Consider the following 67,108-nt stretch of genomic DNA (forward strand, 5'->3'; position numbering starts at 1 on the left):
AAATAAACATAAAGAAGAAGAAATTAGCGTGTTCACCCCAGGGTGTCACGTTGCCATCACGGCAGATTAGAGCCAGAGCCGATAAAAAACCTGTTTGACCTGGGAGTGAATGCAGAATTGTATCCTTTCCCATTGCAGACAAAAGACCAATGTTAGTGGTTGTTAGTGGGTTTTTGACCAGTGGGAAAGGGCTTTTCCTGCAGCTCCAAAGGTTCCCATTTTTGATATTGAATGAAATGTTTTAACAATTATCAGATAGATAACCATGCAGGGTAGTTAAGACATTTGTGTCCCCCTGTATAAAAGTATTAAGACCCTTTGCTGTGGTGCTCCAAACTGTGGATAGTTTCATCTTTTTTACTTACAATTATCCTTTACATGTGTCCTGAGCTGGACTGTGCTCCACCTGGTAAAGGCTACACAACTGTGTATATAAGTTTCCACAATTCTCACTGCAGGTCAGGATAAGAACCAAGCCATCGGGTCCACGGAACTCTCTCCGGACGTCTGTGATCAAATTGAGTTGGGACATGGATCAGGGCAAAGGTATTAGAACTATATAAAGCGTAAAGATTTGAGTGTTACCAGGAGCACAGTGGATTCAATAATTGTTAACTGAAGAAGTTGGGTTTCACTGGGACTCAAAGTCAGACTTCTGAGATGGCATCTCACAGAAACTTCCCATCCGATTTAATGCAGCTTGAGAGATCCGTCAGGAAGAACAGGTTTGACCGCTGAAATTCAGGTACCCCCCGAAGCTGCTTTTATAAATTACTGGATTAACCATCTGGATGCTTTTGTAAATTTTATTAACACATTTCAATTCATTTGATTCTTAGTGAATGTTCATAAGAATTTAATGTGGACTTCATAGGTTATTGAGTGATGGTTGATTGGTAAAAATTGTCATTTTATCCATTGACAACTAAATCTACAACACAATAAAGTGCGGAATAAAAAGGGGGGTGGATTCTTGTGATTGGTTTCTCCCCTTGGATATGACCTACAGGGGCAACTCCTCAAATAGCACCAATAAAGCGGCAGGCGTGCAGGATTTTTGTCATCATGATGCAGATAAACCGTTTATGGTTATGACGTTGAGGTGGAATGGTCACAGTTTGGTGTAAGCACAGAAACAACTTGGTTATGTTTAGGGAAAGATTGTGGGGCTGGTTAAAATACAAATGAATTCAACTATAATTTTATTTGGAGAAAGAATTTTAACAATATATTGCAATAATCAGGGTCAAGAGCCCATCATTGATTTCCAAAAGGAGATTATTCTATTAACAAATTTACCAAATATTGATTGACACATAAAGATAAATGATAACAGTACTGTGGTGAGTAGAGAACTTATACGTACAATTTTTTACTTTGCTTTGGAAACTGAAACAAAGAAGTTTAGCAGTGCATTTTTTTCCGTGGTATTAAAATCCATTGTCTCTCTCTTGTGTTTTCTGCTCATCTCACAGTAGGTTGTACTGAGCTGTGTGATACAGTGTGATACTGTGTGGGCGTCCAGGTGTGCATTGTGTCTACTGTGTCTGCTGCTGAATTATATATATGAATACATTGGAAGACAAAGGAGGTAATGCAGAGTTGCCCTCGCTCCTCCGGTACAGGAGCTATTTTCATATATCATGATCCAAACTTCACTGGATGAAAAGCTGGCCCGCAGAGAGACTGTACATAGAATCACATACATCGGGCACAATTGCTTATGCACATATTAATCTTCATTGCTCTCCAGTTTTCTGCTCCTCGTAACGCTGCAGAGCCTGAAGGAGTCCGCATACATGCCGGCCAGAGATGAAATGAAAAAAAGATGAGTCAATTAATGGGAAGCAACAAGAATAATGTCTTGTGACATGTGGGATGAAGTGTGAGGATCACATATTGTCACTGCAGATGAGCGAACACAAGAACAACGGCCGTATTCGACTGTGCGGTTTGTGGGCATCTGTGTGTGTGTGTATGTGTATGTGTGCGTGCGTGTGCGTGCGTGTGCATCTGATGATCTTTGAAAATGTTTAGTGGCATGTGGAACGCCGGAGGACAGGACACTGAATCACATTGATTGCTCCTCATATTAGATTCTGTTGTTTTTCTTTTCTCACGTGACAAGACTTATCTCATTCCTGAGGCTGCTCTCACCTTCCCGTTAACGTGGAGTTTCATTTTCTCACCGCATCGATCTGATGTGGGCCGCAGATGTGGAGTGGAAAGAGAGAGAGAGAGCTGTTGATTTTCTTTGAGTCTGTGAGAGTCAAAGCATTATCTGCTTTTTAGAGGGTGTTGTTCAAAAGCAGCCGGCTGGAGAGAGCCCTACCTTCCCTACCTAATCGGAACCGAGAGCGTGACACCCTGATTAAAAACTCAATGAGAACACTCAAATAGATGCACACACTCGCACACACACACACACACACACACACACACACACACACGCACACACGCACACGCACACACGCACACACGCACACGCACACGCACACGCGCACACACACACACACACACACACGCACACACAAAGACCTCGTACTTATTACATTACTGAGGACACTCATAGTGCGTTCCCTCTCCCCTAACCTTAACCATCACAACTAAATCCCCAACCCGTATTCCAACCCTAACACTAAAACTAAACCTAAACTAAACATAATCCTAACTCCAACCGCAAGATCAAATCTTAACCTTCAAAAAGCCCTTTTCAAATAGTGAGGACCAACCAAAATGTACAAATGTTCCCAAAAAATTATCATGCTGTGAGTTATAGGCACAAAATGGTCCTCACACACATACACCCATACACACAAACACACAGTTTTGAAAACACAATCTCTCTGTCTCGAACTCCAAACCATTTAGTTTAGTTGATGCACTAGAAGTAAAAAGCACAGAGTTGCACAGAAAAAGGCTCCAATACATCACAAATAAATGTAAGTGTAATCAGGGGTGTGTGGGTGTGTTCAGCTTGCCTGAAAAGAATAAATTTCATGTACCAGGAACCCTGTCTGAGGATGATATGCCCTGAGTAAAATAAAGAATAAGGTCCAATTTCACAGTGTGATGGGGAGCACACAGACACATTAGCACACGCTGTGGCTGTAGTTTCATGTTGCTGGTGGAGCTTCATTTCAAACTTTCCAGGTAAAGGAGGGGACGTATGTGATTTAGCATTAATGATTGGGAAAATGTGCAGTGTGCAGCATAGGTCAGCGGATAATGGCCCAAATTATTGTTGTCTACAAACAAGCATACAGAAGTTCCCCAAATGTGTCATCTCATAGTACTAATCACTGTTGTAAATACGTTCGCTGAGGTGACAGAGCTGTGTGAAGGTTTGGTTGAGTTTAAGCACAATGATGACTTTGTTGGGTTGAGGGGAAACATTGTGGCCTGGGTAAGAATGACAGCATTTTGTTACTGCAGGGGAGTTCTGTTGTCATGGCTACAGTAATAAACACTGGCTTAGGTTCAGCAACGATTGTGGTCATGGTTACAAGACACAGAATCAGTAGTAGATGAGAAAGAAACTGCAATCGCCAGTGTTTTAATATTGAAGCTACTAAAAGGTTTCGTCAGATTCGGTCATTGGTCTTTGGAGGACGATTAATCATTAATCATTAAGTCAATTAAAGAGCAGTTATAGTTTTGGGGATAATCATCATTTATAGAATATGTACTTAGCGACTTCAACAGGAGTTTGTATATGTTGGTCTGTGTGTGTATGTGTTGTCCAGATATTACTCATGTTGTGGGGACCTTAATCTGTGGAACTAAATCTGGGGACAAAAAACAAGTCCACATAAGGGTCAGGTTTAGGTTTAGGTTTAGGTTTAGATTTAGGTTCAGGTTCGTTTTTTGGGGGGGTTAGGCTTAGGTTTAGAATTAGGTTAAGGTTAAGGTTAAGGTTAGTTTTAGATTTAGGTTCAGGTTCAGGTTCGGATTGTTTAGGTCTAGGTTTAGAATCAGGTTTAGGTTAAGGTTAGATTTAGGTTAGGGTATGTCAGTGGTATGGTTAAAGTTAGAGTAAGTCAATGCAATGTCCTCTGAAGTCATGGGGACATGACTTTTTGTGTGTGTGTGTGTGTGTGTGTGTGTGTGTGTGTGTGTGTGTGTGTGTGTGTGTGTGTGTGTGTGTGTGTGTGTGTGTGTGTGTTAATCTAACCCTGACAAATGTCAATAAACACTCGCGTACACAATGGCGACAGGGGATTTAACTCCATGTGGTAACCTGTTAGTGAAGGACTAAGCTGTTATTAATCTCTCACCTTCCTCCCTCTGCTACCTCCCTCTATTTCTCCCTCCCCCACTCTCACCTTTCATTCTCTGCCCTCCTTCCAGTACTGTGACCCTTCAGCCCCGTGGTGATCAGCAGTGAGCGACTGTGTATATGCATGAAAGGCGAGGAGGAGGAGAGGGGGAATTTTAATTAATTTCCAATGCGTATATCAGCCTCTGTCCACCTGCTCTATAGCTCCAGCAAACAGAATGTAACCTGGAGTCAAGCCCAAGCCTCCGTGGGAGAATTGCAATTATTTTTTCAAAGCCCTTATCACCCCTCATGACCACATCCATCCACCCAACTACTCTCGTTTAAAGAATCCATCCAGGAATGAAGGGGCTGAGAAGAGATACTCTTTTTTTTCATCAGCCCCCCCAGCTTAAAGTTCCACAAATAAACATACTCCCACCTCAGCATTATGCATTGTGCCAACATTTTCCATTTAGGTCGACACAGCTCTGGAGACGAGAGTTGTTGGGGATAAGAAGACATGTGAACAATTTACTTCAATCACGAACGTTGAAATCATGAACATTTTAAATTACAAGCGACCATTACAGGCCATCATTTTACGAGGTCCTACATCAGTGTTCATAATTACCACCGCCAAGGAGGTTATGTTTTCGTTTGTATGTTTGTTAGTTTGCAGGAATACACTAAAACTGCTGGAATGATTCCCATGTAATTTTGTGGAGGGCTGGGGCATGACGCAAGATAGAACCCTTCTTATTTTGGTGCAGATCTGGGGCAGATCCATAATTATCTTTCATGACTTGCATTGCAATTTTTAAAAACATTTTGGCTGATTTCTCATTGATCTCATGGATCTTGATGTAAAGAATCTGGCATCTTTAGGGGACTGATATTTATGAGTTTGTGTCATTTGGTTCGGATCCCCAAATATCTGGATGAATTAATTTTTGAATTAATTTAAATGTGGTCTCATAAAGCCGGAGATGTACTTGCTGTGATCTACGCATACGTGTGCGCATGATGGCTGCCTCGCGTATCCTGCATCTATTTGGAGCTTCGGTTGTGCGCATCCTCAGAAATTAACGCTACGCGTAAGCCAGATGCAATATGCACTTGACCGGTAGGGGCAGTGTGGCGGAACTTAGGGACGCTCACTGTGTCGCCATGTTTATTGTTTACGTCATGCAAATCCAGAAGTCCTATACGGTCTGATTTCTCCGGTGTGCCCTCTAGTGGTATCCTCCGGTAACATGCGTAGTACATCGACAAGTATGTGAACAACTACGTTCACGACGCAGCCGGTACCACAGCAAGTATATCTCCAGCTTTAGGGGACTGTTGGGCCTTGGTGGAGGTATTGGATATATAATTTAAAGACATGGCTGGTATGGATACAGGTAGATGTCAAATTAATAGGCAGAATATACGCTCACACTGCTTTATTTAATCTATTCATATATGTAATTGTTTATGCATATTTTTTGGCCAATACAGGAAAATGTGGGTGTTGTGACAAGAAGACTAGAATATGAATGATGCTGTTTCTTGCATTTTAAAGGATTATGCAAACATATGAATTTTAAGATAGTTGCTGACACTGCGAGGCTCAGGTGCAGCTCAGACATTACACTAGAGCAGGTTGTCAATAGTTTGGTGGTTTGATCTGTCCTGACCTGCTGAAGTGTCCTTTTGAGACAATGAACCACAAATTTGCTTCGGATAAAAGCATCTGCCTTATGCTTCCTGTAGGTACAGGATTTATCTCCACATTGTATATGTCTGCACATCATTAACATGTCAATCATTGTGCATTATTTGCCATATTCGTAGATATTAGAAAGTAGTGCGCCCCCCCCCACATTTTGTTGAAATTATAAATGTTGGGAGGGGGAATGATTGTGGTTGTGGGTTGAGTATATGGTTGGGGTTAAGCAGCTTAAACAGTTGGTTATGGTTAATAAACACAAAAATGTTAATCATAAGCCGGGAATGGGGAGTGAACTCGCCCATCCACCTCCCTGACCTTCACATCATTACTCTCCCGCCACTCCAGATAAGGCACATCACTTTATTCCCTGTTACCAAACGCTGGCGGCAGATGCATATTATTAAGGGGGCGCAAACCCATCTAATATGGCCATTATTCTGAGGGCTAATGGTCTGAATCACCTACACTGTGTCTCCAGTGTTGAGTGTCAATTTTCAGATTGTTGTTAAATGAGTGGAAGCCAGCAGCTGGTGGGTACATGCACTTTTTATCTGACAGGATAAGAATATATAAAACCCCTGGTATTGACCTCCAGCAACTTCTCTCAAGGGCACTCCAGGAGAAAGTGCCGCAACACTGAGACATTTTCTCCATTCAGCTCTTCCACCCACACTTTCCAGACCTCCTCTCACCATCCGACCTTTAGACCTCCGCTGCTGCCCTGCATTAACTTAAGGAACACGCCGTGAACCTTTTCTTCCATAAAAAAAACACAGCTACTGAATGTAACATGGTCGTTCTCCCTCCTACGTTGACATACCGGCACATATCCTTGAATCTAAGTGGAAACAAAATATTTCATTAACTGACTTCCTCCTTCCCGCTGCCCCCACTTCCTGTCCTTGTCCTGCCTTTCCCCTTTGAGAATGTCCGATCTGCATGAGCGGAGCGAACATTAATCAACAAGGGTACTACTTACAACTCCCTAGAGACAGTTTCTAAAACACACACACCCAAAACACTCACACACACATTAAGGATACTGAGCCTCACACACCTTTCGAGCTCTCCTCTCTGAAAAGCGTCGCAGCTCCATGCTGTTTAAGCACTCAGGGCATTTCACAGGGTTTAGAGAGGGAAGGCTCAGAGCCAGGCTGGAGGAGGACAGAGAGAAGGGCACGGAGGGATGAAGCACAGAAAGAGGAAAAGATCCTGAAGAGGGAAAGTGAAAGGTGGGAACTAGAGCAGCAGAGGGAGAGATTAACTGGCCTGAGAGAGGGAGGTATAAATGAAAAAAATACAAAGCTTGAAGATTGACAAGTGAGTGGGTAGAAGTGAAGGGAAAATGAAGACTTTGGCATACAGTATCAAATTGGTTGCAGAATTAGCGTGCGTTTGCAGACATGATGGCTGGGGAGGCCAGAAAGTGAAAGGATTGTGCAAAGAGGATAAAGGAGAAAGAAGGTGGGAGCTGGTTGAGGCTTTTGGCTGTTACCTCCGTTTACCTCACACTAAAAAAATAGATCCTCCGCTATAGGCAAAGCTGCACTCCCACGTCTGGCTCCGCATCGTACACACGCTTATACACACGAGGGAGGATGCCGATCGGCTGACCCCTAGACGCCAACATGGAGCCCGTGCCACCGCACTTTCCCTCCCTGTCTTTGTCTATCTCTTTCCTCGCTCTATAGCTGAGGTGAAATCAGGCCTGAAACATGGAGAGATTATTCCAGCACAGTGCAGTTTATTTCACCAGAGCCATGCTCCGCTGCAGACGCATGCAGAGAAGAGCACGACACATACCCTGGAAAGACCCCCACCACCAACACCGCCACCACCACTTCTCTCATTGTTGTCTCCCTTATGGTAATGATTTTAAATAAAGGTTTTATAGGAGACTAATCCTATGGCTGAAACCTTCGGCCAAGTAAAGAGCTGTTAAGCCTGAAGCCAGTTTACTTTTCCATAAACATAGACAGGTACTAACAGCTGCCCCCTGTACATCTGACTGCACTATATGAACTAAGCGATGTGATGTAATGTGGCTTTATAGTTTCTATGTTCTTTAAATAGCCTGCTGTAGCCGTACAGTATACAGCTATGGTATATGCAGTTTCCATAAGAGCATGGAACACATTATGGGGGGATTTGTGGTTCATTAATAGCACTCAAAACACACACACACACACACACACTCGCACACTTCCCATAATGCAACGTGACATCTATCTATATCCATTCAAGCCATGTCTTTGGATTCTATACCCCACTTTCTGATCCAGGCTCCCTGCTACACGCCAAGCTTAGATAACACCGATGACATCGTTATGACGTCATCAGGGTTATTTTCTCAGACATGGCAAAGCTTCCTTCACACGAACAAAGGACATTACATGATCATTTCCACACGTGACCAGTATGCAGTAAATGACATGTGAAACCAGAATGGCACTCAGAGAGCACAAACCATTCGCCACGGCCCATCAGCCCCCTTATGGAACCACATTTAAAGATCTGGATTTTTATTTGGATCTGCACTAAATTCTCACAATATTTAAGAAAGCGAAAAAAATAAAAATCCCTGATCCACCCTCTGATCAGGATGCATACCGACATTTGATGTGTTATTCCCTGACTCATAGTGCATTGTTCCACTACGTTTTATGATTGACGTCTTTGCAATGCAGCGAACAAACAAACAAACGCTGATGAAAACCTGCTTGCTGGAGGTAATTATCTTCATTCATCTTCAAGGTAATCTCTGCATCTATATTGACGTGTTGTTTTTTATGGTGTAGTATCAGCATCAGGTGTTGTGTCAGTAACTAGTGGGTTTGAGATGCTCCTGCCTTCTTCTGCAGTTTATGTACCACCGCGTATTCACATTCAAGTGCGTGCCCGAGTCGTCCCACCAGGCTATTACAACTGACGGGGACAAAAAGGGTGTTATCCTTTTAGGTTCCTTGATGTGTGTGTTTGTGTAGTCAGTGAGTGTCTGTGTGTGTGTGTGTGTGTGTGTGGAGGCAGCGATGTGTGCAGTGATGCATGGCCCATTCTTCCTCCGTGCGGGACATCTGATAATAAGCCAATCACCGGGGCTGATGGGGACTGGTGAGCGATGAGAGCTCTATCTCCCGGCGGAGAATGAGACTGAGGGGGATGGATGCTGTGTGCTGATGCAGGCTGGGCTGCTTTTTAGCCTGGCATGACCATCTAACACCTGAGACCGGGGCCACTGCAGCACCGTGGACCACAGCTGACACACACCTCATTGTTACAGAGAGCGCATACATAGTGAGTTATGGCCCCAGCACAGGCCTTGGCAAAGGGATGTCAGGGGGAAAAAAATCACTGTGTTTTTGTTCTATAATTCATCATATTTGTAGAAAGGTTAGTCGGTATGAGTTCTGTTTACATTCACAGAAGGCACCAATTACCTTGTGATATATTAACAAATTAACAAGCACTTAGTCAAGTAAAACGACATCTCACGCATCCAGAGAAGAAAACTTTGATAAATGATGCTCGGGTTTGCATTAATTACTGCTCTCTTACTGCACTGAAACAAATAGATAGTAATCCTATTTTATTTTGGCACCTGGCGTGAGACTGTACGGCTGAGATGGAAACACTTGGACTGTTATTACCAGGCATAGATTGATCGTCCTTAATGGCAGCTACACACAAACAGACACACAAACGCACAATCAAACACACAATCCATTATACGTACAGTGCACCCAAGCAGCACCCCCACCCCCCTGTATTGATCTGAGTATTGATTATTATTTTTCATTGCTGTTCTGTTTTGAACTGGACCGTATATCTGGCTCCTTGGGTTACTGAAGCTGTAACTGTAACTCCAGAGCTATAAAACAAGGAAAGAAAACATTTGTGACAGCATTACAGGGTCAGAATGATCCAAAGAGCCCAGAGGGATGAATCAAAGCAAGTGATAGCAAAAATCCTTCTCGTCGTTGCAACCGTTCCCACGTGCAAAAGAGCAAACTCTGTCAAACAGGGAATAAAATGTGGATCAAAGCATCCTCGTCTCCCGAATGTTTAAAGAAATGGTTCTTGTTTGAGCGAGAATTCTCATCACTGCACACAAACGTGCACAGGCGAGTACATAACGTGAACACGCACTCAGCAAACAGGTAATAGGAAATCTGTCATCAGATGCCAGCAAACAGTCAGTCAGTGCATCACAGTGACACATGTGAGGCTGCATGTGGAATCAGAAGGGGTTCGTCCGACTGCCTGCAGCAGTGAGATAAACAAAAAGCAAGGCATGCCCATTTATCAGTGTGTGTGTGTGTGTGTGTGTGTGTGTGTGTGTGTGTGTGTGTGTGTGTGTGTGTGTGTGTGTGTGTGTGTGTGTGTTTGTGTGTGCGTTTGAGTGTGAATGCATCTGAATCTCCGCCTCACAAGCTCAATGGAGACCTGGGGTATATTTCAGTTCAATAATCATAAATTCGTTGGCATTTTTTTCCCCTCCTTAGTTCTTTCATCTCCTTCTTTTTTTCCTCTGGACGCCTCATTTCACAGCCCATAAACACAAACTGAGACCAGTGGCTATTTGATATTTTCATGTTAGCCGATCATAATGCAGCAATTTTTTTTATTGCATTTAATGAGGCTCATACAAAAAGAATAATTTGACAGTGTCTGTGAAAAATAAATCTTCCAATTATAGGATCTGGTTTTTACCTCTGCCAAAGAGTTTGTTTGATGTTTTCACCTATATCTGTTATTTCTTTGGTTTGTTTCTTTGTCTTTAAGCAACATTACACAAAAACAATGCACGGTTTGCGCTCTACTGAGTGTCACTGTAGTTTCAAGCCTGTTTTAAAACAATTCTCACATGCCTTTATGTACACTAAGTGAGTGATTGTTGTAATTATTCCTTTCCACTAAGAAGACATGTTGGATTTTCCCCCCACCACTTACATCTGAGTTGCTTTAGCTACAACAAACACGCTCTCAGTAGCTGTTTCCCAATTCAGGGGCGGCCTCTACCCGCGCAGACCGCGTTAATGCCCCTTGGTCTTTTTTACATGTGCACTGCTAGCTGTTCAGTTGAGTTGAAGCGTCTTACACAAGCATTGGACGTAATGTCGCTACTTCTTTAAAAAGCAGTGGGATAGGTTGGGCCGGGGTTGGATCCACATGTTGGAGCCTTCCTTTCTCGGGGATGTATATGTTGGCTGCATTTGAAGGAGCCTTCAGAGTGGGAAAGCTTAGTCACACTGCTGTGACGAAATCAGTCTTCAAATGCAGCCTCCGGAGGATGCAGCCCCTGAATTGAGATGCAGCGAATGTGCATGGGCATGTGAGAACTGTATTAAGAAATACATGAAACAATTCTGAACTGATCCTTTAAAGTTACATTTCCCCTCCAACTTCAGTCAACCATCTGTAATGTCAAAATGGTGACAGTGTTGTATAAATCTATATACTCTACATGGTGAGAGTATATATTAAAAATATATTCATATATGAACTTGTAGGCCTGCTGTGAAAGTACTGAACCTCATGTTCTCATGTGAGAGCTAGAGGAAAAGGCCTGTGTGAGGAACAGATGGAGAAAGATGGAATAGAGAAAAGTGCATGTGTCGGCTATGTTGTTCTGCTTTAATCCCTCTTGCTGTTTTCCACTTTTGCCTGCGGTCAAGTGTGCAGCTGTCATGGTTCCCTGAGAAACAAGGAGACAGACAGAGAGAAGGGGTTGGGGGTTTCCCGATGAGTGATGGCTGTGATGGGTCCTCAAGTCTCCACTGCCGCGGCACACAGCTCAGCTTATGTAAGCAGGAGACGTCAAAAGAGGGATGGAAGGAGGGCGCAGAAGACACCGAGTGGAGACGAAAAAGAAGGGGGATGAGACAAAAAAGAGTGTCAGACAGGCAGCGAGAGAAAGAGGGAGACGGAGGAAAACGGGGAGAGCTGTCATCATAAAGACTCTGACTCATTCCTACTGTTCTGGATATAGCTCTCAGCTGAGAGGCATGTAGCTAATGTATGACAGCTCAAGAACAATTACATTCCTTCAAACCAGGATTAGGCTCATAACATGTGAGGGAGGGGCTCAGTGTCCACAAAACTGGACAGAGGGAGAATTTCCTCCAATGCTGCCACTAAATCATCTGTGGTTGCATTTAATTTTTCTAATAAGACAAGTGCAGCTATTTTTACTTGCACTCTATCGACTTTAAACAACATTTCTTGCTGAAAATGCTTAGATCGTGAAAAAGAGGGTATGATTTTATAATTTGCTGCAGCACTTGAGTGCAGTACTTAATGTTTAGGAATGTAATTTGGTGCTTTGGATGATAAATCAATGCAAAATCCATCTGTTTACATATAGAGGATTTAAAAAAAGAGGAGATTTTGTATCCGTGAACATCTGATGAGTCAGATATATGATTTATATTCCATCACACTCACTGTGTCATTGTGTCTGCTATCTGCAGAGGCAGTTAAGAGCTCTCGCTTGGCATGTTCTTCCTCTGTAAGTGCCTCCAGAAAGGACGGGCTGTGAAAGCTGCAGTCAAATAGCTGTAATTATCTACAATCAGTTGACAACCAGAGACTGGCTGAAAGGCTGCTCGCACACAAACAGCGTCGGGGAGCAAGGAAAAAATATCTCTGGGAGAGAAAAGGAAAAAAATGGTGGCGACGTTGATTTCAAAATCAGGCAGCGAGGTTGTGAAAAACACAAGCACAAAAGAAGCTTTGCAGATGTGAAGTGGCTATTGTCTCTACAGTTTTCTGTATCTGTATCCGACCAAATGTTGTTTGCCTCTCCAAAGTACCCATCTGTTTATCTATACAGCAGCTTCCTAGATGTCCCAAAGAACTTCTGCATAAAAGAGACACACAATCAAAAAATGAAATAAAGAGAGAGTATATAAACAACTAGAATGGCACTCAGTCGAGTGCAAAACTCCGCGAAGGCTCAACAGTCCCTTAGATATAATCCGTATTTCACACTCATAGATATCAGTTTTCTAAATGTGACAGTTTTTTTTCTTCTTTAAAAAAAAAATCAAGAGCCATGAATCATTCCTTGGGAAAATGTTGAAAACACCCTTTCTCGCAATGTTAAAAAAAGTGAAAGAGAAATCCTGGATCCACACCAGAAGTCAATGGGTTCTTCTCTGACACACACCACATCCTTCTACCAAGTTTCGAGGAAATCGGTCAAGTAGTTTTTGTGTCATCTTGCTTACATACAACAAACCAACCGATAAACACAGGACAAGAATGAAAACTCTGGGCAGAGGTAATGTATAAAATAGAAATAAGACAGTGATGGAATCAGGGGCTGTAAAAAGCCAACAATTTACACAGAGGGGCCTATTATGGTATGTCCAACATCCATACACAGTTCCTGATTCACTTAGATGCAGATTTAAGACATTGCTTGTTTACTGTCAGCTCTACAGCTTTGAGCAAAGCCACACGTCATTTAATATATATATTTTTTTAATTCTTGTTCAAGCACATTGTGTACTTAAAAAAACCTTAGAGAATAATAAATATTAACATATTTTCATTTAATATCAGTATTGTTAGTATGTGACTAGAGGAAAGAGGTACAATCAGATTTCTGCTGGGGCCATTGCCCCCTGGCCCCCACCCCTAGATTTGCCCCTGAATAAACACATTTCATGGTTGTGCGTTTGTCTGAAGCTCTATTCTTGTTGCCGTGAATTTTGAATAACAACATGTGTATAAAATCTCCAGGCCTTTTATCTTTGCTTTTACAAATGTACATCACACCTTAATAAATCCTGTGTGAATGTCTGCATATATCTGTCTGCTGTCTGACACATCATCTATAAGGAGGCAGTGGCAGCTGATCACACACTCTGGTGCAGTTTACAGTCTTTTAATGTTCAATTTTGAAGCTTCTGTAATGAAAAGTCAAGTGAAAAGAGTCAATCGCTCAGCCCCCCCCCCCCCCCCCCCCAAACCTCCCCAGAGACTCCACTATATGAGTTCTCCATCATGTTGCATGATTTTCATCTGCAGATGGAGTCTGGGCAACAGTTTGTCATTGAACTGTGTATAGCGAAAAAATTCAATTCTGCTGCTACAACTCGGAAAAGTGCATGTACTGATAAAGAATATGTAATATTGTCAAGGTCATTCATATTTGAAAAGTCAGATTTCATTTCAATTCAACATGTTTTGTCTGTTGGATTTGGTCAGAGTTCATTTTAACTCAAAGATCTACAGTATGGTTTTCATTTTTCACATTTACTTGAATGCATTTTTACTCAGACTGTAATTTACCCCTTCTTTATTTAAAAACATCTCAGTGGTTGAGCCTACATGTGCAGAAACAGAACAGTGTGTCATCCCGGCCAAAAAAAAACTCAAGAGGATTAAATTCCTAAGAGCACAAGTTGAACGCTGCCACTGATGCTCACATTGGGGGAAAAAACAGGCTCCTTGAATAAGCTGAAGAAGAAGAAGAAGCCAGTTAGATGAGTAAGATGAGGGTTGAGGAGGCTGTCATTCCTCTTAACAGCTGTATTTTAAGAGTGAGATAGAAATCGAGGATTAAAAAAGACCTTTTTGGGAAAGCGAGTGTGTAATAAAACTGACCTTGCATCCTCAGAGAGAGAGAAAAACGACCAGTCTGTAACCCTCTCACTGGGCTCAGATGAGCGATGATAGTGGGAGTCAGGGTGTAATTTACCTCTATGGGTTTTATATCCACACACACAGACACACACACAGACACACACACAGACACACACACACACACACACACACACACACACACACACACACACACACACACACACACACACACACACACACACACACACACACACACACCTCTCCATCTTCCCCTCTCATTACCTTCGTAATAGAGGTTATGTTTTCACCGCTGTCTGTTTGTTGGCTGGTTTAAACAAGGAAGACTATACACAAAAACTAAGGGATGGATTTGTATGACACTTGGTGGAAGGATCCAGATGACGGGATTTTATTTACATTTTCTGTCACACTGTGTGATGGGGTCTTTTTCCAAATTTCCCAGGGAATAATTAATAGATCTTGATGCAAAAAAAACAGCACTCAGAATCATGACTGTTGGGCCCTGGCGGGGGTACATGCGTCATTCCAGTTCTCACTGTGTACAAATTAAGGCTTTATCTGAAATTCATTTGCAGTTTCACTAATTTATAATGAGTTGAAGACACTGGAATGAGTTATTGATTATAGGCCTGCACAAGTAACATGCACAAACTTGCTTGACTAAGGGGGTGAGGACCCCGATGAAGACAAACAGCATCTCATCACGTGATCAGAGCTAAAAAATCTTGCTTGTCCAAACTGGACGTGTGTGTGTGTTGTGTCCCTTCCACACGCCAAGGAAGTGGTCAGCGCCGGGGCAGCAGTTATAAATCTCACTCTTCCTCGGTGCATGAGGTTTCACATTACTCGCCTCTCCACAGGCACACGCGCTTCACGCCGGAGCATTAGGGCCATGACAGGAGCTGTGAAGCACTGGCCTGGAACTGCTGATCTGCAGCACGCTGAAAGGCTGAACAGCCTCAGATGAATAGATGGTAATTAATACACATAGCACCCGGGAGACTGCAGTACAATCTCAGGGCAAATTACTCCATCAATAAAGTGGCCTGCAGATACAATGAGAGACAGGGAGGGAGCCATAGAGGGAAGGAGGGAGGGAGCGGGGGAAACCTGTACACATTCGGCCGAGAAACTCTGGTGTGACTGTGAAAGTGAAGTGTTAGCGGGGGAAAGAGCCCATCACTGAAGTAGGTGGGGGGAAAAAGGATGAAAAAGTAGTTGTTGAACTGATTTTGAAAGGTTAAATTGGAATGAAAGGTTATGAAGGAGAACACAAAACCAGAAAAAGATGAAGTGCAGGACATTAAAACAAAACATATCAGTATCTTAACACCTTGGCATCAAAGTTTCATTAAAACAGGCAACGTGCTCTGAAGAAGGGAGATAAGTTGAACTTAATATTCACTATCGAACTCAACAAATTGGATTTCCATTGACTTTTAAGAAATCCAATATCTCCAACCAATTACCCTTCTCTCATCTTTTCTTTTCAGCTCTCTCATCTTCCCTGGATCTCATCCTATAATGATGAAACAGGGCTTCCAGATAACTGATTTTCTCCTCAGATCACCCCCCACCCTCCCGTCAGAGTCATCCTCCAGCACGTCCCAGCATTCCTCTGGGCCCCGCATCTCATCTTCCAGCTCCTTTCAGAGAGAGATCTCTCTGGACATAACACCTCCTGCGATGGCAAAGTGAGGGACAGATTATCAAATTGCCGGGACATTATCTGCCCGAGGGCGTAGTCCGGATTACAGCATGAGCAGCTCTCCCCCGTGAACCCCTGGCAAGAGTCGTACTCGCCATCCGGCCCGTTGCATGTTGTAGTTTCTAAAAGATCAAAAGAGCTGAGCGAGCTGCCTGAAGAGATCCAGAGAAACACACGAGTCCCACTGCGGCTCCGAGAGGAACTTGAAGGCTTTGGTATGAGATTCAAAGTGAAAGTCGAGCAGCACCGAGTCATTCGCCTGAATCCTTGTGGATACAGTGTTGTTCCTCTTCAAATACAGGTTTTACAGTGTCAGCACATCTGAGAAGGGGGAGGTTGAACTCACAGGCAGATGTGTGAGCTGGAAGGCGAGCAGGTCCTGTGAGGCTGTTCTGGCAAATGAGGGTCGTTGGTGCAGATCCAGCGACTGGCAGGGCTGCTTGTTCAGTGCATAATAATCTTAATGTTGTTTTTTAAATGGAACAAAGAGACAAAGTTAATGAAGCAGTAAAATGACACAATAAATCAACATGAGAGTAAAACTGTTTAAAATCTGTTATATAGGACCCATTAAAGATATATAAGGGTTCACTTTCTTCTATACACACAGGTCTCTACGGGGAATTGTGGGCTGAGAGAACAGAAACACAATCAGATCTATTCTAAAACATTTGAACCAACATATATTGTGGTGTGAATAAACTCTAACTCATATTCCTCATTTGAACATTGAGCAGATACTCATGTCTGTCCTCCATATGTGAATAATTTGAATTAGAAGTTCTGACGCAGCTCCATTGAGACTTGAATTAATGAAGCTCAGCACTCCAGATAGAGCTGAATGGAACAATTTGTAACTACAAAGAAAGATTTCTGGAACAAAATATGTAGGATAGTTTTTCTTATTGTCAGGCAGCGAGGTTTCCTCATCTCAATCTTTACAAGTATCTATTTATCCACTGAACACACACAGTTCTGGTTCCTTTTTAAAGATCTCTGTGCAACAAGCGTCACTATCTCAATCTCTATCAACTATAAAAAAAAGTTTTGTTTTTTGAGTCACTGGTCTGAGTTCAGGTCAAGTCATAAATCCATCAATCCTGGACAGGTCGGCAGCGTGTCACAGGGCCAACATACAAAGACAACCAACCATTCACACTCACAGCTTCAGTCTATAGTCCCCAGTTAACCAAACCCCAAGCTGCATGTCTTTGGACCGTGGGAGGAGGCCGGAGTACCTGGAGGCCCGGGGAGAACATGCAAACCACGACCAAGCAGGGATTCAAACCCTCAGATTTTTGTATTAGCTTTGTTAACGAGTCATCCTTAATCGATGTTTATTTACGTTTGGTAGTTTTGCACTAACAATTTACAATCTCAAGAATGACTTCTTAGTCCTAGTTTTTTTAACTAACACACAGAAGCGCTACGGATGAAACTGTAACGACTATTTTCTGGATGTCAACAGATCCATCTCCATGATAGCTGAACACCTCCGTTTGCAGAAGTGATGTGACAACGGACAATATTCTACAAAAAAGCTTTAAAACATGCTGCCCTCTCTAATCTACATAAGGATGTGAAATGTATAGGGTTTAGAAAATAGGTCACTATGGTCGCTCTGGATGCTCTCAAAGTTTTTATTGAAATTCACCTCGAAGATTGTATGTGTATTGTGTATCTGGCGTATGGCAACTGTAATTGTCTGTTTTGTCAACTCATTCTTATAATACTGTTTTGCTTTGCCAGGTCTCTCTTGTTAAAAGATGTTAATCTCAGTGAGACTTCAACCCATTTAAATAACAGATATATTCTGTAGGTTATATATAAGTACATGTCTGCGTTTGAAAGAAACATTCAAATCCTGCGCGCTGTCTCACCTGTTTACACACAACCAGTTGTTTGGGCAAAACTGTCAGATTGTCAGCTTTATTTGAAGCTAAGTCCTCACATCTGACTCATGAAGTCTATACTGCTCTGACAGCATCATCTTTAAATGTTTGCTTTTTTTTAAAGAGACATCAGCTCTTTCACAGCAAACCAAAGCTAAATAATTCACTCCAATAGTCCCACATACAAGTCATTGAGGCCTTTGAGATCCAGGTAGTGTAATACAGGTAGTGTTGTTTCAGGCTCAACCATATTCTTCGGTGAGGAAGGTCACAGAGCAGCTCCCACTTGGTGCCGAACAGTCTGTCCTCCTCATTATGAAAGGACAAAAGGGGACAAAAAGCCTGACAAAGCTCACATCCCTCTGGAGCCCGAATTTGGAACATAGACACCCACGGGCAATATTTGCTCCCTTTATTGTGTCCACAGAGGCCATGTGTCGCCCTTGAAACACTCTTAAAGGCTTTGGCCCAAAAATGGCTGAGTTTCACTTTTCTTTAACTTCGACACCAGCTGAGAATAAGATGGACGAAACTCCTGAGTCTTAAGATTCACTTGGTATAGTTGATACATTAGAATTAATGTGTCATAATCAAATGCTTTCCAGTGGTAATGGAAACCGTTCACACAGATGATGACGTCTAAGTTGTGAGACTAATAAGCACCGATAAATTAGCAGAATGATATTGTGCATTTGGTTTATTGAGTCTGGAGACAAGCTCAGTTTAAAAGAATAAGACTGAAAGAACACATCTTCATACAACATATTGTACACTTTGTACCTTGAACAAACACGATCAATTATTGGATGGATGGACATACGTACGGACTGATAGATAGATGGATGGATAGAGGGATAGATAGATGGTGTAGTGGAATGATACAATTATCTACAAATACTCATACGGTTATATGAATATATCTATATATCTATATGTATCATCATTTCATTAAAGGTCACAGTGAGTCTGATCACACAAACAGTCCTTATTCCATGTGCAATAACAGGATGAGTGGTTGTGCCAAGTTTTAGGAATTTGCAAATGATAGATGGAATTTGCTATGGGTTGTTTTTGATGTTCTGAGACACTATACTTAAGATGCAGGACATCATCTAGACCTCTTTCACAGGGAGACTTGGGAAGAGGACTCAGAACCACCTACTTCCAGCACTCTATAAATCAGACCCTAGTCAGAGGAAACACGTGATCCCAGCTGAAGTCTGACCCCTGGAGGAGGAAGGGGCCGAAGACAGAGGTGGTGTGGAACTTGGTTGACAGGGCGAGTGGACAAAGAAGGACCTTTTCAACACCAACAAACCTGCACAGGTGGGAAATGAGAAGGGACCCACTATATAAGTTATAGAAGGTGAGACCCACCGGTGCACATACTGGTGGAGTGCAAGATCACACTTAACCAGGGGAGATACAGAAGGTGTCATAACAAGGTCCCCAAAGCACAGGCTGAAACGAGAGACAGAAAAGGCATCAGATCCACGTGAGACCAGCTAAATCTATGCAGCTCATCCGGGAGTAGAAGTCGCCTTCATCCAAGTAGACTCCCTGTGGAAGATGCTCAACCTCCTGGTAGTAGCACAGAGAGGGAGAAAGACAGCTGGTTTGGGGTCAGGAGCAAAAAGGATATTTTTGTCAGTGGAACAAGAGGGAGGAGCTGAACTTCAAGCCAGGAGAAGACGGGCAGTTATTGTCAGTCCCTGCCGACCCCCCCCCCCCCCCCCCCCCCCCCAACTGGAGGACATTGTGGAACAGCCAAGGAAGATTTAATTCAACCTGACATCTCCCAGCTGAAAACTCAAAATAATAAAAATAGCATTGGATTGTGATGTCTTCTATTCTCAGTATCTATGGTCACATGAGTTTGAGATGTGCTATAAGGAAACCAGACACAATTTCAGATGGAGCAAGATAGGGGAAGATGTTGATGCTAAAAGCAGAAGGAGTTTCATTCGTGTTATAATTTTGACAAACCACCACTGAAAGAACACATCTTCATAGTGCATAGTGATATGTGAACTGTTGTGCTGGACTGTGTCAACCTACAGCACATCCACATACAACATATTGTACACTTTGTAACTTGAACAAACACGATCAATTATGTCAGTTTTTGTGCATCATTGGAATGTAAGCTGCATTATCACAGAGTCGCGTGCACCACTTTGACACGGTGTCTATTGGCCAGCCTGCCTGCAGCAAAGGTTACAGAGCTTATGTCCCATTCAGAGCGATTACTGATGGGCACACTGTTGTGCGGTTCAGGGGATTTGGGCAGAGTCACAGCAAAGGTATGAGTCATCAACATTGCTCTCGTCTGTTTACCAACACCTCCTTTCCTCTCCCCTCCCACATAATCGAGGACGCCACCTCCTCACCCTGATATAACCCTGTAATCTTTACTTTTTCTCTTTACACAGCTTCTGGTTGGTGGGGAGTTTGCCTCAAAGCCTCACAACAGACACACACAGCATTGGGATAAATACTGTCCCCGCTCAATGAACAATATAGGCTGAGGAAATGTGCAATAAAGTATTTATGTAAATACAAGAATGATAAATTGGCCATGTGTTTCTAAACTGTCTGATAGAGAGGGTGCAGCTGATGGTCAGATCATAAAGAGAAAATGTGTCGGCCCCTCTGTTAATCTCCATGATGGCAAGTCTGACACAGACTTACAGCAAAGCTGTAAACGCCATTTACCAAGTAGAGTGACGCCCTCTGCTGGTGAACTGCGGAACAGATTTCCAGACAGAAGAGGAATATACAAAGCATCTAAAAAAATGAATTTACTTGACATTTGCGGAACTTTTTGTCCTTTTGTTTTTGTATGCAGACAAAATACAGTTTTTTATGTATAGGGGTGTTGCCCTATAGTTGCTTTAAATCTGTGACATTGATTCATTTTGATTACTTTTATAAATAATACAATAGAATTAGATTTTTCCAACATTTACCACAACTTGGTAAAACCTTGTATTCCCCTCTGTGCCATCTCCTGGGGTGTGACAGCTGTACGGTGCACGGTAATGTCAGCCCAGCCTCATTCAACACGTCTGACTGGCCGTCACTCAGTGCTTTTTGTTTTTTCCTTCTCCAGCACCTGTGCTCGGCCGTCACACAGCTCAGAGAATGACTCTGCTGCCATCTCAGCAGAGGAACAACGGACTCTGTGACAAAGCTTCCCCGACGCTGCCCTGGGGACCATACATGTGGAGGCAGGTAGGTCGTTATATATTAAACAGGGTCAGAGGTTATGTTTCATCACTAGTGGAGCTATAGCCGGACGTATACTACAGCAGAATCAGGTATTCTTCTTGTTTTGTGTGTATTTATATGCGGTGTGTATCCATCCACTTCCATGTCTCTGCAGTGGCATTGCTTCATCTATTTATAGCTGCTGGGACATTTGCTCAGTGTCCATTTAGAAATGCCATGCAACACATAAGGCTTACAGCTTTCATCTGTAAACGGGAAGGTCAAGAAGCTGCTTCAGAAGTCGACCTTTAACATGAAGCACTGATAAGACAATAGAAGTTACTTTTTGCCATTCATCATATATTCAGCATATATTCAGCTGAACTCTGACTGCATCTTCTGCAAATGTTTAAAAATGCCACATCCTTTTGAAACAAACTTAGTTTTGAGCTTCTTCCATTTTCCTCTCACCCTCTCTCTGTCAGGGAAGGGATGGAAGAAAGCTATGAGACATTTGAGGAGGAGTTAGGGACATCAAGAGCAGATCCTCCTCCACACAAGCCTGTTCGACAGATCCGCAGACCAGGTGGCGACACACATCCTAACACACACGTACACAGAATCTGTAATGCCTGCACATAAAGCACTCATCCGTTGTATTGTCCAACTCTATAAATACTTACGAGCATCAGCGAAGGGAGGCGCTGAAATATGACTCCTGGTCAAAGTGAGCACAGTGATAATGCACCTTGGCCGTGTTGGACGGATGGTTGGGGAACAGATTGTTTCACTTGTCAGAGAACTGTAGTAGGCCTCAGCTCATCTAAACACAATCGTGGTATATTGGTAATAAGACTAGGGCTGGGTGAAATTATATGAAGATAAAAAATGTCAGTCGATATCGATAATTATCACGATACATGTCCCATTATTATTTTCTATTTGGATTATTAAAATGTTGTCAAAACGAATTTCTGAATAGGTTTAAACATATGTGGATAAATAAACTTTATATTGAGGGCATGGTTGTTCAGGCTTTTGTTTGTTTTTGGTTTGTGATACCTCACCCCCCCCCCCCCCTCAGTAACTCTATATCTGTCTGTTTCAGAAATGTATGCTGCAAGGAAAATCAGAGAGGTTAGTTGGAAAAGAACCAACATGAAAAATGTTTCACTGTCTCCCCCCCCCCCACTGATATCTCTTTTATTCTCAACTACATGTTGCCCTCCAACAGGAAATGGCTCCAGCTTCACAACAACCAAGGGCAGAACCCAAGACTTTACTCAGAGAACCCAGCTTCCCTAGAACACGTGAGCCATTTCTTTTATTCTGTGTAACCCTCAGCTTTTCAAGGACATGATTCAACATTGAAGTATATTAGCTGATTCATTTTCTTGTCAAGACGACTTTGTCTTTGTGTGGTGGGAGCCAGCAGGCTAAACAGAAAAACACTCTGTAAAAGGTGACAACTGTTACAATGTCATTTGATTGATTTTAAAATTCAAACATGTAACTGTGAAAACAATAACTTTAATATTTTGGGGTTATTTGCCATCACCAATGAAAGTCACTACACCCATCCAACAAGTACTCCAGCATATAACATAGAGCGAGCCCAACTATCTATGTTTACATAATATGTAAGACAAATAACTATTTTCCTAATTTAAGTTTTTTTCCCTTTTTATTTATGGGTATAGGTAGCCGTAAGAGTTTGATCTTACATCTTAAGAATCATTACCAGTTATTTTAAACAAATATATCGATATCAGAAATGTCTTGTCATCCCCAATATCGGAATCTACATCGGCCCCCAAAAACCCATATCGGTTGGATTCTAATATAAACCCCCATAAAGTAGAAAATTGTTGCATTCCTACTTGAATTTTTGTATCAATTAAAAAGACACAATATAACATATTAAGATTTAGTTGCTTGAGCCAGAGTAAGCTTTTCTCTGTCTTTAGTCTTTATACTAATCTAAATTTAGCAGCTGCTGGCTGTAGCTTCAGTTATAACAGGGGAACAGATCAACAAAAAGAGAGTACGCAATTTGTCCTTCCTTTTGATATATTCTTCCCTTTCTTGTCTTCCCCCAGCATCCTTGCCTAAAACCTTGTCCACACAAAACCCGGCCCAGATAGAAACACCGTGGGAGAACGTCACTCTGAACCGATGTCTGTTTGTGGCCATCACCATCCTCGTGCTCACCTCGGGCTTTCAGAGGCTTCATGGTAAAGTAAACTAGAAGGAAAGTAGAACATGACGCACACAAATGGAATAACTGCTGTAAATGAGTTGTTTCTTTAAAAAAAATACAGAAACTTTGCGTAGTCAGGGGACTTCGCACAGTCAGGAGGAAGAAGTTGTTGGACTGAAGGTGAGATGGTCAGAAATATCACGTCACAGAGGACAACCATCAGAGGTAAATTACTATTGGTTATTTATTACTTTGTTATTCAATCTTAGTTTTACTGCTGTACCCACTTCATGTGCTCTCCCCCCTCTAGCCTCAGACATCTCTGTGGGATTTAATGTTGTTGTGGCTGCCAGACCTTGATGACGAAGAGGATGAGGAGGAAGAAGACGACGACGTAGAATTGAAAAGAGGGAGAGCAAAGAGAGGAGCAATGGCACGAACACCAAGAGGTCTCAGAAACAGGCCGCTACCGGACAAAAAGCTCACGAAGCAAAGAGATGGGAAATTAAAGGACAGGAGGGTCAGGAAAGCCGGGGATGAAGAAACCAAAGACAAGAACAAAATAGATGAGGAGGAGGAACTCGAAGAAGCAGCGAGGGAAGAAGATGAAGATCAAGGCGAGGATGAGGAGATAGTACCTGAGAAGAATAAAAGGTTGGAGGAGAAGAGAGAGAAGAAAAAGACTCAAAAGGAATGAGTTTATTATTTCTTCTGTCAGACACCAATTAATTTTCTAATTCATCAACAATGATTTTCTAATTTGAATCTTTTGAATTCAATCTTTAAAACTCAAAAGTAATCTATGCTTCCAGGACACAGAAATGTTGTGCTCCAGCTTTTTGTTGCCGTGTTTGATCGAGGATTCTGTTTGATTCACCAGCGAAGTCACTGTCACTTGAAATATCCATGTAATTAACAGATTTCTCTCTTTATAGTGTTAAAATAAATAAAACTTATTTCAGTCTGTCAGCTGCTTATGAAGGTTTCCAGTTCACTCAGCTGTTTGAAATGTGAAGCCAGAAATATCTAATTCTTACAGAAGAGGCAGAATATGGGAACATGGATCGCGTTTGTATTTTAATCAACATTTTGGATCCCTACTCTGTCATCCGAGAGCTGCTTTGAAGAGATAAAAGGTCTTGGTGAATTTTCAGTTTTTATGATCAGGAGAAATTCTGAGTCAATACCATCACTAGCTTACTCTTTTCTTTTGTGTTTCTTATGCTGTGACCCACTCTCCAAATCGCTGATACATCAATATATTCTTGTGTATGATGTCTTTGGAAAAGCAAGACATAAAAATGGAAATGTTTTTTCTCCTCATCATTTAATTACAAAAACAGACTCTTAAAAGATCTGACTCCAAGCATTTATACAAAACAGTACAGCGTAGTTATGACAATGTTGCAGACTGCCTCACACATTTAGATAAACCAAACAAATGTATAAAAATCTACTAATGTGGACTTTAAACATCAACTGAAGGGAAAATAAAAACTGAATGTACCTGCAGTGCCTAAGGTGAGCTGGACACCGCAGGCAGGGAAGTGGGACTGCAGACCATGAAAGAAAGCAATCATGATCCACTGGTAGATGATCAATTATTAGATAATGAGAGTCCATCGGGAGGTGGCGGCCTCATTGGCATGGGGGGCATGGGCATCTGGGGGGCACCCGGGGCACCAGGTGGGAGTGGGGGGACAGACATCCCTCCTGGTGGGGGAGGGGGCATTGAATCATTTAGTGACCGGGGTCCAACTCCAGTCATGAGAGGAAGGGGGCGCTTCACACCTGCAGGAGGCACTGGACCAGTGGACTGGGGAATAGCTTTCTCCATTTTGAAGTGAAATTGCAGGAAGAACTGGAAATGAAAAAAAACAACATGAAAGATGGATTACATCACATATATCCTATTTTCTAAATAAAATACCTAGGTTACCTTTGTGATAATAAATCAGCTTATCAGTACCTGTTTAGTTTCTCTGTTCCAGTGGGTCCAGAAGCGGTTTTCTGCTTTATCAATTTCTCTACTGGGGACCTGAAGGACCAAAGATAATGATGTCACCGCAGGAAGAATAAAATCGTATAAAAGCAGAGAAACAAAAGAGCATCTTCCTCTCACCTTGAAGGCAATAGTCTCATATGGCTCAGCAGCAAGCAGCAGGTACTGCCAGCGACGGTCAGGGGGCTCAATGCGCTGCTCATAGGCAGACATGAAACGGTGCCTCGGTCCGATTCCTTCAGCGATCTCTGGGTAGTCGATCTGATGGACAGAGAAACAAAAAAACTGCTTGTTTACAGGTTTGTCCTAATGTCTTTTCTCTGATGGATAGAACATCACTGCAGCAGTACATATGAGGTGCTGCTGTGAACCCATTTTAAACTATTTTAGTGTAGAGATGCTATTTATCACAGAATAATCACACAAAAACAGATTGTGTGGGATTTTTAATCAAATCAATCAACAGTGTACACTGAACCACAAGCTTGCTGATTCCTCTATAAAGAAGACATAACAATAGACAAACAGAGTATGAGCTTTTGCATGCAGCACTGAATTACAGAGCAGTATGACAATGAAAATACACAATTCACTATATGTATAAGTTGAGAAGTATTACTGTGAGGAGAAGATAATTATAATTTCTCTTGTTTACTAAATGCAAAGACCAAAGTAAAGGGAAAATTAAATATGAATTACCTTATTAATAATATTCTCTAAATAACTAAAATCCTTTACAATCTACAGAATTTCATGAGGATTCCCAAAGAACACAAACCTGGAAAAGTAAAGACTGCTGTCCAGTTTCGGAGTCTCTCTGTTTGGTGACTAAAGAAGACAGAAATACGGACCATGTGTTAAAATACAATGTATATGCAGTCATATTACTATCCACATAACCTACACAATGCACTGATATATAACCCATAGCCCGCTTACCTTTGTATCCTGGTCGACCGATTTTGACAAATTTCTTGACCTCAACTTTGACTTTGGCTGGAGCCGGCTGAGCAGGAGCTTCTTTCGCCTCTTTGGCTGCTCGTCGTGCTCTGAATCAAACAAAAAGTTTTCTCTTCCGTTATTCAATACACTGGAAACATTAACTTTGGTTTCTCAGTCGTGGGCAAGTGAAGTATTGAAGTAAACACAAAATAAGAATAAGCAACTGAACCAAACCTAAGAGACAAAACATTTTTCATTTGTTAGGGTAAAAACAAGATGTGGACTCACAAGTTGGTCTGATGTTTCTTTCCTTGTGTATGCGCCAAGTAACTCCCCTGTAATGAAGAGAGTAATTTGTAATTTTCAAAACGTTCAAAAATATTGCGACGTTCAGGTAATTGAGGGAAGTTCCATCGTGTGTCCCCTCACCTCATTGTTATGAAGTGTCAGACAAAGCTTGCACTCATATGAACCCAAGTGATTCTTCATAAAATAGGGATCTTTGTTGATGTCAATGGTCTCCAGGGCCAGCTGCCGTAACCGCTCCCGTCTGTCTCGGTTACTCTCGGAGGAAGACGCCACCCCTCCACTCCCCGTCTTCCCTCCAGCTCGGTGCTGGAAATCCATCTTTGCAAAGTTCTGGACTCAAACGCACAGCTGAGTGTCCAGTCCAACCTGGACAGGTCCTTCAAGCAGATCCTTCCTGATTCTCTGGAAAACAAACGTAGAACATTCAGACATGGCTGCCCAGGATGGACTCACATATATTACCAAACTTTTAAGACTCTGTTTTAACTGTAATGATAATTTACTTTATTGCTCATGTGACAAATTATAATTTCAATAAACATGTATATTATGTTTATTTACGCGGTTGGTGAGTAGATGAAGGAAATAAAAATCATCAATATGCTAAATTGGACCAAACAGTTCTTGATGCTAGCTTAGCTTGCATGGGGTCGGTCTAACTACTGGGAAGTAAAGCAAAAGACAACAGCAAACTAATTCAAACAAATGTTTCCGAGTTACATAAAATAATTTGGTTTAATACGCTACGACACAAAAGCTTTCTATAAAATCACTCTCTTCAAATCCATTTAGCTGCAATATGCTAGCGGACGTTATGCGAAATGCTAATGCTAACGCTAAGCTAGCGGTGTTATAGCTCGCAATGAATGGTTTTTAACCAATCCGAACGATCAAACTAAGAGTGAAACGTAGTACGTGATAATATGTTTGTAAATTATAGGACACAATTAGAAGTATACACGAGGAAACCGTATAAACAGCGTTCTTTGTCCAAAACACTCACCGAGTCCACAACGTTAGAATCACGCCACAGTAAACTCGTACTGCGCATGCCCAAGTGGCTTTCTCTACATCCGCTTTTTTCGGCAGCTTCAGGCTTATTACCGCCCCCTGCCGGACTGGAGCAGAGGCCGAACTGGCCTGAAATATTCTTTGTCTGGTTTTAAGTGGAACAAAATGTGCAATTCAGCATCTGAATTTTAGAGGAGGCGATTGATTAAATGCCCCATTTCCTTTTTTAATGATAAATAGTTATTTTTGTGAATTGTGCCCTGAAGATTGAAATGGTTTATTTTGGATCTGTGACCATTCTCACAAAAAGTATTTTCACTTATTCCTCAAATCACTGACTACAGTCGATGAGCTCTGGACAACTCATCCAATGTTATTGTTGGCAAAAAACACACACTTCCAAACGCAGTTCATCTTTCTGTGAAAATAAAAATAGACTGCAAGCAGCGATCACCGTGCCCCTGGGGTCAGACATGCAATGAGAGCAAACTGTCTTCATGTGGTCATTTTGTCTCTGTGTGGTTGTTTTGTGTTTCAGTGTGGTTGATTTGTGGCCATGTTGTGTATCTTTGTGGTCATTTCCTGCCTCTTGTGGTCAGTTCTGTGTCTTTGTGTCTCTCTTGTGATCATGTAGTGGTCATTTTGTGTGTTTTTGTGGTAATTATGTGCCTCTTGTGGTCATGTTGTGGTCATTGTGTGACCATTTGTGCCTCTTGTGGACATGTAGTGGTCATTTTGTTGGTCTTAGTGGATATTTTGTGCCTCTTGTGGTCATGTAGTGGTCAGTTATATGTCTTTGTGGGTCATTTTGTTGCTCTTGTGATCATGTAGTGGTCATTTTATGTCTTTGGGGTCATTTTGTAAATGTCTGTAGTGGCAATATGTCTGTTTGTGGTAATTTATTCTCTTGTGGTCACTTCTTGTGTATTTCTAGTTGTATAATGTGCAGCGCTCTGGCTGAGGATCCCTCCAGGGTTTCTACACTCGCGCTTTTACTAGTTTGGCCCTCACCGGCCGCCGTGCTGTTTCTAGTGAGGCGTGTCAGTGTACACGGAGTGGTGTGTGTGTGTGTGTGTGTCCGTGTCCGGTGTGTGTAACATGAAGGACAGGTCCGAGCCCTCCGTTCTCCATCAGAAATGACCAAACTCCCTCCGTCACTTTTGCGCGGCGGCAGATAAGGAACCACGCGATATTTAAAGAACACGCCTGTAGCTTCGTGCCGCTGTTAGCTTCTGCGTTGTTATGTCGTGTGTCGCCTGTAGCTTCTGTGTGTGTCTGTGACTACAGACTGTGGGTGTCCGCGTCAGTGATGCGGTTCAACGAGAAGGAGCTGGTGTTTCTGAGCCGGCAGCCGTCAGAGAAGGCAGCTGAGCTGGGGATGAGAGGACCCAAGAAAGGAGACGGTAACTGTTTATTCCAACACACACACACACACACACACACACACACACACACCACTCTTATCTTCTGTCTAACGTCATGCGAGCAGCAGCTGATCTGTGGCTTCACACTGTAGTTGTCTTGTCTGCTGATTGTTGTGAAGTTTCACCACAGCTCTTTCTGTTTTATAATCAGTTGTAAAGAGGAGGCTGGTGAAGCTCGTAGTCAACTTCCTCTTTTACTTCCGGACTGATGAGGAGGAGGTGAGCTGGAGAAACATTTAAACAGCTGATCAGTTTTAATAATCAATAATAATCATGTTATTAAAGTCATTATTTTATTGGTTCGTCAGCCGATTGGAGCTCTGCTGCTGGAGCAGTGCAGGGTGGAGAGAGAGGACAGTCAGAGCTTCTCCTTGGGTGAGCTTCAGCCTCCTTTCGTTTTCATTTCACGTCAGGTGACACACACACTGACTGTTTGCATTACTGAGCTCATTGTTTGTGCAGATACTATTCAAATTGTTATGCATTGTTAAACTTATCACAGAGCAGCAACAGAGAAATTAATTAAAGTCCAGTATTATTGGATTTATTATTACAATTTCTAATATGTAAATTTGCACTATGGATCACCATTAAACTTGAAATCTTTTGATCTGATTCCAGCTTTCCTGGATGAAGCAGAGAGGAAGTATCTGTTCGAGTGTGACTCAGAGGAACAGTGTGGGGAGTGGGTCGACTCCATCATCAAAGCCAGGTAGTCATGACTCCTTCATTCTTCCACCTTGAAACCACAAACAAAGATTTCGACCATAGATTAGACCATCATTGTTTCTGTGAAGATAAAGACACCTATACAAGGAAACAAGGAAATATGTCTTTGTTGTTTCATCTTATTAACTATAGCCATAAAAATGAACATTTTGTTATGGTTACATATGTGCAGTGATCATTGCTTCTTTGGTGTTGTTCTGCTGCAGGATGTTGATTCAACACTGTTACAAATTTAATGAATGATGCAGTGGTCCCCAAAGACAAAATGTTGTACATTATGTAATACATGATTAAGTTTATAGAGATGAACTGAACTGATCACAAATACTTGCAGGTATAATCTCTACTGTATTCACTTAGAAACTTTTTTCTCGTCACATGTCAAAATAACTCTTCTCATCTCCTGCAGTTACGAGTTCATGAGGAAGAATCTGGTATTTTATCGAACTGAAATCCACAGGCTCACTGGCAAGGTAAGACCCTTCACAGCACTAAATGCCAAACAGATGGAGCGTCTCCCTGCCCACACTCTGAAATACACTGGCAGTGTTTGAGTCATGCTTAGTTTGGATTTTGTGGGGTAAAGTTTTGTAGCTGAGACTTGGGACACTGAAGTACAGTAATGTACTAATGTGGTTATAACAGAGTTATGTAGTAATGCACTCAAAATGTATATCGTCACGTAAAGCATTATAGAAAACTTTGTATGTTTGAAGGTCTTTTGCACAATTTAAGTTACCAACTGCCATTAGATGTTAACAGGTGTTAGCAGCCATCAGCATCAGTTACGGACATAACGTCAGTTGTGCACCATAGCATTATCAAGTGTTTAGGCTTGTAATCAACAAGGGTACCCTGAGGCTAAAGGTAAATCTGACTGGCTACTGGCCTGTATGGCAGTACTATGAAAACCATGTGGCCCGCTCAGCAGATCAGACATTATTACCTCTCTGCCTTTTTAAACTAAACACTGTCCCATTTTAGAACATAACATCTGGAGCGACTGACATGGACATTTGCTTTCTCACAAGCAGCCCCTCCAGTAAACTTCGAGAAAATGTCCGAACTTCAGTGCTGAAAGCTGCTTATACTCATACTCTACTCAAACTACTGCCCTCTCTTTGTTTGGATGCGTGTGTAGATTTGTTAAAATTAAATTTTGCCCACATCACACACCATATTTTGAGGTCTCAAAGATCTCAGAACTTCACTAAATCCAACCCAAACTTTGCTGCAAGTCTAGACACCATTCTGGTTAAATGGTAAACTACTTTATGTTTTTTTTTCTTATTTGTCTTTGTGTTTTGTGTTATTTACCTGAACTAACAACGTTATCTAAGATCTAATTCTATTCAACAACAGAGCATTTGTTCTGTTGCACACTCAACTGTTTTCTTACAGTCTTTGCTCATGGTCTCTTGTCTCTGCAGGACCCCCTGGAGCAGTATGGTATATCAGATGAGACGCGCTTCCAGGTCAGCAACGGGCTGCAACTTACGCCTGGTGACACCTCCTCCCTGTAGACCAGCGTTCCGCCATTCCAAATCCTAGTCCTTACTCATTTGAAAGCCATGGCATTACTGTGCACACTCTAGACTTTTAGAATTTCAATGCTTTGAATATATTTAGTGTTGCTCGATACTTCTGGCAGGGTGTCTGATAATCAACTACTTCTCTTCTGTCATTGCTGGTCATTACAGGTAACACAGGGCTTGGGTAAAATCAACGCTGTCTTATTTTTTCTGTTTAAGGGACTGTTCTTGCCACTTCATCTTCAGACCTCTGCCTTGGTTAATCAGTTAAATGTATAAAATGTGTTTTTATACTGTGTCTACTACTGGACAAGCTGAACATTCATGTTATCGGATCTATTCTGATCATACTTGTCTTGTACAGACGGGACTGTGACTTTCTATCAGGACTATTTGTGAAATTAGCTTGACTGAGAATCAGTTCAGGATGTTAATGCACACTGTTGAAGAAGTGCATGGCCAATTCAGAAAAAAACCTTAGGCAGTCTTCACTGTCTTAATTTGAACTGCATGAGCCATTTGATCTGCTCAGTTGAGCCACACATTTTACTCCAACACTCCAGTATGTATTTATGAGCCAGCCCATATAGAATATTTAGTTTAAAAAAAACTATAATTTTGCACATATTACTTAACTTGGTTTTAAGGTTTTTTTATGATTAGAATTTCATTAATTTACTTGAACCTACTGTACCTTTTCTGTGGCACTTTGATTGTTTTAGATAAGCTGTTGGACCACGCTGAGAAACAAGGCTCTTGACATGATTTAAAAAATATATTATTTCTTTTTGTCAGTGTAGTGTAATCATGAGCTCTAATTTAGCTCTCAACCACATTTCACTGCAGGCCATTGCTGTATCCTGCAGATAGGTGAAATATTGACTTCACCAGTCAACAGTCTTAACCACAAACAGGATATGTCATTAAATGTGTCTCCAGTTTTAAAACCTTTTGCACATGGAATGTCTTCATTCTGTTTTTACTTCATGTTAGACTGTTTGTTTCTTCCTATTATTTTATTTTTTTTAATTAATAAAGCCATTTGAAAGCTACTGTAAATCCCTGCACTGTGCAATGTGTCGGTCAAGATGGAAACGTTGGTTCTTTTTAAAATGTTTCAAAAATGATTTGGTACACAAACACACATTCAAACTAGTGTCTCCCACGCTGCAGGCCTTCAACTTTCACTAATTCATTGCACCAAATTTCAGCCCTGCAGTGTACAAGGCATTTGTTAGTCCTTGTTTCACTGTTTTCCCGACTCGAGAAATTGTCTGGAGCAACTGACATCTGCGTCCTCACATACGGCCCCTCCAGAAATGTTCAAGAATATGTGTGAACTTCAGTGCGTGACTGAAAGCAGCTTACATCAACTCATAGGGCACTTGCACCTCACACTGTATTTTGATAAGGGTTTCAAACCAAATCCACCCTAAGCTTAGGTGTGTGAGAATACCTCCCTTTGGGTGAGTGGTAAAATACTGTATGTTCGTTTTTTTCTTTTGTTTTTAGTCTTTTTGTGCACTTATGTAATCAGCTGATTCTGGGGCCCCACCTCAGCATGGGTCCCTAAGTGTTTCCCTTGACAACCCTTCAATAGTAGTATTGAGCTACTGTCAGCAGTGGATTCAAAATGTCTTCAGCTTCTGTTCATCACATAGTTTGAGAGTCACAGCGATATGAAGAAATGTGCAGATGTGAATCGGTGGATAGAAGAAAAGAGAGAGAACACTGGTGCTAAAGAGGAATAAATACAAGCAGCTGTTACATTTCCAGATGTTCTTCTGTGTGTCAGGATCCAGAGTGTTTATGATGCACGCGCTCGCTCACGCACGCGCTCGCTTTCACATCATTAAACGCGTTTTTATTGTTCACCATTAATTCAGAGGCAGCAGCGGGAGGTAAACAGTGTCCTGATAAAGAGCTCCTGTGTGCGAGCGTGCGTGTGTATGAGAGAGCGAGAGAGAGAGAGAGAGCGTGTATGTGTGCGCGTGCGTGTGTATGAACGAGAGAGACACGTTTCCTTAGCAACGGCCAAATGTGCGATTCAAAAAAGCAGTGACGTCACGCTCTTCCCGTGGTGCTTAGCGAACCCAGATTGAACCATCGGCTGAAGGAAACATTTACATCTTGTATGCTCTGTTTTTTAATAGTAAAAAAGCGTCGAACGAAAAACTTTCTACTGGAATCGACGCAGCGAGGGAAACTAGTTCCACGGTACGTAACGGAAAGAGCGCATCGACACGCAGAAAGTGTGAAAACAAGTGTGGCTGGTGGACAAACAATGTTGCTAATGGGTTAGCAGGACAGCTAGCGTATTTTACCTTAGGTTAGTCAGCTGAGCTAGCGTTAGCATTAGCCTAGCTCCGTATGCTGCATTATTAAATTATATGTTCTTTGTTTGCAACATTGAATTGTAATAGACAGAGTTGCTGTCTACTTTATCACCGCAGAGAAATCCGGGTGTGGGGTTTATCCCCGGGTTGTTTCTACCAGTGTGTCCTGAAGGTGACTGTGAAGTTTGTTTTGTCATTAACATCCACTTTAATGTGATGACGGTCATTAACTCATTTATGTACCTTTTTTTTAAAAACACACCCGGCTGATAAGTGTGATCCTTCCTCTCCTGTAATAGAATCATCAGCTCGTCTTGTAGCCTTCAGGTTGTGGTCATTTCAATAAGCAGTCATACTAGTCATTTTGACATGTCACAGACACACAGGTTAGTGTTGCTGAAACTACTGGTGGAATAATCAATGGGCTGGTCTGCACAAAACTAACAACTTGAAATCCAATCGTTGTTTTAGTAGCTCGTCAATCTGATGTCAAACCTTTGCAGATTCCGGCTTCTTTAATGTGAACACTCTTCTCTGTCATCGTTTACTGTGCTCATTGTTATTTGTCAACTTCTATCCATAAAGAAGAGTTAAGGAGGTATATATCGATTGGGTGTTAAATGTCCTCGCTATGCTTGCACAATGCATACGCTTTATATATATTTGACTTTTTATTATATTGTTATTGATGAAAATTATATTGCGATGGTTATTGATATTTTTTTACTCGGCCCTATGCTGCGTCAGACTAAATAACCAGAATTCAGCAAGTCAGGATAAATCTCTCTGTTAGTCGTCTGCCATCTGACATGTTCATTTAAAAACTGTTTTTTTATGATCATTTTATGATAGTGTTGATCATTTATATCATGTTTTCCAGGTATCATGGATCAGGACTATGAGTGCAGGCTGCTCAGGCAGATCAACATCCAGAATGAGAATGCAAGCCCCGTAGTAAGTAAAGAATACGATCACTTGTATTTTTGTCTATTATGTCCCTGTCATTGTGCATTTTAACTAATACTTCCTTAAAAAAAAGGCGTACAGTCTTGACTAGTATAATAATTCTTCTATTAGTCATCATCTTGACTATAGTATACTGTTTGCCCCTCCCAAAGTGGATTAAGTAGTAGAGGTTTTAAGATGGGCGGACAGGGTGTTACTCTCTGTGTTGGCAGCGTAAATACTTCAACAGGCTAGTCTCTTTCATTTGACGGTGTCACTAGTGTTGAGTGAAAACAAGACCTTACCAGCCAAATGACTGGGTTTTGTGAATGTTGCCTCCTGTTGTTATCGCCTTCAACAAATGCACCATCTGCCACCTAAATGATCGTCTTGTTTTGTCATCAAGTTTTCAAACCACCGTCTGAAGCTTGTTTGTGTTTGTCCTCTAGTCAGAAAATGCTCTTTTCTCTCCACCCCTGTGTAGAAAGCTGTAGGTGCTGCGCGAGCTCTAACACCCACCAGCTCCCCCCTGTCCTCCCCTAGCAAGCATGGTGATCGCTTCATTCCCTCCCGGGCCGGAGCCAACTGGAGTGTCAACTTCCACCGCATCAATGTGAGTCTGCTGTGAAACACTCAGGCCTTTCACTGTCTTCTTCTTCCACCAAAAGAACAATGATCTCAGGATGAACATAAAGTTTTAGCATTTTCTGTCAATTAGTCTGTTGTAACTTGCTCAGATTAGGTTTCAGAATGGTTATTCATTTGTTTCAATTTTTTTGCAGGAAATTGAAAAGTCGCATAATCAAAATAGGAAAACCAAAGATGGCACGACAGACAGCAACAAAGGTAATCAATACACTTTTCTACCAAGAGAGAAGAGATTCAAGCAAATGAAAATGTATCTTGACATGATAACTGGCACCAATATTATGAAATATTCTGCTCTGCTATTAGGAGACAGGTGCGTCCTTCTTTTACTGCAGACATTTTAAATTTTAAACTGTTCTTCTTTGAGACATTTCATTTTTTTTGTCATTGCTGTTTGAAATTTTCACAGATGGCACCAGTTTGTTGCTTTATCTAAAAGACTGAAACTGAAAACTCTTGATGTTTACTTGTTTTACTTTAATTGTAGCCTTTCAGTATGTTGTGTATTTAGAAATCCTGCGTATTATGACTCCTGAGATAACATAAACATCTGCGTCACCAAAATTAGAGGGTATACTGTTTTAAACACAGCTAAACCCACTATAAAAGGCAATTAACTTTTTTTCCATCGTCAGTAGAGGAGTTTGCCTTTCACTTTTTACCTTAGTGCGTCATGTTCAACAGCATGAATGTGCCGGAAACTGTGGCCCTCTCTGGTCAACATAGCATGTTCACTCAGGTCTCATGTTTCCATCCCTGCTGATCAGAGCCGATTAAAACCTGTGCCCACTGCAGAGTCATTTGATCCAGGTGTGAATGCCGACTGTATCCATTGCAGACAAAAGCCAGATGTTGGCGGGCGTTAGTGGGTTTTCTAACGAGTGGAAAGGGGTCTAATAATGATAATATTAATATATCATGTTTTAACCTGTGATTCTCAGCCCCAAACACAGATATTATTCTTTGTTGTTGCTGGATATTTAGTGGGAGTTTTCAGCTCATTTCCACCGGTATCTCTGTCTGCTGGGGTCTGAGTTGATCCTTTGACCCTCTTGTTTACTAAGTGTAGGCAGGCTCAAGGAAACTTGAGAAATGAAATTGCAAAGGGAGAAAACCAGTTTGAAGTGAATAATTTCTGTCTCTTCCTTCAGCGGATGGGCTGGCGTACTCGGCTCTGCTGAAGAACGAGCTGCTAGGAGCTGGTATCGAGAAAGTCCAGGACCCGCAGTCAGAAGATCGCCGCCTGCAGCCGTCCACTCCTGCCAAAAGGAGCCTTTTTAGTGTAAAGACCGTTAACACAGCTCTACTCTACGCTACTGGTTTTTGCTGTATTTTTCCTGCATCAGTAATCATCTGTTTGTGTTTTTAGTACTCTGTCAGTGCAAAGAGAGCTCTGCCAGAAGAGGATGGAAATACAGTATCTCCATATTCTCTATCACCTGTCAGTAGCAACAGGTAACACCATTTACCCTGCTGCTCATCAGATGTTAGCTCTTCAATTCAAGAGGAAAAGAGCCTAATATCCCTCCCTCACTATTTTGTGTTGTTGCATTGCAGCCAGAAACTGCTACGGTCGCCAAGGAAACCTACGCGCAAAATATCCAAAATTCCTTTCAAAGTTCTGGATGCTCCAGAGCTTCAGGATGACTTCTACCTCAACCTTGTGGACTGGTCCTCTCTGAATGTGCTCAGTGTTGGACTGGGTACCTGTGTCTACCTGTGGAGTGCCTGCACCAGCCAGGTGTGTGTGTGTGTGTGTGTGTGTGTGTGTGTGTGTGTGTGTGTGTGTGTGTGTGTGTGTGTGTGTGTGTGTGTGTGTGTGTGTGTGTGTGTGTGTGTGTGTGTGTGTGTGTGTGTGTGTGTGTGTGTGTGTGTGTGTGTGTGTGTGTGTGTGTGTGTGTGTGAGAGATCTGACTGCACTGAGCAAAGCGGCCTGTTGAGACCTGGTATTAACATCCGTCCTGACAGATCTGATCATTTTTTGTTCATACCTGGTATTGAAATGCATCCTAAATGACCACTTGTGATTGGATTTCGCTTCCCAGCTCTATATGTAAATAAACATGACCGTTATGAGAGACAAAATTATGTTGTTTTTACTCATTTTGAGTTTACAAATGAGTCTTATGGTGTTAGTGTGTGTGTCTGTGTCTGAGCAGGAGTGAGAGAGAGATGGAGAGAATGAATGCTGATATTTTTTAACTGTTATACCAATTTAAGAAACGTCCACCTTGGAATTTGGTCTGAGTGATTGGATCTCAGGACACATTCAGCTGCGTTGAGACCTGAACTTAACGCTGACCACTTGTGATCGGATTACTTAGGACGAATGTTACTTCCAGGTCTGAATGGGGTCAAAGAGGCCTGAAGCAGTGGCCTTCACTGTGGTTACAAACAATCTAAAAGTATAAATTTCTCCCTCAAATGTTTCTAATCACACTGGATCTGTACACAAAGGCTTTTATTGCCTCTGTGTCATACACATTAACTAAAAGAGTCTTTAAATATAATGGAACTGCTTTCTGGATGCATGTCAATCTTTTTGTCTCCTTTCCATTTCTTTAGGTGACACGTCTATGTGATCTTTCTGTAGAAGGAGATTCAGTAACATCAGTGGGCTGGTCTGAGAGGGTGAGTTTCTCAGTTATCTGTTGTCATCGAGGTTACACTAACCAAAAGAAAATATGGCTGAGATTCACTAATACTCTGACAAAGAGTCACTGTGTGTGTGTGTTCCGATTCATCCTTTCGTGAGCTAGTTTTTTTTCTTTATACGTCAGTTTAATATTAAAAGTGTGCTGTCTATTTTTAGGGTAACCTGGTGGCAGTGGGGACTCATAAAGGCTACGTACAGATCTGGGATGCAGCAGCGGGAAAGAAGCTGTCTGTACTAGAGGGACACACAGCCAGAGTGGGTGAGTAGAGCGAGGCTGTCGTGACGGAGGCAGTTGCCGGAGTTGAAACATCATTGCCTTCGTTTTCTCGCAGTTGTTCAGCAACATCTCTCATTCATGGTCAGTGAATCATCTTCGCTTGGATGTTTCATTCTCTTCTGCCAGGTGCGTTAGCGTGGAATGCCGACCAGCTGTCGTCAGGGAGCCGTGATCGGGTGATCCTGCAGCGGGACATCAGAGCCCCGCCTCTCCAGTCTGAGCGCCGCCTCCAAGGACACAGACAGGAAGTATGCGGGCTCAAGTGGAGCACGGACCATCAGCTGCTTGCCTCCGGTGGTAATGATAACAAGGTACGCAGACAGAGAATCTCACCTGTACTTCTGCACCAGCACCACGTTCAATTACCACAAACTTATTTCCTTTCCTTCCCTGGCCCTACTTATTTCATTCTGCTGTCTGCAGCTGCTCGTGTGGAACCACTCGAGCGTCCTCCCGGTGCAGCAGTACACAGAGCACTTGGCCGCAGTGAAGGCCATCGCCTGGTCTCCCCACCAGCACGGCTTACTGGCCTCTGGTGGCGGCACCGCCGACCGCTGCATCCGCTTCTGGAACACTCTGACAGGCCAGCCGCTGCAGTGCACCGACACCGGCTCTCAAGTCTGCAACCTGGCCTGGTCCAAGCACACAAACGAACTGGTGAGTGTCCTCAAGTCTCTGATCTGGACAGTTCTGTTGTGAAGAAGATGCAGAAGCAGAAAAGTGTACATTGTAAAAGGAACTACATCTTTGATAAATTGTTAATGATGTTACCTGGAGTCAGATGAGAAGATTAAATGTGCTTTACTGTTCACCCAGAACTTAGCATTCAGTGCATCCTGTTTTCATAGTAAAGACGCCGGCTTTGCACACAGTAGTTATAAAATATGCAGGTTACTGAAATGCAACTTGTAAATAACAGTTTCAGATAACTGTTATTTTGTATAAACTTTGCTTTCAACCATTAGCAAAGCCATTTCACTGAATCTCATATTTTCCATCATTTTCTAATCATCCTGCAGGTCAGCACTCATGGTTATTCCCAGAACCAGATCTTGGTGTGGAAGTACCCCTCGCTAACTCAAGTGGCCAAACTCACAGGGCATTCCTACAGAGTTCTCTACCTGGTCAGTATACTGTACACTATGTGTTTGTTTATGTTTGTCTGCAGGACGTCGATCCAAGGTTACAAAGTACGACAAAGTAAAATACCTTGAAAAGACTTGAAACAAAATCGATTGTGGATAAAGGAAAACTACCAGAAACATGTGTTCTCTAAAAGAAGTGTTAGTAGTATTCTGATTGTTCATATATTTTTATAAGCGCAGATTTATGTTTTCATTAACTTCTGAAAGTTTTAATTATTAAACATCCATGAGCACTTTCCTTCTCTGAACAAGCAGCAGCAAATCCACCCACACAAAAATTTGAATAGATCGATAAACAAGGCTAATGAACCGATTACATGCTGTTGTTAAACAGTCTCTTCAGTGTATAATAAAGAGTTGTGTTCAGGCCATGTCCCCTGACGGAGAGGCCATTGTGACGGGGGCTGGAGATGAAACTCTGCGGTTCTGGAACGTCTTCAGCAAGATGAGATCCACTAAGGTATTTACTCCATTTGTTCTCACTCATATCAACGTCTTGCTCTTGGTTTTTTTTGTGCTGTTCTCTGCTCTCCATTTGTTAAATCTCTCCATTCGATTTCAAAAACTGTTCGACTATCTATCCTTGATATTTTTTCAATGGTCTTTTTCTTACTTTCTTTTGTCTCCCTCCCTCCTTCAGGAATCGGTGTCGGTGCTGAACCTCTTCACAAGGATCCGGTAGTGAGCACGCCCCCCTGTTCTACGAGGGGAACAAAGGCGGGAAGGGAATTCTTTGTTGCATGTGTCGAGCTGTAAGTTGGCGCCCTTCTTTGAGTCTTCACCTCGGTGGTCTACGGAGGACCTCCCCTCGATTGCCCTTAGTTTATTGAGCCGAGCTGTTTTGCTGGGAGGTTGGAGGATCAGGAGTGTGGAGGGCAGAGGACATACGTTCAGTACACACAGTATTCCACCTCCTCCTGAGTAATGGTGGAGCCACTGCCTCCTCCAGGCCACCAGAGAGCTCTGAGGATGAGGAGGATTTTAGGGGCTTTATGTCCCTGGTGCGATTTATGTTTTGTTTACAGACTGACGTTGTGCGTACCTGCCAAATATTAAGTTTGTCTTTGATTGTCTATTTATTTTATTGAGTTGTTGTTTTTTTTTACTTATTTTAACCCAAATTCTTACTCGTGTGTTTGTTTCAGAGGCTGTTAGATCCCCATTATGTGTAACTGCAGTTTTTGAGCGTGTTTGGCTTTGTTCAGGTTTACATAAACATCCAAGCTTGTCTTTTTGTATTTTACCGACAGGCAATAATATCTCATGTACACTGATGACAGATTTCATAACACTGTGCCATTTCAAGGAATGATAACGGTTGGCCGAATGGGCCTCATCTCCTTTTTTTAAACATGACATTAAGTTCATTTTACTTAAATGATATTGAGCAGTTTTGGCAAATATTGTTTCATCGTTTCTAAAGAGAAGTCGGCACATCTTAGAAGAAAGTAACACCGTACTGTAGAACAGTCGCTTACAGAAATAATTCATGTTCAAAATTGAAGATTTTAATGTGACGTGTGTGTAAGTCTTGTTTCTTAAATGATAATCAGGAAGGAAAGTAAAGAAAAACACTTGAGTTTATCAGAGGAGTTTGAAATGGTAACTAAAGTGCACAGTTACAACATTTCAAATGAGACCAGGCAGCTGTATTGCTGTTCTGTGACGTGTCTACTAAGATATTCAAGCTTGGGGCACTTGTCTTTGCTACTTCAGACCATTTCTGTGTTGAGCAGTCATGCTCTTATTTTTTTTTTAATCAAACAAAATCATCTGTAGCATTATTTCCAATTTGGGTTTTTTGTTCTTCCCCTGTATGAATGTTGGAGTCAGCTAGCGTGCCACATTTAAATGAATGCTATTTATTTGTGTTGTGAAAGGTTCTTGTACAGAGGTGGGATGTTTGTTTACTAATGTTATCTGAGGGAAGGTGAAGAGCAGGTTCACTGCTAAACTCTGTGGAAATTTACTTTAATACCACTTCAACATCAAGACGATGCTGCCAACTTGAATTACAGAAAGAATGTTAAGAAGAAAAAATATTTCTGTACTGAGAGATAATCAACAATTAAATGACCATATCTTGTACCCTATGTCGTCGCTGTTTTATTGTCCCATTACCAGAGAGTGGATGTCAATAAAATCAGGCTGCTGCTGAAATCAAGACATCTCTCAATATTTCACATCCTTACTGTCTGTGGCACTCACCCCTAAGCCCAGTCATTTCCTAGGAAGAGGTAAATCTTCATCAATGTCACACAAACATACAATAATATATATAATAAATACTCGACACTGGAGAAAATCCTTACCCAAGTACTTCATGGCTTTGTTGAGGACTATTTTTCAACTGCAGAGTAACACACATTGAAGATTTGAGTATTCACAACAGCAGGATGTAAAAACACTATAATACAGGAACATTTTAAGAATTTTTTACAGCAATATGCAAGTGTCTGACAGGAATTATTAGTAGGATCAGACCATTGCTCTTATTTTCATTAAGAAGAACATAGAATGTCAACAGAAAGAAAGGTTTTCCTTCTTTATTTCAAGTTTAAATCCCCAATTTAAATACTTTTGTTAATTCAATCTCTTTGTTTTTATGTACTTTTTTCATTACCTTAAGTGTTTTATGTGAATTGTAAACTATATTCTATTTTTCTATGATTAGATCTTAGCATTTATCTTCAATACGTCTGCACATCAAGTAATGCTTCTCTGACAAATAGATATGTAAGATACTCAAGTTGTCACATAGCAATAAATGTCATACTGAGCAAAATAAGTACAGACAAGTGGCGTACTTAAAGAAAGTTAGTAAGTGTATTAGAAAGATGTTGGGCAGCCATGACCTTCAGTTCTCCATCTTTGAAGCTCTATAGTCCATCACTAGAAGCTTTATAGTATAAATAGTCCCTCATTTGGTGTTTGATGAGGAATCTAACACATCAGATCAAAATCTCCAATAAATGTCAACTTAATTGTGACTGTGCTAGCTACTCTATTCCATATAACTCGCATAGTTTATATATTCTGCTGAATCGTTTGGTGTCGCCCTTTTTTTTAATGTTACCTGTCTGAATGTTGTGGCTTTTTGTGGCGTCAGAATACAAAGTGAACACCAGAGGGAGCTCTCCCATGAGCAGCTTCAACAAACACTGCTGCCACCCCACTTGCACGATCAGCATCAACCACCTTAAAGGTGAGAATCTGATTCAGAGCTCACTAGAGGAAACTAGCAGCAGTAATGTTGGCTGCCTGGGTAACAGGTTATGAGGAAGGTCAAACATCCCAACAGACAGATAACATCACCACAAGGTTATCTGATTTCACTTCATCCTGAGTTTAGGACCACGTTTGTTAGGAGGAGAGTTTCTAAAAGCCGCAAAACACCCCGTGGCTTCACCTTGTTCCCTGGAAATCTGTAAATATTTATCATATTCCCAGTCCGTCCCACGCAAGCATAGTTTTGACCCAGAGCATGAAAAATAACAAATGTTCACCACCTCCCAAAGCTCCCACACGTCTGCTTGTGCCCTGTGGCCCATCCAAACCCACTCTTACACATTTAAACAGCAAATGGATTTTTATCAGTGTAAACAACAGCTGGAGGCTCTAAATGCACCAAGAAAAAAAAAAAGGCATCTTCAGTGATTGTGCTCCAGTGTTTTTGACAAATTTACAGACAGAAAACAGCAAATCGTCCTCGGCCAGGGCTGACATTCACAAAGGACAGAAGAAATAATGAAGAACACCAATTTCAATTTCATGATTTCAAAAGGTGAAGGTCTTTATCCTGGAGTGATTTATTTTTTTTCTTTGGTGATGAAGATCAGGTACCATACGTGACTCAGCTTCTCCAAACACCACAGAGAGCCCGAGCCTTTTCTCCCCCTTCAGACTCCATTATAATGTCATCTAAATAACACGCATGGTCCATTATAGTGATCAGATAAATCACCTGAATGGAAGACATTCAGCACGGTCTCCCAGCTCATCTGTGGCTCTCGGTGGGCAGATGTTAACATTAAGCCCTGAAAGAAGAGGGGAGAACAGAGGGGGATGGCTAATATGCATAATCCTACCTCCTGATGTTTCTATCAAGAGGCACAGAGAGCGATGTTCGTTATACAACTAAAGCCTCACAGCACAGAGAGCAGGATCTTCCCCCAGGTTCCTCGCTAAGCCCGTCTCTTGAGTTGCATTGATAACCAGCCTACGAGGGTATCAAAGGAACACGGCCTTTGTGATAAGTAATGGTTGCAGCCACCCAGACTCCCGTTTGGTCATTTTGTCAGAGGGAACAGAGCACGGAGAGAGTCACTCGTGTGCCTTATGTACAAATAGACACTATAGTCCCTCACCCCTGAAGCACCTTTGCAATGATAAATGAGTGGCGTGCTTTTTTCCACAGCCTGTAAACTGTAATGAGCTGTCGTCTGGCAGGTGTCAGAGAAGAAGCTCTGATTTGAATAGCTCCCTCTGGGGAAACAAAGGGATCACAGAACAACATAAAGATTTGGTGGAGGCTGATTTCATGAAGATTTTTGTAAAAACAGGCCACACACGCGACGCTGAGAGCAACGGGAAACATTTTGTCACGGAGCCATTTATTGTTTTTCTTGGGGGGGGGAAATGAAATTGAAATTGTCCTTAAATTAACCCCCACTGTAATGTCTGCTGTTGGCTGATACAACAAAATAAGCAGGTTCCAGTTTTATTTAGTAAAAATACTCCATAGTGCCTTGAAAATATTAACAGTTTTCTCTGAGTGTAACTACAAATCACTTTTGGTTTCATATTCTTGGTGAATAGACTAACATTGAATGAGGAACAGGATTCTTCATGTCTTTGTACAAATTTTTTAAATTTTGCAATAAATCTGGATACATTTTGAGTTATTTCCTATTCTTGTAGGAGTGTATGTACTGTATATACTAGTCTATACGTCCATATGATATATATACACATTATATGGATCCTTGAAGACTTCTTTAAGGCGAATCCATATATCTAATTCTTAACAAAGGTTTTTAATATTAAATGCTTACTTAACAGTTTTTTTTATATATTATATGTTACTTTATTTGTTTGGCTGTTAGATAGCAACATTACTCAAAAACTCCTGGATGGATTTCCACGAAACAGGTTGGGTCAAGAATGAAACCATACATTTTGGTGCTGATCCTGGTCAGGGGGCGGATCCAGAACTGTCTTTACACTTTCTTTAACATTGTGAGATGAGGCGTATTTAAGGGACTAATATATAAGTGTGTAAAATATGGTGCAGCTTGGTTGAATTCAAGGAGACGGTTGGGCCTGGGCGGAGGTATACGCTCTAATGAGTACTATTTTAGTTGTGATACTAAGGCTAAAACTATCCACTGCTTAAAGATATAATTAAGTCAAATCTTCACATTTCAATTAGCTCATGTTAAAGGGGGGAAATGCTTCCTACACATCATTGTGTTTGGTGTCAGTATAGACTCCCACCTAATCACTGTGACAATAAAGCTTACTTCATGCAAACAGGACTCTCGGGACTAATGCGGTCACTGTTATTCAATACAAAATCCAATACCAGTGATTTCAAACCATCCTACATTAACTGCTAAACTGTCAGGAGGTTAAAAAACAATGAGTAACAGCAAAAGTTGATTATTATTATTCTAGCAAGTCATTTAAAAGGGCTGCAGTGAGAGAATAATAGATGAGTTCTGATTATCATCTCCTATAAATTGCAAAAGAGACTTCTGACAATTTCTCTCAATGGACAAAATGTTCCAGTTCCAGTGTATGGGAAACCCTATTTTAAGACAAGATAAGATAATACTTCATTGACCTTTATATTGTTTCTATAATATATAATATAAAAGTAGAATAGAATAAAATAGAACTATATAGGAACAATAAGAAGAATGAAGTACACATAAGTACACAAAAATGACGGCAATCGGTACATTGTCTGATGTGCTTGAGCTTGTGGTGTAAACAACTTCACGTGGTACAATGATGATGATCAAAGTGGTAGCAATGAATCAGGTATTGTTATGTACAACAGGATGAGAAATATAGTAAACAGAGCAGCAATATGGTCCAGACTTGGATATGTAATGTATAATAAATATATAAATCATGAGGTCATCTTTTGCTACAACACAAAGACGACGTTAGCTTTGAGAAAAAAGCTTATTTATTCATTATTTTGTGATGCAGTTTTTATGCATTCATTTAAGTTGTACGGTCATTTGTGTATTTACTGTCTTTGAGGTTTATCCTTGACTGAATAAACTATACAAACACGTGTTGTAATTATATAAAGTGTATATAAAGTGTGTGAATGTATTTTCACTGGAGGGTAAATCAGCAGGTGTGTTTTGCAGCAACTCAACAATTTGTTGTGTTGTGGTTGTGCAGGTCCCACAGCCCTGCAGGTGTGTAACATTCCACTCCTGTTGTTTCCATTGCCAGTTAATTAGAGGCCTAATCGGGAACTCAACAGTTCAGCTTTAATACAATCACATCTGCTCTTATGGGACGCGTGATTTCAATTGAGTATTAAACATATTTTCTATGTTTCCATATACAGCCTATGTAATTGATTCCATCTATTAAAAATAGGGAGTTCAATGGCATTAATTAGAGATATTCTTGTGTATCTAGAGGCGCTACAGCCGACACACTTAAAACCTATAAATCAACACTCACTTCACAACGCCAGTGAGGAGTAGGATGCAGTATGGGAGACAAACAAATCATCAGAAGATTTTAATCATGACATAATTTCAGATGACTCTCGGCAATCATGAGCCGGTATTGGTGACAAGCTGTTTTCTTAAAATAGAACCCAGAGGGGTATATTCCACCCATGTACACCCTGGGCCTCCATATGTTTTATTCATACGTGCCCTTATAACCTTCATATAATGTAATTTGGCTGCTGCTTTGGGGCCGCACCCTTAACAAGGTCTGGAGAAAAAAAAGGAAAAAAAGGAGAAAAAAATGGAAAAGAAAAAAGAGAAAGCTCGTCAATTGGCCTCCTCTCTCAGTCGTCACTCAGCAGCGACCCGCCCCCGCCTTGTTCTCTCCGGGCAGCAGACGTATATAAACGCAGCGCTCACGTCCCCCCTCCACGCCAGCCTACCCAGTAACATCACCATACGACCACCATCATTACGCGGAGCTGTGGATGATGGGAGGGCGCACAGGCTCCCCGATCCCTCAAAGAAAAGCCCAAACAGCACCTGTTGTTCCCCGACGATAAACGGTGAGTGCGTCTCTCGCGCCGGAGGGTTTGTGGAGAGGATGCAGGGCTGGTTATTTCTGCAGGATGTCAATATGTTTGCAATGCTTTTTTCCCCCACGAGAGATGAGAAATATGATGAAGCCAATGGATGGAAGAGGGGGAAATAGAAATGGGAATGAAATACCAGCCGCTTCCTCCTCTTCCTGCCTCGCCTGAAGGTGGTGGTGGGTGCTGGATGAGGGGAGGAGGGTGGGGGGGTGAATGTTTATCATGACATGTTGCTGTGATTTGACAGAAAATGTGCCTGAGCTTTTACTCCAGATCAGCACCAGCACCCGCGACACAGGATGCACGTCGCACATCAGAGGTCAACCTGGCTTTAAAACCTCCAGAGAGAAAACTTCGGTGCAGCAACAGGTGGCCTGGTTTTTTTTTTTTTTTTTTTTCTTCGCGGGCCGGAGTCGAGATGCTGAGGAGGAGATGGACGCGGAGGAAAAAAGTAGGGCGTCATTCAGCACCGACGCGCTGGACAGCTCCCTGCACGTCGAGGGCTGCTCACTTTCATTTGAAGCTGCGATCAAACACGTTTATTTGCTTCTTTTTTTTAAATCACGCTGACGTGTCTGCTGATTATTAACACAACCAGTTCAATGCAGGAAACTAAACTGGAGATTTTACCAGTGGCATATGCTTGAATGTCAAGAGCCAAAGCAAATATAGTGATTATTTTTCTTTAATCAATACCAAATTGAAATGACTTTATTGGCCATCTGCTGTGGGGTGTACTCTTGTTGCCTTGCTCAGCACTCCTCTTTTCTCCAGTTTGCACTCAAGGACCCCCTCCTGCTCCTCCTCCTCCTATTATATCCATCCTTCCCTCGCTTCCTACCTTCCTCGCTTCCTTCCTCTCACTAAACTGTCCCCAGCTTCCCATCCCCCTCTTCCACTGACTCCCAGTCTTGTTGCATAGCTACCAGCTCAGAAAAATACTAGAGATGCAGGACAATCTGTCTGTCTCCTCGCTCTCCTCCCTCCCTCTCGCTCTCTCTCAGTCCAGTTGTGACTTATTGGATAGAAAAACACACACACACAAAACACTGTTGTGGATGTTATGCGTTCACACTTCTGTCCTTTTAGTTTTCAGCTTTTAGAGTTTCTGTTAATTACGTTTTGGTATTTTCTAAGTGTTTTGCTGTGACCCCCTCTATCTCTGTTTCTCTCTTGCTCTCGTTCTCTGTATATGTGTGTTCTTCACCTCCTCCTCCTCCTGTCCCCTTTTTTTGAGAGGAGCTGAAAGGTTAGCATTACAACAACAAAGGGAGGATGGAATGTCAACAGGCTTCAGAGAGAAATAGGTTGAGGGGAAGCACAGAGACAGGAAGTGTCTCCCATCTCCAACATCTAAAGTTCACAAGCTATCAACACACCACTCGCCGGTGGTCTAACGCTCTGCACACACATATATCCTGAAATGCTCCCTCCCTCCTAATATTGGTGATATAATCAATACATAATATTTTTATCAGCAGTAGAGTGGAGGGAATGTTGAGGCGTAAGTACTTGGAGGCTCGGTGGTGTAAAAAGCTTGTCCCTTTTTCCTTTTTATTACAGATTGAAGCAGTTGACGTGGACAGTGAAAGGAGGGGACGAGGAGGGAAAGTGTTGGTGGTGCTGAGTGGAAGACTAGTGATTTTGTTGTGACGCTGATGATAGAACAACAAGTCCCAGTCTGCCTCTCAGCACAAGCAGGGCTCTTCAGTCCACGTCAGCCTGCACGCATCTTAGGTTCAGAATCTGTTTGCTGGCTCACTGCCGGCTTTATTCAGGAAAATGTGAAATCTGCCCTTTAAAACTCACGAACAATGTTCTGATCCAGCCCTGATGTGTAATGTGTGGATTCAGATATGTTAATTACACTCAAAAAAATTGCAATCAAAAGCATCATTTAACTGGCGATATTCATTGAAAGCTGCTCCATAACCCTGGGGAAATTCTGTAATAACGACACACAGGAGCACATTTTGTTCTGAACAGACTAGAATAACCTGGTATTACTGTTTTCAGCTCATGTCTAAATGTTCATCCATTAATCTGTACTGGAACTCGCCTTTTGTATATGTGAAATAAAAACCTCTCAATTCAAACCTCTGTTTCTGCATTTTCTCACATCAGTACCAACATGCGGGTTAGACCTGAAATCCTCTCATTCAACACACACTGGATGCAGAGAAGATAACAAAGAAAACAAAGCCCTCTCTTCAGTCCCCTCTGTTCTTCTATAACATATGAACCTTCCTTGATGAGATGACCTGCTGACAGAAAACTAGATGCCTTACTATTTGAATTTATTTGTTTAATCGACAGTGACATTGTTGTAACAGGTCGCAGGAACTTGATAAACATGTGATGTGTGTGGGATTTCTAGCCAAGGCTGATTTGCAATCCCTGGATCTGGTTCAGCTTTTCTAATCTAAAAAGGTCACAATACATTGTTAGAATGAAATTATGAATTAATCAGACACAGATGAAAGACATTATCAAATGAGTAAAGTTATCATGTAAGATTACTTAATTTGACATTTAATGTCTTCAGATCTGTTTATTCTGTAGGTAGGAAATTCCAAAAATCTGTTCCTATATGTCCTCCATCAGTAAGAGGGGTGTACATCTCAAGTGGTTAGCACTCCTGTATGTTCAGTATGTGATGGCTCAGACTGACCATGAGAATTAAAAGGGGAGACAGGTTCCTAGTTTTGCAGGAGAGGTCAACATGGTGGTGAGTGTGTAATACACACAAAATAATGACGGTATCAAAAAACAACTATGAGAGTAAAGTGTCAGGATCCAGGTGTGAGTCTGACCTGAATTTCTACAAAGTGACACTGCCGGGCTGCATGGTGTGAAAGAAGACCACGCAGTGTGAACTTAGAAGTAGTGTTAGGTCCCTATAGGATCAGAAAAAACAAGGAACGAGCATCTATCCTTGTGAGTAAGTTGTTTTTTTTTAGCCTGTGCTACATTTTAGTGCCATTACTTAGTCTTCGTATAAGGTGGATGCAGACCTGGGCTGTTTTTTGAGTTTTGATTAATAAATAAATCATATTTATCAGGTTAGTAAACAGATTAGAAAACAGGCCGGAGCAAATAAATGATATACAGTCACCACAAAGACCCAGAGGTGTGTTCACACATCGGTGAAGACACAAGTCTGATCCTGCTCTCTGACACTACGGTCATGTGGTTGAGGAAAATTAACTGACAGAAGAGAAGGAAAAATCCAGTAACAGACACAGACAAATAACACCAACACACTAAGATACTGTAAGGAAAGCATAGATAAACCTATTGAAATTCATTAAAAAAAACAATATGAAAACATATGACATACTGTTTATTCTGTTATAACCTGGATTGCTGTATGAGATAACTGACTATGCATCCCCAATTTTTAATGTATGGCAAACATGGTGTTTAGAAGATAAAATCTAGCTAATTTCTAGTTACTTTGTTTATATTAAATCCCATGAGATGGATAGAAAGTAAGGGCAGTTTCACCATTTTTAAAATCCTAAGCTGACATGAAGGCAGGAAGTTACATCAAAATGATGAATCATCTTTATCTTCACTGACAGTGAAGAAATAAAATCAATCACGTCTCCATCTCCTGTTGAGATGATCACTAACAATGTGTGCTGCCCCTTTTTTATATAGACTCTATGGCACGGCCCCCTTTCATGGAGGAAGGTCTCTGCAAACGTTTTAATTACAAATGCATTGTATATATAAACAGGGACTGGCTTGTGTTGCTAAGCAACACAAAAGAGTCAAGTGCATTTGTTCATTGGCCAATAAGAATCCAGACAAAGTTACAAGGTTTCGGGGGAAGGTCCCAGAAAAAAAATAGATGGCGAGGATTCTATGAATATGATCTTATAGAGGTGCTTAAATAGTGTCGTGCATCAAGACGTTTCCCTCCTGCATCCTCATAATGACCATAAAACACCATTGGCTGATTAACTGCTGGTTTTAGTTTCATACAGAACATTCAAACCACAGATAAATCTCCTGCTCTAATGTAAATTAAAAAAGCTACTGAGGTGGAAAGCAGTGATAATGATCATTTTATGATGCTTTCTGCTTGTAGAGCTGGTATCATCATTTTTACATATTTATTGTTGGGTTAATAAAAAGAAGGGCGAGAGTCTGATCACTTTCAGGGATGAAGACATGCTCACCCCAGGCACCTGTGACCACCCCCCACTGGCAGGGGACAGAATCACACATCACAGGCCCATATGGTGCCTCATTGTGACCGGACTCACAGTCTGCTCATATACTCCAGTTTATAATTGTTATGTCCAGATAATTTGATCTGTTGCCAGGAGTCCAGGCAGATGGCTTCACAAAGAAAGACAACGGCAGAAGATAGTGCGAGAAATGCACAACAGGTGACAAAACTGCATCAGACACATTCCCAAGAGCGCAGACCTTGCGTAGTGCAAGTCCTTCCTCCTCGTTGTCGTTACTATCTGGGCGCCCAGCCTGGCGTGATGGTATGCCAACTGTTCCACGACGTCTGTACTGGCACCCGTCACCAGCAGCACCCTGCCCCCTCAGAGGGGCTCTGGGGGCGGGCAGTCAGCATGTGGCTACATGTGTGGCCAGGAGGGGGTAATCAGGAGAGAAGATTTCTGCTCGCCATCAAAGCAAGGATGACATTTGACGAACAGACACAGATGGAGCTCAGACCGAAGCTCCACCTCACGGCAGATCGTTATTGGCATAAAAATAATTGCAGATGTCTGAGCAGGGTCAAGTCTGATATCATTTTGTTGTTGCCGAGTCATTTACAAACATGAAACAAACCATCAAAATGAATTGTAGAGATTAACGACAGGCAGTCATGAGTAATTATATGATCCTATAATCATTTTAATGATGTTCCCTTTAAGATGCACCAGTGACTGTAGGACAAATAACTGCTGCTGCACGGTCAGTGTGCGCAGAGTTTTGATAGCTCTCTTTATGAGGCACAACTAATAATAAGGATTATGATGATATTGAGTTTATATAGAGAACCTGCTGCTGTAAGATCAACACATTCAGATGACTCCGATCCTAAATTAGCTACTGTGTTAATAGTTTCTGCTCTTCTGATTTCATTGGCCTTTAAATACAGAAGCTAATCAGGAGTTTGATTAAAACTGGCAAAAAAATGGAGAAGCAGCTGAACTAGACGGAAACTTTATCTTTAGGAGTTATACTAGTTCATTTTAAGCATTAAGCTGGAAGTCATGGTACAAATATCTCACCAAATATCGAGTGGCCATAAAGGTTTGTACAGGTATTGGTTGTTCCCAGGAGATAAATCATTATTTCCCTCGTCCCCTCAGAATGAATTCATCTAGTGCCATCATCAGGGCAAAATATTAATTTGTCCAATTTCACAAAGATCCTGACACTCCCACCAGTGTTAGATGAACTTTGTGCTTTCTGCATGTTAACCTGCTCAAATATGATGTTAAACATTACAAACATTAGAGCTGATTAACAACAGCATGTTAGCAGAGTTATTTTGGGCATTTCAGCATGCATGTGTTGGCATTTTGCTCCAAGTAAAGCCTCACAGAGCAATATTTTCTGCTCAAGTTTTGTTAGTGTTGTTTAGTCGATGTAACAGATGTAATAGCTGTTGTTTCTTTGGTAAATATGAAAAACGAAATACAAAAGAGAGGTGAAAGTTCCTGATCTGGTCAAAGCAAATATCACCGGCTTAAACCAGGCCACAGACCAAAAAAGCAGAAATCAAAACCCCTAAAAGAAACAGCTCCAATAAGATAAACATCTATAAATGTCTATTATCTCCGAAAGCTTAAGTAATATCAATAACTATAGCAATGTCATTTTCATTAATAGCAATATAAGAAACGTTCAAAATACATTGATGTAATGCTTATGCACTGAGCCAAATGGAGGTAAAACATATCACTGATCTATAGGATTTGCTAAATGTTTTGTTGCTGGTAGAAGTGTTTGTCATTCTCTGATAATGGAGAAGAGTTTAAAATCACAAGCTTCACTGAGGAGCAAAAATCGATCCGTTAATAAAGTGACATTTATTATGATAGTTATCGATATAGACTGATGTGAATATTTTTATGTTGGTATCATTTTTGGACGTATCGCCGAGCCCTATGCTGTAGAGACTCTCCTCTCGTCTGAGTCAGCCCGAGCGTTTCTTGTTTTATAGGTGTAAACTTCCAAGCAGCACTACATGTTGGAACCTGACATGTGTCAACACAACTTGACAATGTGTCTGCTCACCTCTTGCAATAAGCTTTACAATTTGCTGATACACGTTTGTCATGTTTTATTTATGCAGTGAGGCTGATTGAGCTGTTGCCTAGTAATCAAATATGGTGTTTTTACACAGTAACACCTGAGCTACATGGACGTCATATGTTCTGTTCGTCTTTGACATGAAACAAAGCAACTTTCTGAGGCCACTTATTTATGTTAGTGACCTTCCTCTCACACTTACTAAAGTTGGTTGTAATCCTGTCATGTGCAGAGTATTCCAACAATGTAAACGTGGGAATTATGTGAAAGATGAGGATGCTTCGGAATTCCAGTAACATTTATTAGAAAAGTGTGTGTAGAGTCCGTCCACCTTTCAACAGTGTTCACTGTTTTCAAAAAGGTCAAATAGAGACGTCTCTCAGATCATTCGGGCATTTCACATTCAGTTTCATGTGTTAATAAACATATAAGACCTGCAATTAATTATGGAAATATTCACATTTTTAACAGTTAAGCTGTGGCACTCTATCAGCAATGTTTAGTCTCAGACACGAAAAGGAGGTAATGAGATCAGAACCTTGGATTATGTATTATATCTTAAAATGTAGCACACTATCAATTATGTTAACAGACGTCATTAACTAACAGATTTAAATCCAGACTTCTATTCATTTCACAGACCTCTTTAAGTGCTTCTTATAAACCAAAAAACTATAGTGAGTTGCTCATGTTCCTAATCTTATAAAAAGTTTTTATTGAGTGATTAAATTAATGTATTGTACTTCTTACCACCACGAAGGTGCCCACTTATCTGAAAGGACAAAGAATCCACTGCAAGGGCATTTAACAAATAACTGGACGAGAGAAATCACTTTCGAGCAGCTTTGTTTAACGTTCATAAAAATGTCTCAAGATTATATTTACACAACAAAACATATTAAGGGTCACAAAGAACAATATTTTTAGGCCTGAATAATATCATATCACATTGTTTTCATTTTTGGCAAATAATAAAGACTTCAGTCCAAACTACTAAACAATGTTGGTGGCCAATTTGAACTACATAAATAGTGTGTAGCACAAACACCACGGAAACAACTTTACATCAACATCAGCAAATCTCATATATTATTATAATGTAAAAACAGAAATATGATACATGACATTTTAGATGAATCTGTGTGTTTTTTTTACCATGATGTGACAGAGTCTGATCAGTGACTATAGACTTCAGCTGAAATCTGGTGATGATCAAATTAGCACACTGGATGAATGACTATTACTTCTTTAGTCAGCAAACCAAACGTCTACCCAGTGACGCACATAAAACACACCAGAGGAGATTTGCTCAAATGTTACCGGCGGCACAGCCAAATATTCCAGATGAAATAAATAGCACAGGCATATAAAAGTGAGATCAAATATGAATAAAACACAGATGTATAGGTAAGAAAGCTAAATTCCTTCAGTTTGATGTGTATCTTAGAAAAAGTTTGAATTTGGAATTTGAAAGTTGCACTATACAAGTGTGTTTGAACCAAATCTAACGTCAAGCTTCATGTCATCTGTTGGGCTATACAACCCTTCTCAGATCTGCTTTATTTACACCGAAGCCGACCTTTGAGTCATAAACCAAGGTCAACTTAAAAACTGAGAATCAAAGACCAAGATGTCTCGCAATGTAAGAGTTTGCCTCTGGAGGCCAAAAGAACTTGAAATAATAAAAATGAAAAGGGGCTTTTGATCTTCGGCACAGTGTCTCCCACTGCAGGGGGACTGGAATCTCTAACACTTTAACAGGTAACGACTGGTCGGGACAAAGATGAGCCATCAGCTGAAGATGAAACCCGGACAGTCAGTTCTAGGTGGTCTTGACTAGATCGTAGACATGGATGTGAACGTCATCGTCATATTTAATGTAATATACCGTGGGCTTCGCTGGGACCTGGTAGATGACCAATCCTGTCCTCTTCAGACCGTTATCTGTGACATACTCCACCTGTTTACCCACAAGGCTCTCTGGCTCCTCACCAGGCTTCCTGTCTGCTGGCAGCAGGTGTTTGTTCTCTGGGGGAGAGATGCATAGACAAAAGGCAGATAAGTGAAAATAAGGCCAGAGAAAGAGGTGATTTCTTTCTAAAGCAGACAGAGTTTAAACATTTGTAAAAAAAATTGCCAGCTTAAGAAAGTAAATTATCTTCAGTTTGAAGTAGAACCTTAACCCCTTACAAACTTTGGTTATTTTTGTGCCTGGCCTTGTCTCCTCCAACTCCTACTCGATAGTATTGTCACCTCATAATAAGAATGGACTCTCTTACCTCATCTCTTTGACTTAAGAGGTAACTTTGCACAGAATGTAAAAAAAAAAGGCAAAGAGGGTGGAGAGTTTCATAATACAGCATAACTATGTAAATGTATCCTGTTCCCCGACTCCCACCTTTCCAGGAGAATCAGAAATATGAAACAGGAGCAGTTTTGTGCACATCAACAATGACAATCTCATTTCCGTACCTGATTCCGGCAGGACACGTAGATCTCCGTCCTTGTAGTCGTCCCATAGCTGGTACATGTACAGCACTGGGTCCTTCTCGTAGGTGATATAATACCAGTGGGTCATGATGGGGGCTCTGGACAGCACCATGCCTCGCCACTCGTTTTTCTCGCCGTCCTCCTTCTCGAACAGATGCTCCACAGCTCGGCCCACCAGCTCCTCCGCCCCCGGAGGGACCTTGATCTTATTATTCACTGCAAGAAAGACAAGAAACCGAGGAGCATTTTAACTGGAAAACTTTATGGAAACCAGACGATATGGTAAATTAGGACCAAAATCCGCAAAAGCAATCAGTTGTGCTTAATATCAGCTTTACATTAGCTCATGGATATAAGAAATTGATAATAATAAAATGATTCGTCCAGGATTTGATTTAGCTTCAATTTAAAGTTTTAACGATTGAGACAAACCGTCAGTGGCAGACGAAAAAACACGGCCATGTTTCATGTGTCAGTCAGCAGTGTGTTTGGAGTAAACAGAAGAACTGGGTAGCTATTGTTAGGTACAATAGTCACCACACTAGACCTGATGCAGAGACAAACTCAATCTTTAACAGAAAATCTTTAAAAATAAAAGCCAGAGGGCTGTTTAATTTCAATCTAAAGTTCAGGGACAACACTGGAGAAATGATCTACAGAAGAGCCATAGAAACAACTAGCGCTTCATTTTTATTAAATTAACCCCAAGCAACGCCATAATACGTCCATGACGAGGGATACGTATGCCATTAAACTCACCGACTTTCTCTGACAGCATCTGCAGATTAGACACCCGGTTGTCTTTGAACAGCTCGATGCCATAGACACAGTCAAAGCCGTCATATTTAACCATGTAGAGGGAGCTGTTGACAGTGAGACGCTCCAGCACGGTGCCTTTCCACTTGGTCATGTTACCCTTTTCCCTCCAGTTGTGCTGGATTCTGTGGCCGAGCAGGTTGTCAGGGTCTGCGCTCAGGGTCGAGGTCGACGCCGAGCTCTCACTTAGCTCGCCACTGCTGCGCTTCCTGGGAACAACGGAGGGAATAAGACCAATGAAAGCATTGATAAATTAGTTACAGATCGAGTACGATGTACTTTTTAGGGTCATTTCTTTGAGCGATTCTAGTTTTGGGGTATTTGTTTTGACTAAGGCGATCTTTAAGATAAGATATGAACAGGTACATCACCTTTTACCAAACATCTGGGGTGCCATATGGATACTGTCGCCCCTGATAGTGAGAATTCTATTCTACAAAACTGTCACGTGTACGCAAAGAATAGTGTGAGCCACATTAATATACATAAACACACACACACACACACACACATATATATATATATATATATAAATAAAAGTTAAATTATTACAGGCAATCATATAAAACATGAATATATATTTCCTGTGTATAATGTATCGGCTATCAGATAAAATCTCTACTCTACATATTATACAGTATATACAAGGCAAGGTAACTTCAGAGATTCTGCGATTAAGGTGCGAAGTGTTGGTTAGTAAACAATTATTGTGAAGATTTATCGGAGCTAATTGAACTCATTGAAAGTATCTGTAGAGTCTATAATTAGCCACTGCCTTAAACCTCTCAGCTACTTTACAGATTTATGATTTGATGAGGAGTCTTATACTGACAAACCCACGTAACTTTGATATTAATGATTGTCCTAACCCTATCAAGCCAGAGTAAGTTCCAAAGAACTGATCATAAAACAATAATGAATAGAGAAAAAAAGATATTAAATATAAGCACTTATAGAATATAAAATAGGTCAAATAGTTTTGGGAAAGTTTCAAGTCACGAGAACAGAATTGAGGAGGAATGCAGAAAAAATTAAGTGAACGTGAAAAAAAGTTTTTATTGAACGGGCATTAATTGACAGAGTATATGAGTAAGTATATCCTGGTGTGTCACAGAAAGTATACTGTGAAACACTGTGCTCCAGAGTTTAGTCTGAACCTACCTGCCCCGTTTCTTTGACATGTTTCCATATATTCACACCACCCTGTGAGACACAACACAAGTCAGTTAGAGAAAGTGACGAGGCCAGAGGACGCTCCCATCCCTCACTGACCTGTCAGGTCACAACAGATCTCACATTATTCAGTATTTCATGTAACAACAGAGTCGTGTCTCCCAGCTGCTCCTCCGCTCGGTCCTACACAAATGCAAATCAACCCGCAATACCGGATGTAAACAACCTAACTGCGACAAGCCCGTGCTAATGCTAGCTCAATGCTAACACAGTAGTATATTTAGACGGACAACTATATGGCTAATAAATATGTAACTTCACCTGAGCTAGCGAGAATGAATGTCGACGTATCCATTACTGTCGGGTGTGCTTAGCTGCGGTGTGTCTATAATTAGAAACCGCTATTAGCTCATGTTGTTAAAACCATTTCAGACCCAGTTTGTCATAAATTAGAAACAGTTCTGAGAATTCGCCTCCTGCATTTCTGGACATACGCTAGCGGAACAAAAGGAAATGCTTCGCCATGTAAAGCGCTGCTTTTTGCATCTTGGTCGCCGCTGCCGGGTTTAGCGGAACACACAAGGACTGACCGTGACAAATAAAACAGTATTCATAACGTGGTCGACAAGTTGAATAAGAGGGAGCCGCGGGAATAAAGTGTTCTTCCTACCTGATCTATAATTTCACATGTGTTTGTCTTTGCAGATTCCACCGAACAGAGGCTAGTAACGCGGAAACGACTCTGGTCCCGTGGACTACAAATACCAGGATGCACACGCGGCTCCCAAAGCACTCTGGGATCTGAGGCCAGGTTTACTGGCTTTCTTTCGGTTTACTTCCGTAGCTGAAAACTCACAGAACGTTTAATAGTTGTTTGTATTTTAAAACCAGGTACATTGTTGTATTTGCGTCATTGTTATATGTTGGGGGGGTGTTTTGAATATGAGGAAGCAGCGAAAGTCCCAAAACCGCATTTCCCATCATCCTCCGTTGATTAATTCCACATTTTCCTCCAGTCGCTGTGACCCTCCTGCAAATTCCCACTTTTGTGGAGTGTACAAATACTTTCTAAAACGTTTTTATATAAATTACACTGTTTTAAGACAAACTACTTGTTAAAATGTATATAATACTGTATCTCCATTGCATGTATTTTATTTAGAAAACACTTTTTGGTCAATGTGTGTTTGTTTGTTGTTTATCTTACATACCTAAAACAAACAATAACAACATTATTTTGTCAGTGTGTGTTGTTATGGTTTGTTTATTGTTTGTCTTACATACTTAAAACTATCAGTTTAAGTTTTGTGTCAGCCTATAGCTATGACAAATTGTTTATATACCTTGAATAAAAGTTTAAACTAGTAGTTTGGCTTTCTTGATGAAATAGTATTTTCTTGATTCTTGTTGTTCTGGGTTTGTACCCTCATGGTTGAATGCACTTATTGTAAGTCGCTTTGGATAGAAGCGTCAGCTAAATGAAATGTAATGTAATTTATTTAAAATGCTTGGCACATGATTTGGTCATATATTTTATTTTGGGCTCAAATATCTTCAGTAATCCAAATGATGCTTTCCTTCACAATGCATGGTAACTCATTGTGTTACCATGTTATCAAACATTCTGACATATCTAATTAGATATTTGCATCCTTTTATTAATAGCAAACATTGCAAACACCATGAATACATGATAAATTTAACAAAAAACTGCTCCAGATGTGTCTTTAATTTGAAATGTTTGCTGCCATAGAACAATGAGGGGGGGATCGGTTTCATGGCATGTAGCTGAAATGCTTATTTCTACCACAAGATGTCGTACTAAACACAGAGTCTCTGCCCCCGGCTCCTCTAACAGACTTCAGATGATGGACTGGCCGGTGTGCAGAGTGAATGATGCAGTACCCTTGGGGGCCTGTCTTACAGCTTTTTCAGGGTGAAAGCTCTTTGTTTTATCTTGTGCCGAACAATCTGTACGTGTGTGACTCAGCTGCGATGTGGCAATAATAAAGTGCATCCACCCAATCACCGAGAAATCAGTCGTGATCACGCACATGTATCAAAGACTGTGGCCGTATTCATACTATCGACGTTTGTTTGACTGTCATTTGTGTCAAATCATTTACTATTTATTCACTAAGGCCTATTTATGTTTAAATCTCATTTTATTTTCAAATGCTGACACACAAATACCCATTTATCATTCATGATATATAAGGTCCAAACAGAACAGGAATAAAAAAAAATCATGGCCTTTTTGGAAAAAAAATACAAATTTATATAACATCATTATGTACATGGCGAGCCTTTGAAATAATATCACGACCTGTGTTGATTTAGCAATTCATGTCATCGTGATAATTATGAGTTTGCCCACACCTTCCTCTGAGGTCACTGAGGTCATAACCTTCAGTTGTATTCTAGCAATTTGGGAGTTTAGGTTATTATCTAAATGTATATACAGTGAGTATTTTACAGGCCGATTTAGTCTTTTTTAACATTTGAATCAGTAGAACTTAATAATACAATCACCAAATCATATTTGCAGCAGTGTGAACTTTTACACCGTAATGTTGGGGTATAAGACAGAACGAATAAACAGAATTTGATAGAATATGATAAATCCAAATCATTTGAAAACATTGAAACCACCTATGTAGCGATGGGTCCAAATTTACTGATGGTGATGGAAGGAATGTTGGGGAAACTTGTTTTCATGATGTCTGTTATTAAAAATCTGATCATGATGTACATATGTATGCCTGCCTTTAGAGGTGGAGTTACTACATAACCAAATAGCTTATTCGCTAAGTTAACATTATACTTGACTTTATCCAATCACTGAGGATCCAAAATTCATTTCAGAGATCTCAACTAGACCCATTAATTAGAAAGCTTTACCCACAGAGGCATCATTTCTGTCTTTCATTAGCAGCTGTGGTGGTTTGTGCGGTTACAGCCTCAGTTCAATCCTTCTAACAATAAATTGATGATTCTGGATTTAAACAGTTTGACCACAGAGATTTCAGATTGGTTCACCGCAGATGGAATTTGTGCGAGGTGTGAGTCAGAGTTGCTGTAAGACTGACAGCCTTCGTGAGGGAGCCAGCATTGTATCGACACAAAGCTGTCCGGCGTCCAAGGTTGTCTCCTCTTGTCCTTGTTGTTGTCACAGCAACAGAGAAGGCCTGGATGTTTGGAGGAATGGGCCGGCTTCGTTGTTTTGTTACATTTCGTCTGTATCCAGTGGGCGTCCAGTAAATACGTGGAGGTCATTGAGTTTTCAGGGCGAGTGGAATAATTGAGTGAGAGTGCAACCAGCTGTTAATTTAAGCTAACACAGAACATAATGTTGTTTTTCAACTGCCAGGCCCCAAAAAATAATGAATTCTTATCTTTTACTCGTCTCTGTGAATGACAACTTCTGCTGCTCCTCTCCTGCAGGTTTCTCCGCCGCTGCAATCCAAGGAGGGGGGAGCCCACAGCGGCCCCTCTCCCCTGGGACACCATGAGAATACCGTCTCCAAAAATAGAGGTCTCCTCCTCTCCTCTCCTTCCATCCTGCTCTTCTTCCAGATATCAGTCGCTTTACCGGATAGAGCACACACTCACAGATCATTCACACGCTCCTGCACAAGAACCATCTCCACCCTGCTGAGAAATGCTGGTGATGGTTTTTGTCAAATACTGCAGGCAGATTGCATAGCAGAGTCGTAAAGTCAAACCAAGGTTAGTGTGTGTATGTGTGTACGTGCATGCACATTGATTAAATTCCTCTATTATTAGCAACACATCCCTATGCAACCTGAACTATGGAATATTTAAAGGGATGGTGTAACATACCTGTATCATGCATTTCTTCTTGAGCTGAATCGACCAGTGAGTCGTGTGCATGCGTGTGTGTGTGTGTGTGTGTGTGTGTGTGTGTGTGTGTGTGTGTGTGTGTGTGTGTGTGTGTGTGTGTGTGTGCGTGTGTGTGTTTGTGTGTGCTCCTGTACGTGTGTGTGTGAACATGTTTTACAAAATAAAGACCAAACAGGACGATACAGTATCTTCAGTTTTATTATTTAGGTAACAGAATTTTGAGACAGTATAATAACATTTCATAAATGGTTTATTACACAATATAATGTCATTTAAGAGTAGAAAGAGTTTCCAGACATTATAAGGTCCCCAGATGCAGAACAACACATGTGTTTCCTTTCGTGTTTAGATGAAACACATAATACCCCTTCAGTGCTGAGACTCTTTAACATGTTTGATACAGTATATATGTGATGTACATATCAGTCTATCATATTAGAAATGTCTTCCTCATAGCGGTGAGGATATATCTTTTCTTCTGGACGTTTTCACAGTGAGCAGCAGAGGTTCACAGTGGTTCACACCTGCCTCTGGCTTCCAGTAAACCATTTTTAAATATTCAGTCCCCCCAAAGTCCAAAAATCACCCATTCTGGTGAGAGAATGAATCACCTCTGGATGCTTTGTGTATAATTTAACGTCCTGGTGAACATGATGATGAAGTGCTGTGGTGTCAGGTTGGGTCTCCCACAGGAGTTTTTCTCATCTGCTACTCATCTTATCCTCAGCTAACGTTTAGACTAGATTTACTGTCCTCGAACGTGAACATATATATATATATATATATATATATCTGGTACATGCCATTAGTCTATCTTAACATGATTAACCGTGGTGCTGAGAGCATCTTCCGTGCATCATAACACTAAATGTCTTCATGTAATTGTATCCAGTTGGTGTGATAATAAGTAAATCCTGTCATTAATTGAGTCTTATTTCCTAGCTTCTGCTGTCACAGCTAATTGACCCCAAGACTGAGGTGGAATACATCTGCCTTCATTTATGCACAACTATAATTAACACCACTGTGTGTGTGCATGCATGCGTGCGTGCATGCGTGCGTGTGTCTTGTGGGTGACATTTGAGTACTTGACCCCAATCAACCAGTCCGGACCTTGGAGAAAGAACTGTAACAGTGGTGTTATACTGTAAAATTTCACTGCACCGAAAAATGGCTGCACATCTGTGTCCATACATGACATCATGCTCATGAGGAGTTAGAACTGATAGAGCTTTGAACCCTTTACTTCTATTTCTTAGTGTGTTTGGTCACATTTGAATTTGTTCTACTACTATGTAAACTTTTTCCCTCATAGTTTTCACGCACTCACACACACACTTTCTGTAAAAGTAGTAAATCAGTCTTGTATCCTGTGTCGAGTGCAATCAGCCATAAACTCGCACTAACTACAATTTTTGACACTCACATTTCTATATCTTTTTTAAGTTGACGTCAAAAACCTGTGATTAAACAGTGGCCAAATAACATGTTCAGCAGTTTCAGAGCGACATTTTCACTCGTTCATCATTTATTTATCACTCGTTTCTGACCACAAGATGATTCCAATATCGGCTTTTTCTCCAGCTCCGCTTTTGGTTTACAACAAGCCCTGAGGGAAATATCACTGGCACTTAAGCTGTTAAATGCTCCACTATGTTTGGAAACTAGTCACTTGTGTCCGTCTATACTGTTTATACGGTAAACAGCTGCCTGCTGCATTTGGAATCACTATGAGTGACCCCTTCATGAGTATGTTATGGAATATTGATTATAACTGTATGATTCCTCTGTGGGGTAAAAGTATCCACCACTTTAAATGACATTCATATAGACAAAACATAAATGAACATCTTTGTTTATTTCATATTTTCCCTTTTTGGTGTTGTGGAGTTTATAAATATTCCAATGAGTAAGCTGGTCGTTACATTTTCTAAAGAAACTGAGCTTTTCAGGTCTATTTACCCTTTGATTGTTTCTGTCTCCAGTGACTGAAGTAAACGGCAGTGGCTCAGCATCTTGCTCAAGGACACTTCAACAGGAGTAGCTCTGGGGGAGATGTGATGTGACTCTGTGTGATTATGGAACAGCCTCATTGACCCCGAGGCAGCCCCCTCACAGGACACAGACATGTTCCCAAGAAACCATTTGAGCTTGTACTTGAGAAATAAACAGTGCTGACTACATTGAAAATCCTCCGGAGGTGCGATCACATCTGATGTTGATACAGTGCATTTTGATGAGTAACAGTACTGTGTTACTCTCCATCGGGCTACTGGACTCTTAGTGGACTCTATCTGTCTGCCCAAGCTTTCTCTGCCTTGCTCTTTAATCCCTTAATTTCTGCATAAACCCACTCTGACTTCATAGCCCTGAGTCATACTGGATCACATCAGACTCCTCTCCTCTCCTCTCCTCTCCTCTCCTCTCCTCTCTCTCCTCTCCTCTCCTCTCCTCTCCTCTCCTCTCCTCTTCTTCCTGTCACCATCACACAAACAGCAGGGGGTGCAGTTAACAAATGTTAACAAATGTTTTAGCAAAATTCCACCGCCAATCGGGTTATTCATTCATATCGGGAGCAAAATGTTTCAAATGTAATGCAAAGTCTATTACGTCTAATTACAAAATAATTACATTAAACTATTACTTCATACTATATACTTTACTATACTAATAAATTAGTTAAAAATGTTTAAAATGTTAAAGTTTTAGAAGTGAAAGAAGTTTTCTAACCTTACACGGAAATTAACTATGAAACTAAAATGACACTCAGTCCCCTTGAATTCAATCTGCAACAAATTGCACACATACATTTTTCATTCATATTTTCATTAAGATTTATGAATTATTCTCTGGTTAATCAGTGAAAATCTGAATCCAGATCCACAACACAATTGTATAGGTTCTTCCTCGGGTCGTGCCCCCCCTCCACAAACTTTTATGGAAATCAGTTTTTACGCGTAATCTTGCTTTCAAACTAACAATCATTCAAACCAACCAACAAACAAACACACAGGGGTTAAAACATAATCTCTTTGTCGAAGGTAATGTATTGTAAAAATACTCAAGTCCTCCGTTCAGAATCTATTCGAGTACAACAGAATGTATATATAGTTTTACAAGTAATATTTTAATGCAGCAGAATTCAGAACTCCTCTCAATGATATGGTATAAGAACTACTTTTTTAACTTAGCTGCTTTACGAGAAGTCTTCATCAGAATACATGTTTTAGTTTGTTGTCATCTTTTCTTCCCAACTTGCTGCTGTTGTTATATAAACACTGCTGATAAGTACGACTATAAATACAATCCATCCTGACCAATCAAATAAATGCTCTCTGCCCACTGAGCAGTGTAAAATCATCAATTTCTACACACTAATTTCTGCTCGGGAGACCTGCGAAGCTGTAAGTGGAGCATGTGGCTCAAATTTTATACTGAGTCAGAGGTTTTACAACCACAGCAACAAACATATGGGAAAGATATGTCCATCAGGGCGAATGCCATAGTGTTCTCCACATAACGCAAAATAAAGATGCTTATTTATATTTACATATTAGGAACAAATGCACGTCATCTGAGCACAAAGTCTCCAATCTGTTGTAGTTTTGAATGATTTTATGATTTCTTTCTGTGATCGTCCATATGATGAAAACACAGTGTAGCTGTGGAGTAACAAAATGCCTCATCCTCTTTCCCTCAGCCGTCATCCTCTGTGTGTGTAGGAGTGTGTCTCGTTGTGACGGTGGCAGGGGTGGAGACAAGCTGTGTGACTTGGTGTGGGGCTTGTGGGCGAGAAAGAGACCGACGAGGGGGAAGAGAGCTGGTCTGCAGCTTTATACCCTTCTAGTGACTCAGCAATTTCAGGGATGAATATTTGTAAATAATCCCCCTCTTCTCATCTCTGCTCCCTCCGCTCCTTATCCCCTTTGTCCTCTTGGCACTCTGTCACCCTCCTCTTCTCCCCCCCGCTTACTCCCAGTGATCGTTCATGTCTCGTTACTTAATTGCTTTTGCACATAAAAATAACATCTCATCACTGTAATGACTCTCAATCAGAGCAAAGAGCGACAGCACAGTTTTTGCACTCATCACCAACACATCCATTGTCCATTGACGCTCCTTTTTCCCCCCCAAAAAAGCGATTGAGGTGGGAAACATAATCTGGGGGAGTAAAAAAAGATTAAAAAAAAGAAAGAAAAGGCATTATTTAAATTCTGTTGGTTTGGGCTGGGACCTTCAGCTGAATACCCATCACTGACAGCCCTCATCTGTTTAGTGCAGAGAAAGACGTCAGAGGCACTTTGCTGAAAGCAGAGAGACGCAGGGACAGAAATAGACTGGGGAGGAGAAGGGAGAGGCCCTGGGTATTCTGCCATCCTAGATAACACTGTCTCTCCAGCATGGTGGGGCGGAGAATTAATGCCAGCAGAGACAATGGGGGAGCATGAGCATGCAGTGGGTCATGCACTGAACTTGTGTGTGTGTGTGTCTCAGCCACGAGGTGGTCGAATCAGCGGCGGTCTGATAGAAGACAGAAGGAGGAAAGGAAAGGAAATGAGCTTCCATATCAGCTCTATTAGATTAGGACGCGTCAGCCCAGAATCAGGGGACACGGGACACTTAGAAGCCTAACGCAAGAACACGTGTCATGGATGTTAAATGCAAAGTCAGCAGTGGTCCCTTCCCTGATCTGGTTAATATGTCATATTTATCAGCGCTTTCTGGTTTGAGGACTCACTCGATGTTTACCTGACAATCAGCATGGACTGATTGAACATTACTATTTTCACATCAGATGAAGAAAGCTGCCAATTAAAGAGTTGACACTTGTGTATGTCAACTTACCACAAGACTATAGAATGGCATTCAGTAAAGTGCACCTCAGCCAAGTCCTCTTATGAACTAGATTTGGATCGGCACCAAATTGCAAACGTGCATATCCATCAGTCCCTTAAACATCCCTAAATTATTCTATGAGCAATCAAGGAAAATCTTATTAAATATGCTTCATCGCTGACAAATATAGAGTTGGACAATGACAATTTTTGCATGTATGAAATGTGACACATTGCATTGTGGAAAAACCAACACACAAACGAACGCAGATGAAAACATGACCATAAAAAGGACCACCCAGCAGACTAATGCTGGAATCAGTGGAATCCATGCCACAACTAGGTCTAACAAACTCTGCAGTTGCAATGCACTCTTCTGCATACTAATGTTTTGTGCCATTTTTTATTTTGCTGTTTCTCTGGCTCTGGCTCAGGAAGATGATGGTGACATCCCCCATTCCTAATCCGACCTACAAAACTCTGACGCGCTTTGTTGTTTTTCCAGAAGCGTCTATGAACACAACATCAGACCAGTTTGAATCAGAGATGCCGACAGAGGGATTTGGGGGTTTGGAGCCACTTAATGGAATCTGTCAAGCACCAGTAAGTCAGGCTTGCACGCCCACCCAGCACCTTTAGATGTCTCTCACCATTTCAGTCCAAAGTCAGTGGGTTGGTCACATTAGCCACGTCAGACTGAACAAAGGGTCATCATGACTGGTTTGACTTTTCCTCGATGTTCACTGTGCTCAAACCTCACGCCCCCTGCTTCCCATTACTCACCACTTATC

The 67,108-nt window shown here is 41.3% G+C and overlaps 5 protein-coding genes across 9 annotated transcripts; 3 read left to right on the forward strand and 2 right to left on the reverse strand.

Moving 5' to 3' along the window:
- Nucleotides 1–21,296: 21,296 nt before the first annotated feature.
- On the forward strand, nt 21,297–24,903 carry LOC117777681 (junctional sarcoplasmic reticulum protein 1). Of its 3 annotated transcripts, none has more exons than XM_034612542.1 (7): nt 21,297–21,419; nt 21,881–21,981; nt 22,504–22,532; nt 22,630–22,705; nt 23,495–23,629; nt 23,717–23,820; nt 23,906–24,903. In XM_034612542.1, the coding sequence occupies exons 2-7, from the start codon at nt 21,888–21,890 to the stop codon at nt 24,290–24,292; spliced, it is 825 nt and encodes a 274-aa protein (XP_034468433.1). In that variant the 5' UTR covers nt 21,297–21,419; nt 21,881–21,887; the 3' UTR covers nt 24,293–24,903. The 3 variants fall into 3 exon arrangements, with proteins under 3 accessions (XP_034468433.1, XP_034468432.1, XP_034468434.1); XM_034612541.1 differs by having other exon boundaries at nt 21,315–21,415; XM_034612543.1 differs by lacking the exon at nt 21,297–21,419 and adding an exon at nt 22,063–22,170 and having other exon boundaries at nt 21,907–21,981.
- Nucleotides 24,904–24,905: 2 nt separating this feature from the next.
- sf3a2 (splicing factor 3a, subunit 2) lies at nt 24,906–27,948 on the reverse strand. The gene is made up of 8 exons (XM_034612544.1): nt 27,852–27,948; nt 26,969–27,250; nt 26,828–26,874; nt 26,537–26,646; nt 26,376–26,425; nt 25,718–25,858; nt 25,565–25,633; nt 24,906–25,456 (listed from the first exon to the last, which is right to left on the reverse strand). The coding sequence occupies exons 2-8, from the start codon at nt 27,164–27,166 to the stop codon at nt 25,193–25,195; spliced, it is 879 nt and encodes a 292-aa protein (XP_034468435.1). The 5' UTR covers nt 27,167–27,250; nt 27,852–27,948; the 3' UTR covers nt 24,906–25,192.
- A 929-nt stretch (nt 27,949–28,877) lies between these two features.
- On the forward strand, nt 28,878–32,603 carry plekhj1 (pleckstrin homology domain containing, family J member 1). The gene is made up of 6 exons (XM_034612547.1): nt 28,878–29,262; nt 29,435–29,502; nt 29,592–29,658; nt 29,905–29,995; nt 30,422–30,485; nt 31,443–32,603. Exons 1-6 carry the CDS (start codon nt 29,169–29,171, stop codon nt 31,533–31,535), a joined length of 477 nt encoding a protein of 158 aa, XP_034468438.1. The 5' UTR covers nt 28,878–29,168; the 3' UTR covers nt 31,536–32,603.
- Nucleotides 32,604–33,551: 948 nt separating this feature from the next.
- LOC117777680 (fizzy-related protein homolog) lies at nt 33,552–41,714 on the forward strand. 2 transcript variants are annotated; one of them, XM_034612539.1, is made up of 14 exons: nt 33,552–33,761; nt 34,761–34,834; nt 35,310–35,438; nt 35,608–35,671; nt 36,625–36,755; nt 36,843–36,928; nt 37,031–37,214; nt 38,039–38,104; nt 38,286–38,388; nt 38,533–38,717; nt 38,830–39,063; nt 39,426–39,530; nt 39,919–40,011; nt 40,192–41,714. In XM_034612539.1, the coding sequence occupies exons 2-14, from the start codon at nt 34,766–34,768 to the stop codon at nt 40,231–40,233; spliced, it is 1,491 nt and encodes a 496-aa protein (XP_034468430.1). In that variant the 5' UTR covers nt 33,552–33,761; nt 34,761–34,765; the 3' UTR covers nt 40,234–41,714. The 2 variants fall into 2 exon arrangements, with proteins under 2 accessions (XP_034468430.1, XP_034468431.1); XM_034612540.1 differs by lacking the exons at nt 33,552–33,761; nt 34,761–34,834; nt 35,310–35,438; nt 35,608–35,671 and adding an exon at nt 35,725–36,392 and having other exon boundaries at nt 36,610–36,755.
- A 12,120-nt stretch (nt 41,715–53,834) lies between these two features.
- Nucleotides 53,835–58,418, reverse strand: LOC117777684 (spindlin-1-like). Of its 2 annotated transcripts, XM_034612546.1 has the most exons (5): nt 58,289–58,418; nt 57,607–57,648; nt 56,389–56,654; nt 55,612–55,845; nt 53,835–55,167 (listed from the first exon to the last, which is right to left on the reverse strand). In XM_034612546.1, exons 2-5 carry the CDS (start codon nt 57,624–57,626, stop codon nt 54,962–54,964), a joined length of 726 nt encoding a protein of 241 aa, XP_034468437.1. In that variant the 5' UTR covers nt 57,627–57,648; nt 58,289–58,418; the 3' UTR covers nt 53,835–54,961. The 2 variants fall into 2 exon arrangements, with proteins under 2 accessions (XP_034468437.1, XP_034468436.1); XM_034612545.1 differs by lacking the exons at nt 57,607–57,648; nt 58,289–58,418 and adding an exon at nt 56,817–56,891.
- Nucleotides 58,419–67,108: the final 8,690 nt, after the last annotated feature.

Source organism: Hippoglossus hippoglossus, chromosome 17, assembly GCF_009819705.1.
Source record: "Hippoglossus hippoglossus isolate fHipHip1 chromosome 17, fHipHip1.pri, whole genome shotgun sequence".
NCBI classification, from domain to species: Eukaryota; Metazoa; Chordata; class Actinopteri; order Pleuronectiformes; family Pleuronectidae; genus Hippoglossus; species Hippoglossus hippoglossus.

Coding starts and splice junctions, on each gene's coding strand:
- LOC117777681 (XM_034612541.1), top strand. CDS start 21,330: ATGACTCTGCTGCCATCTCAGCAGAGGAACAACGGACTCTGTGACAAA. Junction 21,416..21,880: donor TGGGGACCATACATGTGGAG/GCAGGTAGGTCG, acceptor TCTCTCTGTCAG/GGAAGGGATGGAAGAAAGCT. Junction 22,533..22,629: donor CTGCAAGGAAAATCAGAGAG/GTTAGTTGGAAA, acceptor GCCCTCCAACAG/GAAATGGCTCCAGCTTCACA.
- plekhj1 (XM_034612547.1), top strand. CDS start 29,169: ATGCGGTTCAACGAGAAGGAGCTGGTGTTTCTGAGCCGGCAGCCGTCA. Junction 29,263..29,434: donor AGGACCCAAGAAAGGAGACG/GTAACTGTTTAT, acceptor TTTTATAATCAG/TTGTAAAGAGGAGGCTGGTG. Junction 30,486..31,442: donor TCCACAGGCTCACTGGCAAG/GTAAGACCCTTC, acceptor TTGTCTCTGCAG/GACCCCCTGGAGCAGTATGG.
- LOC117777684 (XM_034612545.1), bottom strand. CDS start 56,842: ATGGCACCCCAGATGTTTGGTAAAAG. Junction 56,655..56,816: donor CCCCAGATGTTTGGTAAAAG/GTGATGTACCTG, acceptor CGTTGTTCCCAG/GAAGCGCAGCAGTGGCGAGC. Junction 55,846..56,388: donor GATGCTGTCAGAGAAAGTCG/GTGAGTTTAATG, acceptor TCTTTCTTGCAG/TGAATAATAAGATCAAGGTC.
- sf3a2 (XM_034612544.1), bottom strand. CDS start 27,166: ATGGATTTCCAGCACCGAGCTGGAGGGAAGACGGGGAGTGGAGGGGTG. Junction 25,859..26,375: donor AGCAGTCTTTACTTTTCCAG/GTTTGTGTTCTT, acceptor TCTGTCCATCAG/ATCGACTACCCAGAGATCGC. Junction 25,457..25,564: donor GGAACAGAGAAACTAAACAG/GTACTGATAAGC, acceptor TTTCATTTCCAG/TTCTTCCTGCAATTTCACTT.
- LOC117777680 (XM_034612539.1), top strand. CDS start 34,766: ATGGATCAGGACTATGAGTGCAGGCTGCTCAGGCAGATCAACATCCAG. Junction 34,835..35,309: donor ATGAGAATGCAAGCCCCGTA/GTAAGTAAAGAA, acceptor ACCCCTGTGTAG/AAAGCTGTAGGTGCTGCGCG. Junction 36,756..36,842: donor CCAAAAGGAGCCTTTTTAGT/GTAAAGACCGTT, acceptor TTGTGTTTTTAG/TACTCTGTCAGTGCAAAGAG.